Source organism: Argentina anserina, chromosome 2, assembly GCF_933775445.1.
Source record: "Argentina anserina chromosome 2, drPotAnse1.1, whole genome shotgun sequence".
Lineage (NCBI taxonomy): Eukaryota > Viridiplantae > Streptophyta > Magnoliopsida > Rosales > Rosaceae > Argentina > Argentina anserina.
In genome coordinates this window covers 147,331-219,419 of record NC_065873.1, presented here as the reverse complement: position 1 = coordinate 219,419, position 72,089 = coordinate 147,331, and the positions used below count along the sequence as shown (strand labels likewise).

At 36.8% G+C, this 72,089-nt stretch overlaps 3 protein-coding genes across 6 annotated transcripts; 2 read left to right on the top strand and 1 right to left on the bottom strand.

The window, feature by feature from the left end:
- The first annotated feature begins 16,183 nt into the window (after positions 1-16,183).
- On the top strand, positions 16,184-17,777 carry LOC126782149 (GDSL esterase/lipase At1g71250). Its single transcript, XM_050507326.1, has 4 exons — positions 16,184-16,490; positions 16,628-16,755; positions 16,879-17,377; positions 17,557-17,777. Exons 1-4 carry the CDS (start codon positions 16,184-16,186, stop codon positions 17,775-17,777), a joined length of 1,155 nt encoding a protein of 384 aa, XP_050363283.1.
- A 23,377-nt stretch (positions 17,778-41,154) lies between these two features.
- LOC126782863 (uncharacterized) lies at positions 41,155-45,639 on the top strand. 3 transcript variants are annotated; one of them, XM_050508195.1, is made up of 6 exons: positions 41,155-41,721; positions 41,982-42,114; positions 42,946-43,144; positions 43,411-43,447; positions 43,713-44,016; positions 44,137-45,639. In XM_050508195.1, exons 1-6 carry the CDS (start codon positions 41,488-41,490, stop codon positions 44,190-44,192), a joined length of 963 nt encoding a protein of 320 aa, XP_050364152.1. In that variant the 5' UTR covers positions 41,155-41,487; the 3' UTR covers positions 44,193-45,639. The 3 variants fall into 3 exon arrangements, with proteins under 3 accessions (XP_050364152.1, XP_050364154.1, XP_050364153.1); XM_050508197.1 differs by having other exon boundaries at positions 44,117-45,639; XM_050508196.1 differs by having other exon boundaries at positions 41,982-42,116; positions 42,951-43,144.
- Positions 45,640-50,570: 4,931 nt separating this feature from the next.
- On the bottom strand, positions 50,571-67,596 carry LOC126782997 (vacuolar protein sorting-associated protein 52 A-like). Of its 2 annotated transcripts, none has more exons than XM_050508371.1 (21): positions 67,479-67,596; positions 67,338-67,376; positions 67,187-67,236; positions 66,845-66,902; positions 66,435-66,530; positions 64,988-65,089; positions 64,734-64,817; positions 63,709-63,789; positions 63,136-63,279; positions 62,391-62,482; positions 61,045-61,126; positions 59,499-59,681; positions 58,485-58,600; positions 58,330-58,388; positions 58,003-58,103; positions 52,966-53,016; positions 52,595-52,774; positions 52,345-52,479; positions 52,071-52,145; positions 51,147-51,204; positions 50,571-51,009 (listed from the first exon to the last, which is right to left on the bottom strand). In XM_050508371.1, the coding sequence occupies exons 1-21, from the start codon at positions 67,479-67,481 to the stop codon at positions 50,705-50,707; spliced, it is 2,094 nt and encodes a 697-aa protein (XP_050364328.1). In that variant the 5' UTR covers positions 67,482-67,596; the 3' UTR covers positions 50,571-50,704. The 2 variants fall into 2 exon arrangements, with proteins under 2 accessions (XP_050364328.1, XP_050364327.1); XM_050508370.1 differs by having other exon boundaries at positions 67,329-67,376; positions 67,479-67,575.
- Between the last annotated feature and the right edge of the window lie 4,493 nt (positions 67,597-72,089).

Sequence of the window (72,089 nt, the reverse complement as noted above, 5' to 3'; positions counted from 1 at the left end):
ATAGAGAAAAAGGCGTATCGTGTCGTATCGGCGTGTCGGGGCGTGTCGGACACGCCGACACTCCACTCTTTGCCGTGTCCGTGCAACACAACCCAATTTTCAAGGCCCATTTTAAATAAAATCCATTAAATATACATTTTCAATAGACACATAAAATTGCTGACTGTGATATATATTATGTCATATTTTATGTAATATTTACAAACTGCCACCATTTAATTATAACATCAACATAATTAAAAAGCTTGATTAATGATTTGTATTCAATACCTTAATTATGTGTTTATTCTTTCTTGTAATGCTAATTATTTTGCTGTTTCAATCAATTTAATTATAATTGCAAGAATCATGGATTGTTTCTACAATTTTTAATTTTATGAAAAGTTAGGTGAAAGAGAATTCATTATTTATATAAAAGGTATAATTGATCATAAATAAGATACATATATATATACATCTTTTTGTATGACACATATATATTAGACACCTATATATTAGATTCTTATTTATATTATACCTATTCGTTAGTTTTCCTATTAAATTATACCTATGATTGTGGAATATATATATATATATATATATATATATATATATTTGTCAAAACTTGAAATAGTTGAGAGTAAAAGGTTCTCTAGATCATGTTTAAACTTGAAATAATAATATACCTAAAAGAAGAGAAAAAATTGCCAAAGAAAAAAGTCATGTACCTTGCAATTAGACATTTTTATGAGTATGAAAATCAAGATATCAATGTGAACTTAGGACTGAAATGCAATCCAATTTATTTGTCAAAACTATTTCCCCTTTGTTCCATCTTTTTCAATTCTTTTTTTTCTTTCATAATATTTCTTCAATCAACTCACAAAGACATATGCACGAAGTGCTATGAACACTAATCTTTTTCCCTTACTTTGAAACAATAATACAAATATTTCTAAACATTCTAATCAAAGTATCCTTTCATCTTTTGAAAGAAAATATGAAACTTTGTTTGAAATTGAATACTTTGATGAAGAGAATATATATAATCAAGGGAGTAGAGTAAATATAAAATAAAGTAAGAAATTAAGAATGTAAATTTTATGATAAAGTTAAATTCAACTAAATTTTAGCTTATTGTTTGAATTCAAATTGATACAAAGATTGTGTCACATACCAAATATAGCATTTTACAATCTGAAGGGCAAATTAGTAACATGAAAAATAGAAAACACCATTAATTATAGACATACGCTCTATATGGTAGGTTTGCTTACATGGAATGGGTGTAAAATGAAGAAAAAATATGCATGGGTTTATTTTAAAGGAGACTTAGAAATAATGGGTTTATATCTAATTTTCTCTAATTAGAGTGACAATACGCGCAATTTGTTTTTGACAAGAACGATGAATCATATTGTTCATCAAACTATTGTAGGTAAAGGCATAAGCACAACTACTCATCATTTCTGACTACGAAAATTTTAATAATGTGAAATGACCTAAGAGAAACTTAAGCTATCTCAATATTGGAGACTTCTAATGAAGTATTGTAATGAATAAACAACAACTCGGTAGACAAGTCGAACTTATTTAGAGCATCTAGTTACTACACATCAGAGAGTTTCCCAAATGAAGAAACTAGATCACTCACCGCCATCTTCTTCACTGCGCTACCAAAACATAAACCAACACCGGAAACCAAGTCAAAACCCAAACAAGAACTAGATGTATCATGTATGCCTATCATGCATCACGAGTTCCTTCATGGTACCAAAGCTTCACGATTCCTTCAACCTTCATAAATCCTATAAGAGCTACTGGGTTCAACGACGGGTGAGATTATTCGGTTTATTAGGTATATTCAAAAGTTAGCTTAAATTTTGTTGCAGAAACAAACGTGGGTTTCGATATGCAATTTTTATTGCAGACGTGTTAAGACGGTGAAGGAGAGAATGTCCAATAGATCTGCAGTATATTCATAGAGAGAGAGAGAGAGAGAGAGAGAGAGGATAAGAGTTTCTTGGTGTAATATGAGTGAGAAGGCTAGGGTAGTAGAAGATAAAAAAGAAAAATAATGGGAAGAAAGATTGGTGAGGTCTGGTTCAGTACGAATAAGAAAGAACAATTATTATTATTATTTTTTATTGTAGCGCTAACTAATTAGACTCTTATTAACTCTTCTGAATTTAATCTTTGGAGAACCACTAAGGGCACGTTTGTTACGGAGGATTAGTTGGGATTGGAATCCATAGTCCAAAACGTTAGTCTGAAACCCTTGTTTGGGAAAGCACGGGATTAGTTTTAATGAGATTAGCTAATCCGCGTGTTGGCAATTTTTGGGATTGTGGAGAGGCGCCGAATTCGGGCGGACTGGGGAATCCCTCACTCACTCTCGCCTCTTCTCTCTAGGCTCTCTCTCTCTCTCTCTCTCTCTCTCTCTCTCTCTCTCTCTCTCTCTCTCTCTCTCTCTCTCTCTCTCTCTCTCTCTCTCTCTCTCTCTCGTCTTATGTATCATCTGGACCATCATCTCTAGATTGATTCATCTATGTTTCTTGGTAGAGCCCTGAGCTCCGTTTCTCTACTCCCTCACACCAACAATGGAGCAGCCTCTGCTTTCATGTACATTCTAAACCCCCACTTTTCAATCTCCATCAAATTTGAATTGTGGGTTTATGTTTGGTTTTGTTTATGGGTTTTCGTTTCTGTTATTGATTGAAGAACAAGCAAGTGAATCGGGGGAGAAGTCTCGTGAGAACTGGAGCTCCTATCAGTACGTGTGTAGAGCCGGCTCGTGATTCCCACCGCTGCCTTGGCCGGAATTGAAGTCAGCGTTGAAGAGATACGATCTGCCGTGGCTTATTCCAAGCACTACCCACCTTCCCTCCACAGCGCTCTGCTTAGCTTGCCGGAGGCTGATCTCGATGGTACATGATTTTTTCCTATTATATGATATAAAAGAATATATGGGATTTCTGTTTTGATTCATGGGTAGTGATCATTTTCGAGGTTGTTGTGAGATTGCTGCTAAAGATTTGATATTGGTAGTTTAGTTTCTTGATTGTTTATGTCTATTCTCTTCCAAGATGTGCATGTTGAGAAATGTAGTTTATCAGTTAGTTTTAAAATGGGAATAGGAAGCATTTTACTAAATAGTTCATACAAAATAAGTTGGCCAAGTTGAATGAACTATATGACCTGAGATGTTGGATTCAATTCTTCTTTATTGGAACATTTCGTGGGGCAAAAGGAGATTTATGATGATAAATCTCAGTTATACTCTCCCATATTTCCTCTGAAATTTGATGCAAAATTGTGGTTCTTTGTTGCAGAACAACCTGTTGTCTACCGAGGTGGATACATAGGAGGTCCTGGCAGCACCACAAGTGAGTTTTACAGGTACATTTGCCGGAACATCACTCCACCAGGGTGTTCAATGTCATTTGAAGTTTTGAACCGATCTTGTATTTAAATTGAATGATTGAATGTGATACATGTGATGAGGACTTTTAAATAATTCATAGTCATATCGCCATGTCTTGTTCCTTAGAACTCGAAACTTGGATTGTTTAGTGTTAATAGACTATAATGTAAAGGAAATTTGCTCTCCTATTTCTAGAGGCATGTTATCATTTTTCTCATAAGGGTTTCATCTTTTCCTTTTGGCAGCCTCTAGAAGATACATATACAATCTCTTATCTTCAATCCCTCTAAGTCTTGCCTTCTTTTTGTATTTGTTTTAGTCGTATATATAGTCATGCATCAACAAATGAGCCTATTTTTCTAAAGCTCAACTTTGAAGTATCATCATGTTAACAACATTGTGTTTAATTATGTTTTCTAACACTCAATATTTATGTTTAGGCAAACTTTGGATGAAATTGAGATACGAGAGTTGCTTATTGATCATGTTGGCCATAGATGTTGTTGGGGAAGTCGTCCGGCTCGGACCTGGAAAATTCTGAAAGTGGAAGATTGCAATGTTTATGTGGGTACATTAGATACCTTCATTGAGGAAAGGGAAACTGTAAGAGAAACAGAGCCATACCTTGGTGGCAGTATCGATGGAAGGGACAAGGGACCAGAACTTGGAATCTGGGAATTGGATATGAAGTCTCAATTTGGCTTACTTATGAATGAACTTTTGACTTACTTATAATCATCAAGGCCATTTTAATTTCAAATTGTTGGCTTGCTTACTTGTGGATATCACATATTAGGAAGGTGAAGAATGTGAGAATGTTGTTCCATTATAAACCAATTGATATAGGAAATATGCAAATCAAGAAGTAAGATTGCTTATATGAACATGTGTTATTAATGAAATATTATGTTATTATTGAATAAAACTTGTTATAATCTAAAAAATATTTCAATAAATATTTAGTTTAGTGGTTCGTCAAACGTGAGACTGGATTATTCTGCTAGTTTTGTTCGTTAGTCCGAGACTGTACCAAACATAGGTCAAGAATTACTGTATCCTAATCCAATTCAGCACAGTCCAGGAGTAAGCAGAGACTTAATCCGGAATTAGACAGTTCGGGATAACAAACGTGCCCTAAAACCACTAATGTAAAAAAAATAAAAAAAATTAAGTTCAAGTTCGACGTGTTGCAGGAGGAGGCACACAAAAAGCCTAATGACTTCTGCTAGCTAGCTGTATCATGTATTCAATCATTATATATCTTTTTTTTTTAATAAAAAATATCGGTTGGTTTGTCAAAGGCAGTACGTACGTATTGGGCACTAGTGATGTCTGTTGTGAGTCTTGTCTCTAAAATGTGTACAACTGTATTCCAATCTATGAATACAAATCATACGGTAGAAGCAGAATGTTCTCCCTCCGGCTCGATCGGCCCCATGAAATGATCTACTAATAAGTCAGCTAAAACGTGGCAGAAACCCATTTGATTTCATTATATATAAACATGAGGTGCTTTGACTTCATTTGACATTCTTGTTGGAGTTCTTTCAAATGTCTGATTTAGACACTCAATGCGGATTAAAAAATGAACTCGATCGAAGAACTAATGATGGAAATTATGACCAAAAAATGATACATATATAACTTATAAGATTACATTCCCAGCTGGGAAGAGGATTCATAATCGACACCCCACTACTCGATCAATACTGACCTGCCGTCTAAACGATTAAAATATATACATTAAAAGATTCCTTTTGTTTCCGAGAATGCTAGCTGTTGTAGAAGTCATTGAATTCTGATATTTGTTGGCTTATACAAATATATATTTGTATGTATTGATCAGATTACATGATGGGTTCTGGAAGCAAGCTGATGGCCCGATAGTGGTAATCTGGTAGATGATACTAGGGTAGGGAATCACAGCAAGCTCAGCTGTGCTGTATATATAGGTGCTTCTTAAAACAGCAGTAAGCTAGTACGGAGTCAGCACTGCAGACAAGTGATACCAGATAAGCAAAAATTTGAGTCCCCGCCGGCCCCCTTTTTGTTCTGCTGTATGATTACTTTGTACTTTCGTATTGATAGCCCCAACTCCATGGAAAATTCTGTTCTACGTCATAGTCATAACATGCAATAACATTTTCCTCCGCAAATAAATTCTCACACCCACACGTGTATTTTATGATACCCTCATTCACCATATACAATTGTGTATTCTAACATTTTTCTCCGCAAATAAATTCTCACACTCACACGTGTATTTTATGATACCCTCATTCACCATATACAATTGTGTATTCTTGCTGCACTGCAGACAAGCTCCGATTCCATTAGGGGATAGCTGGCATTATAAGATGTAAAGCAGATTGTATGCATTATTTATACGACGGATTCATAGTCCTGCATGCATGCCTATAGATTGCCGATTTCAATTAGCATATATTGCTTAATTATTAAGTTTTCATGCTAATTAATTAAATTCCTTCATGCATGTAACTCTAAAAATTGCTTATAGACAAATTAAGAGCATGCATGCATGCGGAGCAGTACGTTCGATGGCCGAGGGAGTTCACGTATGAAGCTCTTCGAGCAGCATGAAATGAGTTTACGTATCGGTTCTACATTTCTGCAGATCTGTGTGAATTGAATAGCTGGAGCACTGAAACTTTTAACATATCTAGCTACTAATTCAAGATATAGAATCATTTCTTGCCCTACAGACGTTTTAACACTTCTAGCTCCAGGCATTTGATCGATGATCCCAATTGTAACTCAAACTAAGTGGAGAATTTGCGTGGAGATGGTGTCACAACAGTTGAATTGACAATTAATCATCAGCTCACAAATAAATTAAAGAGCCTAGGGGCGCGTGCATATATGTATATATATATTTACAACTCCTATCGAGAACAAAACTCTTAATCTAGCTCATTTTCCGGTTAAAATTTTACATTTTAAGCCACTAAAGATTTAGTTATACATGAAATGACCATCGGGTTGACATAATGGTTGGAGATAAGCACATCATGATTACCATCGGGTACTTTATATGTCAATTGTGTCATCCATTTTCAGACCACCATTCCTATATTTTTGATATATTTTACAAACCTTACGTTGGGTCCTTATCACCAATTTTCTAAACATCTTATTTTATGTGGAACAAACTGAACACAAAACTTGCGGAAGCTTTTTTGGAATTCTTCTTCGTGAATCACGTGTCTACTGATGTGATATAATTTGTCTCTTCTTATATGCTTATGTGTTCGTTACAACACCAATAATATTAAGGAAATGGATTTTAAAAAAACCGACCTTAGAATGTCAATACTGTAGTGAAATATTATTACTTTACAAATCACATGTTTTCGATAATGTATGAGTCTTGATCGACGTGGTGCACTGATGTATCACACTACCTCCCTAAGGGCATCTACATAAAGGAAACGATTTTGGAAAAGTCGACCATAGGATGTGATTGTTACGTGGAAATATGTGTCCGGTTAAAATTTCACCTTTTTCAACATTGTTTGAGACTCGATCCACTCAGTAAATTCATTGTGTCTTCACACCTCCTTAATGGCAGTTATGTTACGCGGGTACGAATATCCAATAAGTTATAAATGGTTGCGAAGAGCACATCAACACAAACACGCAATAATTTTCAGGGACTTTTCGGGCTTAGGAGCTATTTTTAAAGGGTTTTTGAAATTATGAAATCATTTAACAAATGCAAACGATATTGAAAAAGGCACGTATCGGACGAAAAAATGCCACGTGTCCTAATCTCTAAATAAAATCATTTCTAGAAAGAAAAAAATCAAAACCCTTAAAAAAGTTCAAAAATATATATCTCATTTCTAACCCTAAACCCTAAACACTAACTTCTAAAATCTAAAGTCAATAAATATAATTTAAAAAAAAACTAAAAACAATACCCAAACTCAAACCCAAACCCATCATTCATCATCCAAATCCATTATCCCAACTAGTTTAAACATAAATAAATGGACAAGTGTAGAGTCAAAAACGCTACACGTGTTCAAAATTAAAATTTTAAATTAATTTTGAATATTATGAAATTTTCCAAAATTCATATAAAATAGCTCTCACGTCCAGAAAAATCTCTGAAAAATATTATCTTCTCAAGGTAACACGCTCTACGCACCCATATAAAAGTTTGGAGACTTTGTCACCGTGAGACACGGCTCCCTTAGAAACATAGTTGGGTACACATGTTTAATAGCTCGGATCAAGACCTAAAATGTAATAGATATAGATGAGTTTCGTGCCATAGCCATATTTCGGTGTGGCAATCACATCCAACGGTTCAAAATTTATTTCGTAAATTTTAGTCATGTGAATCACAACATGCCCACTAATGTTACATAACATTTTATAGTTTGTTTTGTGTAAATATATATGTTTACGAACTAACTATACTACCAAAATAAAATTTGGAAAAATCAACCTTATGATATCGTCGCCTTAGTTTACTATAGTTGTGGTAGAAAATTCATTATTTTTCGCTAACGTTTGGGTCTCAATCCAGACGATTAGCTCTTTATATCTCATTTTTTCCTAAGGGTAGCTGTGTTACCCGAATATAATTATCCGTAAAATTTAATATGAGTAGATAGAGCACGTCACTAAGAACGCGTAGTAAGTTTTGTGGAATTTTACAAGCAAATAAGCTATTTTTAAAGAGTTTTTAAAGTCGCGAAATCAATCAAAATATCAAACAAAAATGAGTGAACAAATGGGTGGCTACAGATGTGCCTCGTGTCATTTCTTTGACTTTTGTTATTGTCAAATGATCTGAAATCTTCTTATAATCATAAAAAATAGCTCTGACACTCAAACAATTCTCCGAAAATTACCACGTTCTTGTGATAAGCCGCTCTATTGACGCATTTGAATTTTTTTAATAGTTTTAACCGCGCACACGGCTCCCTTTATGGAGATATTGTGTTAATTAGGGTTGACCGCGTAGATCAAGACCCGAAGTAAGACGAAAATCGGTCAATTTCGTATGGTAGACATATTTCAGTGTGCCGATCACATCTAACGGTCGGAATATAATTTTTTTAAATGTTACTCACAGGAATCACAACGACCTACTACTTTTGCATAACTTTTATAATTTGTTTATGGAAATGTATATGTTTATAAGCTAACTATACAATCAAAACAAATTTGGAAAAATAAACTGTAGGATATCGTCGACATAGTTTACTATAGCCGTGGTACAAAATTCATCAATTTTTGCTAACGTTTGGGTCTCGATCCACACGATTAGTTCTTTATTTCTCATTACTTCTTAAAAGCGATTGTGTTACCCGAATATTATTATTCATAAAATTTTATAAGATTATATAGAGCATGTCACTAAGAGCACGTAGTAATGTTCGTTCAATTTTTCGGGTATCTGTGCTATTTTAAAGAATTTTTAAAGTTGTGAAATCAATTGTATATTAAACAGAAAACGAGGTGACCAATCCCCCTGTCTTTTCCTTGACTTTTGGCTATTTTTCAAAAAATTTGAAATCTTCTAAAAATCATAAAAATATTTTTGATGCTCCATAAACTCTTAAAAAATTACCACATTCTCGTGATACTTCGCTCTATCGACTTATTTAAAAAATTGAATTATTTTTAACCGCGTACACGGATCCGTTTAGAAAGGTATTGTGTTAATTAGGGTTAACCGCTTAGATCGAGAACCGAACAAAGATGAAAATTTGTGAATTCCGTACCGTAGCCGTATTTCAGTGTGATGATCACATCCAATTGTTAAAGTTTAATTTTGATAATTTCTAATCATGTGAATCACAACGTGCCTAGTAATTTAGTATAACCTTTGTATTATGTTATATATAACTGTATTTATTTATAAACTAACTATATTAAGGAACTAAAATTTTAAAAAATCGACCATAAGATATCGTCGTTATAGTGTAATATGACCGTGGTAGAAAATTCACTAATTATCAGCAATGTTTGGATCCCGATCCAAATGATTAATTGTGTGTGCCTCATATTTTTCCAAGTGGGGTTATGTTAGCCAAATATAAGTAGTTGAAAAAGTTTTACACTGAGTGGATAGAGCCCATTATCAAAAAGTAGAGTTTTTTTTTTAAATGTACATGTTTACAAACTAACTTTACTGCTAAAACAAAATTTGGAAAAATCGACCGTAGGATATCGTCGTTATAGTGTACTATAGTTGTGGTAGAAAATTCATAACTTTTCGCTAACGTTAGGTCTCGATCCACATAATTAGCTCATTAATTTTCATTTCTTCTTAAGGGCGGCTATGTAACCCGAATATAATTATCCTTAATATTTTACATGACTAGATATAGCACGTCACTAAGAGCGCGTAGTAATTTTGGCGTATTTTTTTCGGACATTTGAGCTATTTTTAAAGAGTTTTTAAAGGTGCGTAATCAATTGAAAAATGAAACACAAAATGAGGTGGACAAATTGATGGCCACATATGGCCCACGTGTTCTTTATTTGAATTTTAATTATTTTCCAATGATTAAAAGTCTTCTTATCATCATAAAAAGTAGCTCATCATTCCAACAATATTCCAGAAATTACCACGGTCTCGTGACAAGTCGCTCTATTGATGTGCATGAAAAATTTTCAATTGTTTAAACCGCACACACGGCTCCCTTTAGGGAGGTATTGTGTTAATTAGAGTTGACCACGTAGATCAAGACCCGAACTAAGACGAAAATCGGTGAATTTCGTAAGGTAACCATATTTTAGTGTGACGATCACATCTAACGGTCGAAGTTTCATTTTATGATTTTTAATCAGGAGAATCACAACATAGTGACTAATGTTGCATAGCCCTTATAGTTTGTTTTGTGAAAATATATATGTTTACAAACTAACTACTCTACCGTATTAAAATTTAGAAAATTCAACCATAGGATATCGTCACCATAGTGTACTATAGCCGTGGTATAAAACACATCATTTTTGGCTTACGTTTGGGTCTCGATCTACACAATTAGTTTTTTATTTCTCATTTCTTCCTAAGGGATAATGTGCTAACCAAATATAACTATACTCAAAATTTAATATGACCAGATAGAGGACATCACTGAGAGCGCGTAGTAATTTTTATGAAATTTTTCGAGTATCTAAGCTATTTTTAAAGAATTTTTAAAGTTGCAGAATAAATTGACAAATAAAATAAAAAATGAGGTGGACAAATGAGTGGCCACAGACGCGCCAGTTGTCCTTTCTTTAACTTTTGACTATTTTCAAATGATTAGAAGTCTTTTTATCATCATAAAAATAGCTCTTATATTGAAAAATATCTCGGAAAATTACCACGGTCTCATGATAAGCCGCTTTATTGATTCATCAACAATTTTTTAAAATAGTGTCAACCACGCACATGGCTCCCTTTAGGGAGGTATTGTATTAATTAGAGTTGACTGAGTATATCGAAATCTGAACTAAGACGAAAATCAGTGAATTTTGTGCCATACCCATATTTATGTGTGACAATCACATCCAACGATCAGAGTTTAATTTTGAGAATATTAATCACCTGAATCACAACGTTCATACTAATGTGTTATAACTTTATATTATGTTATATGTAAATGTACTTGTTTATAAACAAACGATACTGAGGAATTAAAATTTTGAAAAATTTACCATAGGATATGATCGTATAAGTCTACTATAGCTGGGGTAAAAAATTCTTCAATTTTCCCTAACGTCGGGGTCTCGATCCATACGATTTGCTCTTTATTTCTCATACTTTTCTTAGGGCGGTTGTATTATCCGAAGATGATTTTCCACAAAGTTGTACATGAGCAGATATAGCACATTATTATGAGACTATGGTAATTATTAGAGAATGTTTCGAGCAACGAAGCTATATATTCTAATTTTTAAAAGATTTCATATCATATAAAAATAAACTAAATTATAAAAATGGCATGTGGCGCACATATGGCTATCCATTTGTCTCTCTTATTTTCTGTTTGATTTTTCAATTGGGTTTCCAACATTAAAAACTCTTTAAAAATAGCTCAGATACTCGAAAAAATACGCAAACATTACTCTGCGTTTTGAGTGATGCGCTCTATCTAGTCATATAAAATTTTATGGATAATTATATTTAATTTACACAGTTGTCTTTGGTAAGAAATGAGATATAAAAAGTTAATCATGTGGTTCGAGACCCTAACGTTAGCGAAAACTAATGAACTTTCTACCACAACTATAGTGCACTATGACGATGATATACTACAGTTAATGTTTCTGAACTTTATTTCGGTTAGCGAAAACTAATGAATTTTCTACCACAACTATAGTGCACTATGGTGATGATATCCTACGGTCAATGTTTCTGAATTTTATTTCGGCAGTATAGTTTGATTGTAAACATGTATATTTCAAAAAACAAACCATAAAGGTTATGCAACATTAATATGCATGCTTTGATTCACATGATTGAAATTCTCGAAATGAAACACTGATTGTAAGATGTGTTCGCCACAATAAAATATGGCTAGAGTATGAAATTCGCCAATTTTGGTATTCGTTCGGGTCTAGATTCGTGCGGTCAACCCTAATTAACGCAATACCTCCTTGATGAGAGGCATGTCCCGGTTGAAAAAATTTCAAAAATTTTACATCAGTTGGTAGAGCAAATTATTACGAGACCCTGATAATTTTTGGAAATTTTATCAAGCAACGAAACTATTTTTTTTCTAATTTTTAAAAGATTTCAGTTCATATTAAAATAAACTAAAGTCAAAGAAATGATATGTGGCGCACCTGTGGTCACCTATTTGTCTTCCTCATTTTCTGTTTGATTTTTCAATTAGTTTTCTAACTTTAAAAAATCTTTAAAAATAGTTTAGATACCGGAAAAATACGCCAAAATTACTACTCGCTCTTAGTGATGTGCTCCTCTATCTATTCATATAAAATTTTACGGACAATTATATTCAGGTCACACGTCAACTAAAAATTGGTAATGTGTATGTGTGTGTCTATATATATATATATATATATAGTATAATTTTTCAAAATTTAAACCATATGTTTTATCATACCTATGTAAGGCAAATGTTCCACCTGACCATACAACTCTGAAGTTTTTCAAATGGGTGGTTAAAGCTTATTTTTTTCAAAGCGTAGCAATTTTGGTGATTTTTTTAGACGTTGGAGCTATTTATGAATAATGTTTTAAGGTGAGAATTAATTGAAATTATTTTAAAATTTATGTGGCACTAATGTCTGCAACTGCAAGCAATTTTTATTTTCTGAAATTTTATCCAGAAATATTTTATCTGTTTTTCAAAATTCTAAAGTAATACTAAATCGTACCCTAAATTAAAAAGAACCCATAGCTAATACCATACCCGATACCCACCCACGATCCAGGCCTAACACCTGTAGCACACTTTTATCCAAACCAAATAAAAGAAGGGGAATAAATTTTTGTTGAAGGAAAAAAAATTGAAAAGTGGGTGTTCTATCTTTCCTCCCAATCCTCCCCTCATCTTCGATTCCAGAGGGTCTGCATCTCCAATGGCCATGACCACGATAATCATTTTCTATATCTTCTCTTCCTCCGTGAATTTTAAAGACCAAGATGTTCCCTCTCTGAATCTCCATCCCCACATCACCCAATGAAACCCACATCCTGCAATGGGCGTAATCGCCGCCGCTCTCCCTTATCCTCAGCCTCCAGATTCATATCAGAAAGGCTGCTTCTAGTAATTAAACTCAAAATTCCATATAAAAATAAAACACAGCCAAGAATTCATGCTCTTTGAATTCATAAACACGAATCTAATATGCCCTTCGAATTATAGATCAGTAATGAGCAAGAATTCATACTTCAATTCCCAAACACATGTTCTAAAGGACCGAGTACACCGGAAAGCATCAGAGTTACCATTTTTCATAAATCAAAAGAAGAGAACATCACCACCATAAACCAAGAGAGAACAAGATCCACTAACCCTAAGCATAACACATAACAACTAAACCAGTCCCAGAGCACCTATCAATCTAACTCCTCCAGTTGCCGCCGCAAGATTCACGGACATCCACCACCACACCTCCGCGGCTGTAACCACCATCGCCACCGCCCATTCGGTCTCACGGTCGTTAATGATTTGCATACAAAACCAAAACCGAATCAGATCCGGGCATAAACACCAATATCAAAGGAGCCGATCGATCTTCAATCTAGAAAGACGAAGATGAACGTACTTGAATTTGAGATGGGAAAAATACAAGAGCATCATGGTGACATATAGTAGTAGTATCGCAGATCAGGAGTAACATACAGATTACAAGAGAAAAATGTTTTCTGTTCCATCCGATCACTGCATCTTAGGACCTTTGATTCGATGGTCTCACCGACTGAACTACTGAAGCTCAAATGGGGGTGTACACGTGAGTTCGTCATGATCACAGTAAAACTAAAAGAGTTTTTTTCACCGACAGTCCCTCAACTCTGGTGTACCTACCAATGTGATACCTCAACTCTTAATCGTACCAATGTGATACCCAGACTCTAGTATTGCTATCATTGAAGTACTTCCGTTAGTTTTTTTAAACTTTTCCGTTATTTTGGTGACGTGGCAGGTACGTGAGGCCCACAAAAAGGGTTAAAAGACAAAATTAATCTCATCTGAGAGGAGCAATGTTTTTCCCGCCCTTTACCTTGAGAAAGACACCCAACAATTCCAATTTTGGCGCCAATTTTCCCTCCATACTCCTTAATTTGTGTCTAATATCTAAACTAAAGAACTACCGCCAACCAGTCGACCACAATCTGATAAAACCTAGATCAATCTCATTTTCTATTTTTACCCTAGCACTTGTTAAACTAACAGAATAAATATATAAATTTATATGAAACATCTCATTTCCACAATCTCATAAGAATATAAAAACACATAACTTAACGAAATTCAAATACATGTTTAAGTACCATTAGTTGCCACCTTTTATGTTGATCTGCCATGATTTTTGCTTGTAAGAACTAATGGTACATGTAGTTGAATTTCGTTAAGTTATGTGTTTCTATATTCTTATGAGATTGTGGAAATGAGATGTTCCATATAAATTTATATATTTATTCTGTTAGTTTAACAAGTGCTAGGGTAAAAATAGAAAATGAGATTGATCTAGGTTTTATCAGATTGTGGTCGACTGGTTGGCGGTAGTTCTTTAGTTTAGATATTAGACACAAATTAAGGAGTAGGGAGTGAAAATTGGCGCCAAAATTGGAATTGTTGGGTGTCTTTCTCAAGGTAAAGGGCGGGAAAAACATTGCTCCTCTCAGATGAGGTTAATTTTGTCTTTTAACCCTCTTTGTGGGCCTCACGTACCTGCCACGTCACCAAGATAACGGAAAAGTTTAAAAAAACTGACGGAAGTACTTCAATGATAGCAATACTAGAGTCTGGGTATCACATTGGTACGATTAAGAGTTGAGGTATCACATTGGTAGGTACACCAGAATTGAGGGACTGTTGGTGAAAAAAACTCAAACTAAAATAACCCACGGTCTCCCCCGATGGCTAATGGAAGAAGATATGCCGTGTTTAACTGCCAATATTTAACTGCCACGTCAGCTTTTTTGACCCGTGTTTATACACGGGCTGGAATAGGCTCTCTATACTACCACACTTTCCATATTAGTTCCTTGATCTTCAAGGAAATGGCCCTTTAGACTTTTTGTTAGAGGCTTAGAGCATCATTCGATTTTCCTTCCTATGATCGATCTTGCAAAACAAGTCGATACAATTGTAAGTAATAATCCTCTAGCTAGCTACTAGCTAGGCAAACTGCTCATGGAAATGGTTCAAATAAGAGCAAACTGCTCATGGAAGGGGTTCAAGTAATCGTCTCTCAGTTTTTCGAGAATTTCGAAGACATCCGTCATATTAAAATTTTAAACTAATGGTTTGAATTTCGTCGGGGTTGTGTCGGCATACAAAATTGCTTGCGAGTGGGAGACAAAAACCAGACTCTAATTCTGCAGTGTATCATTACACAATTCATTATGATTTAATTGGGCTTTATAAAAAATGGAAGATCTTAGTCTTTTTTGCGACTTTACGTCATTTATTCATTATTCAACTGTACGTTACGGTCATAAGACCAACTGACCAACTATGAGTCTATGAAATCTGATAATAACCTACGATATGGCAGCAGTTGATTCCTGAACTTTGTACTTAATTGCTGCAGTTAGTTAATTAATTAGCCGAACAATCTTCTTCCGTTTTTCTTTTTCCTGATTTCAAATTAGAAATTCAGAATCAAAATCAGATCTTGAGACTAACTGGAAAATTCGAGACACGAGATGCATCCTTGGGGTTGCAAATGAGTGGAAAACGTAAGTATATGCATTTGGTCCACATGAACCCTACGTAACAAACGATAACTACGTGCAATACATGTGATAAGATGAGCTCATGACAACATGCAAAGAAGCAAGCAAGCTACATCCCTAGCTAGATCGAAGAGACAGATCGATTGAATAGAGAAGGTACAAAAGACAACCGCAAATTTAGAACAAAAGGCATGCAAAAGCAAGATTGAAAGGCTTTTTCTTACCATAACCGATAGGCGATAGATTTGGATATGAGCAAATGCCTCCATCCCTTTCCTCAATTCCTCATCCTTTCTTGTATATTTATCATTGAGAGCTATATCTGTTGGGCCATTATTTGGTTGTGAAGAGCCAGCTATCTATAGATGCATGCCCGCATGGGTGGTAAGAAGATGATAGAGATTTGTAATGAACGGCTGCGGTTAGCCAATTGTACATTCCAAGTGGTGTTCACGATGATCTTAATTAGTGGCAGTATGGTGGCTGGCGTGGGATTCGGGGAGTCAGCACCAGCAGCAGCGCAGGTTCCGGCAATGTTTGCATTCGGGGACTCGCTCATTGATGTTGGCAACAACAACTTCTTAAGTTCCTTCGCCAAATCCAATTATTTTCCTTATGGCATCGATTTCCGGGGAGGCCCCTCCGGCAGATTCACCAATGGAAGAACTTCCGTTGATATGCTTGGTGCGCGCGCGTCTTGTTTAGCTAGCTATATCCCTGTATAGTCTGTATAATCTAGCTAGTTAATTACTAATTACACATATACCTACATGCATGTTTTCTTTGTTCAATTAATCAATTATTTGCTACGTACTGTGCAGGAAATTTGCTTGGTCTTCCTTATGCTCCAGCCTTCGCAGATCCTAATGCAAAAGGGAACATCATACTCAGGGGAGTAAATTATGCTTCAGCAGCTGCTGGCATACTCGATGAGACAGGCCGACACTACGTAAGACGTCGATCACGTACAAGCTACTAGCTTAATTGGCTTGCCTAAAATATGAATGTTATCTTTTTTTTTTTAGTTCCTTATAATTTATGATGAACGTGTATGCACATGTGTTAATTCAAGGGAGATCGGTATGCCCTAAGCCAGCAAGTGTTGAATTTCGAGAGCACCTTGATACAGTTGAGAACAATAATGGGAGGAACTAACTTGACCCAGTACCTGATTAAGTCGATTGCTGTTTTGGTGTTTGGGAGTAATGATTACCTCAACAACTATCTAATGCCCTCCCTCTATTCCTCCAGTTACACTTACACTCCTCCAGCCTTTGCCAACCTTCTCCTTAATCGCTATGCCACACAGATTCTGGCTTTGCATAGTCTTGGATTGAGGAAGTTTGTGCTGGTAGGAATTGGCCCCTTGGGTTGCATTCCTAACCAAAGAGCATCAGGTAAGGCTCCGCAGGGAAGATGTGTTGACAATGTCAATCAGATCATTGGAAGCTTCAATCAAGGGCTCAAATCGCTCGTCACCCAACTTAACAGCAACCATCCTGGTGCAGTCTTTGTGTACGGCAATGCTTATGGCGCTTTTGGTGACATTCTGAATAATCCTGCATCCTATGGTAAGTAAAACATAAAACACTCCGGCGGTCCGGCCTATTCTGAATCTCCGATAGGGACTATATATATTTTATATATATACACACACACGATTTGAACCACAAATTAGCGCTAGATAGCATGTGATGGTTACAAATTGTTGATTTAAATATGATCGCCATTGGCTTATATATGCGTGCAGGTTTCAGTGTGATTGATAGGGCTTGCTGTGGAATCGGGAGGAACCAAGGGCAGATAATATGCCTACCACTTGCAGTTCCATGCTCAAATAGAAATCAATATATGTTTTGGGATGCTTTCCACCCAACTGAAGCTGCAAACGCAGTCCTTGCTTGGCGGGCTTTTAATGGGCCACCCTCTGATAGTTACCCCATCAATGTCCAACAAATGTCTCTCATATAATCTGATCAAGCTAGCATCTTAAATTCTCTATATATGTATCAAATGCAATATAGGGTTCGAAGTATAGTCATGTTATGAATGCATGTATACTTTTGAACAATAAATATATATTATTATTTCAGTAAAAAGTGAAACTTATAGATACAACCTACATTATAGGTAAGATATATAGAAAACGAAAAAATTCTGGGAAGCGCCTAGGTGCTCTGAGAGCCTAAAAAAATTTGCACATGTCAGCACAAGATTCCGAAATGGAAGGAGAGCTAAGTTTCAGAGTAAATTCTTAGTAAATCTCAGATGTTGCCCACATGTAACGATGTCCACCTCTTCAACTCCGGCGTAAAGGTCATCTAGCCAGCCAACTGGAACTTGTACCACCTAATGGCCCACTTAAACGACATTGTTTCATGCAACGGTGGTGACCAAGGCTTCCTTAACGAGATCTTCGTGTTGTGGCATCGACCCCCTTAGAGAGTCCTCCTCCACCTACGATTGGGTCTGGGTCGTCGTTGACTACACCGTCCCCATTGACGATAACAAGAAATTAGGAACAATTTGTGAAGTTTATCATTCCGCTTGAAGATGGAACCACACTAATTGTTCTTTGATGTGGGACAGATGTACAAATGTACTTCATTATGTGGTATATTGCTCTAGTGTTGGTTATATCAGCACAGCTGGGTGAACTACCAGTGCAAGACTGACGATTGGCATAGTTGTTGGGCCTTGCCTTAGAGCAGATGCTGCAATGGTTTGAAACCATAGGGTGCAGTGAGAATTAGCCTAAAAACAACATTCATTGGCACTAAATTGAGCTAGGTTAGCAGTGGGACCGACGTGGGAGCCACTTAACCCGACTAAGGACAACATCAACCGTGGTCTTAAAAATCACTACCAGTCTCAAAATCAATTTATTCATTTCCAACAACTCAATATATGGATACCTAGTCTTATAATTATAAGTGTAACTCAAACAGTGGCCTTAAAAATCAAGACCAGTCTCAAAATCAATTTGTTCATCTCCAACAACTCAATATAGGGGGAGCTAGTCTTATAATTATAAAACTTAGTTCTATTTCAAGTCCTATATGTAAGTATTTTCCAAGACCAAGACTCAAATAATAATCTATGTCCCACAATAATTATTTTGAACATAACACTCAAACAATAATATATATAATCTATTATATTGAATAAAACACTCATTATAAGACCTTATTGTTGGAGATGAGATTTTATAAGACTCATGAATAGTGCAGTAAGGAGGTTCTAAAATGAAAATAACACCCCCAAATAAGACTTGTTGTTAGAGTTGCCTTAAGACTTAGTTCTATTTCAAGTCCTATATCTAAGCATTTCTAAGACCAAGACCCAAATAGTGATCTATGTCCCACAATAATTATATTGAACATAAGTACATAACACTCAAACAATAATATATATATATATAATCTATTATATTGAATATAACACCAATTATAAGACCTTATTGTTAGAGATGAGATTTATAGGACTCATGAATAGTGCAATAAGAGGGTTTTAAAATGAAAATAACACTCTTTAATAAGACTTATTGTTAGAGTTGTCCTAAGAGCGATGTTGATTCTCAGTCCATCAATTAGTCCGGGGTAATCAGATTCTAGGGCCCGCAACACAACCATGTGCAAAGCTTTTCAGTTGTGTGACTTGTGTCAAATGGAAGGAAATATTGAGTCTTTAATATAGGCCATTAGATCTAGATCTTGACGGATCACATTTAAAGACAACACCTATTAATTTGTTAACCTTATTAATGATCATATAAATAATTCTAACTATACTTTTGTTAATATGTATTATTATATAGTACTTAACTTAATGAATAAATTTAAATTCAAAATAAATATAATATTTTTAAAAGAATATGAATAGTAATTGATCTCGTCGGTACATTGTCAAACACATGAACAATGTCTGATTTTGGTGAATAGTGGATTAATCAGGACTGAGAATTAGTCCAACCCACTCAAAGTGGGTACATTTGCTCTTAGGGTGGCCGGTGATGGTGTCGGGTATGTGGATACGGTAGCTATACTAGGGGTGTTAATCGGTGTGAATGGTGCGGTTTATAGGTGATACCGAACAATAAACCGTTCTATTTATCCGGTTTGGTTCGGTTTGGTTTTTCACTTTTTTTTTTTCAAAAACCAATTGTGTTCGGTTCGGTTTGGTTTGGTTTGGTTTTTCTCTGGTTTATATCGGTTTTTCTTTCGGTTATTTTGTAAAGAAAATCGGAGTTTCTTTCCTTGTCTATCTACTTGATTCTTAACGAAATAAAAAGAACAAGTCTAGAAAGTAGAAACGTCTCATATTACATACCAGTTTCTGAAAAGAAAAGGAAAGCAATGAAAAACGGCAACCCACAATGCCACATAACAGTTTCTGGAAAGAGAAATAAAAGCAACGAAAACCTAGAACAATATGAACATATAACAACAACAACAACAACATATAACAACATTGCAGGGGAGTTGTTGGCAACCAAGGTAATATAGATCAGCAACAAAAGCAGCAAGCTCCATGACCTAAATCTTGCAAAAACAACCTTCATGAAATTAACACATGATTTCACATACAATACACTTATAAATTCTATTTACAAGATATAGTTGCTTCACAAATGCATACAATTGCAAAAAGCCACTAAACAAGTTATACCACATTAGTAGGCATGTTGTGGTTCCAATGTCTAAAATTCAAAATATTAAATTTTGACCGTCAGATGTGATCAGCATATTTAAATACGGATATGGTCAAAAATTCATCTAATTTTGATAAAATTTGGGTCTCGATCGATGTGGTCAACATTAACTTAATTTCATCTAATTAAGTGTGAATTCGTTCTTACCCCCTCCTTTTTGACTAGTTTTGGTGGATTCTTTCACACACACTCTCTCACATATATGTGATTTAGCAGCTCGTGTAAAATTTTCAAAATTTTTACCTTCCAGGGATACGGCTACCCATAGGCCCATAGGGGATAATAAGCGTAAAAAAGGTTGACCGCCTTGATCGGGACACAAACGTTATCGAAAATATGTGATTTTTTTACCATAACCATATTTCACTATACGTAACGCATCATGCGGACATATTTGTAAATTTCTATTTATAATATATAGTTGCTTCACAAATGCATACATTTGCAAAAAGCCACTAAACAAGTTATACCACATTAGTAGGCATGTTGTGGTTCCAATGTCTAAAATTCAAAATATTAAATTTTAACCGTCAGATGTGATCAGCATATTTAAATACGGATATGGTAAAAAATTCATCTAATTTTGATAATATTTGGGTCTCGATCGATGTGGTCAACATTAACTTAATTTCATCTAATTAAGTGAATTTGTTCTTACCCCCTCCTTCTTGACTAGTTTTGGTGGATTTTTTCATGCACACACTCTCACATATATGTGATGTAGCAGCTCGTGTAAAATTTTCAAAAATTTTACCTTCCAGGGATAAGGCTACCCATAGGCCCATAGGGGATAATAAGCGTAAAAAGGGTTGACCGCCTCGATCGGGACACAAACATTATCGAAAATATGTGATTTTTTTACCATAACCATATTTCACTATACGTAACGCATCCTGCAGACAGATTTGCAAAATTCTATTTATAAGATATAGTTGCTTCACAAATGCATACATTTGCAAAAAGACCACTAAACAAGTTATACCACATTAGTAGACATGTTGTGGTTCCAATATCTAAAATTCAAATTATTAAATTTCGACCGTCGGATGTGATCAGCATATATAAATACAGATATGGTAAAAAATTCACCGAAATTTGATAAAGTTTGGATCTCGATCGATAACATATTTAATTATGTATATTAAATATATCTATAAATAATATAATTTCTTTATAATATATATATATATATATTCGGTTTTTCGGTTCGGTTTCGGTTTCCAAAAACCAAAACCACACCAAATATTTCGGTTTGGTGCGGTTTTTTTGTGGTTTGGTGCGGTTTTTTTTTTTTCGGTTTTTTTCGGTTATAGTTCGGTTTTTTTTCGATTTTCGATTTTCAATTAACACCCTAAGCTATACTACTACTACTATCATCAAGTCTCCCAAGTTCTTGGTGAATGTACTCTGTAGAGTGAGAACTTAACAAGTCCTACATGCATACATACTCGGTGATATGCATTCGGACACTCGGTACCCAACAACTGTCCCAAACTCGAGACTAAAAAAATGTCTTAATCGTTTGCTGTACAGCTGATGATTCTGATGGGTTGGGTATATGGTTTTTCTATGAAGTATATCCTCGTGAATATGTACTTATGCAGCTTTTCATTGTATCTCGCTAGGAATGATGTGTTGCAAAGATTAAAACCATTGAATTATGAATATGGGTGCTTCTTATGTGAACTACTGATGGATTCTGATGTTTAGTCTAAAAATCATCTGGTTTCGGACAAAACAATGTGAACTGTTTATGTTGAATCCTATAAAACCCACAATACTATTTTGTATGGGTCAAAGTGATTACCATATAATCTTAGTGGTTGAAACATATATATTATTGTTGCGAGTACAAAATTCGGGGGTCTTGTTCACACAACTTGTATTCAACCTCTGGTCCATTTAACCTGCATAAAAATTAGGGTTAAGGTTAAGAGTCAACGGTGCCGACCTATGACTATCTGAAACTTAAGTTAGATTCCGAGTTGAGACTTAAGTTCGTAGGTTAAGGACTTATGAATACATTACCATTTTTAGGAGGTTTCTGGTTGTTTTTATAGGCATATTGGGAGAAGTGTTGCTTCTCCGTTCTCAATGTGGGAACGTGTGCCCATAGTGTGCTTAGACTATTTTGGCGAGCTACTTTGGGCAGTGCTTGCGATGGTGCCTAAGCTAAGGCGGCGTGACCTGCCTTGCCGGCTCAGTGCCTTGCCTTGCTAAGTTGTTTCCAGCTGGCCTGACGGCCAGAATGAGAGGGAATCTTATCAGGAATCACCCTGTTCAGGGGGAGGTGTTAACAATTATTAGCTTGGTAATGGACTAACAAACTGTTGTTATGCGACGTGTGACAATTGTTGAATCAAATCGACATTCAGTCATTCAGATATCTGCAGTTCAAACATAAAAGAAATGTAGATTAGTCAAAGCTAAAGACCAATTCAACACCAATTTATTGCTCACAATGCCGCATAAATTGTTATATTCATAGTGTGATTGTAATTATATTATCATTCATGATAAAATGTCGACGGAATATAAGGATTAAATTTTCAATCTTGGTCAATGATATTTGACAAATAATTGCCTAATTTTCATTGATTGATTTTCACAAAATTTTGTGTGAAGCCAATTTCGTTGCGGAAGCTGTTCTTCTCTAGGAATGATACACGGAAAATAACCAACTGAGAAGATTTGTACAGTACAAAATACGGGGGGGGGGGGTCTTTTTCACGCAATTTGTATCCTTCTAGACTGAACAACCTGCATAAATTCGGGGTTAAGGTCAAGGGTCAATGGTGCGCCAGCCTATGACTCTCCGAAGTTTAAGTTAGAACTAAGTCAAGAGTACTTAAGCTCACAAGTTAAGGACTTAGGACTACGTTGCCATTTTAAGGAGGTTTCTGGCTGCTTTAATAGGCGCGAAAGTGTTGCTTCCATTTGTCGATGTCGGAGAGTGCTCATACAATATGTTTTTACTACTTTGGTGAGCTACTTTGGCATCTCCAGTGATGGCGCTTGAGCTAGAAGTGGTTTCCGTAGATCCGGAGCAAATTGGTGAGTGACCTAGTATCTGTGCTACGCCTAGAGGCTGACAAGCGGTCGGAGCATCCATGGATCCGGAAATTAGCGAATGACCTAAGATCTCAGTGTCATGCCCGGAGGCTGTAGCAGTTGGAGCATCCATGATTCCAGAGCAAATTGACGAGTGACCTAGGATCTTAGTGCTAGGCCCGGAGCCTGACTAGCAGTCGGAGTATCCATGGGTTCAGAGAAAATTGGCGAGTGACCTATGATCTCAGTGTTAGGCCCGGAGGCTGACTAGCATTCGAAACATCCATTGATCCGGAGCAATCTGGTGAGTCCCCAAAGTCCCTAGTCAAGAAAGGTCTAAAGAAAAAATATCTGCGGCATGCTGCGACAAGTGGCCAGGTTGTCACGGTTATTTGGTATTTATTGTAAGGGACAGGGTAGTGGGCCCGGGTGAACTGAGGCATATATCATAATTACTGTTTGGGGAATTGAGTTGGGGTGTAAACGAAACAATTAATGGGGAGTTGTGTGCGTGTCCAGCGCGTGGGTTTTGGGAAACCGAGAGGGCGAGAGTTAGTGACGACACATGGAGTGCATCGAGCGGTTTGGGACTGTTTCAATTCACGGCTCGGATAGATTTTCTTTTATAGTGCAAAAGGAGATTGCTCACTTATTGTGTGTTCGTGTTTTCTGGCTGATAGAAGAGATAAGAGAGAGAGAGAGAGAGAGAGAGAGAGAGAGAGAGAGAGAGAGAGAGAGAGAGAGAGAGAGAGAGAACCCATCGGAGTTTGTTCAGAGTTTAAGGATTCCGGCGTTTGCAGCCGCCTAAATTGACAGAGTTCTCTGATTGTGACTACGAAAAGGTATTTTCAGGTCTCTTTCTGGGTTTTCATATTTGTCCGGGCCCGATTTCGGTGGTTTTGGGCTAACTGTGTGTTATGGGGGGGGGGGGGTGTTTGTAGGAATGGAAAAGTATTCCGGGGTGTCTAAAAAAAGGGGGAGTCAATGTTTTGATTTCGACTGTCACGGGTTCGAGCACACCGGACTGGGCTGTTACTATGGGAGGGGGCGTTTAGGGGAGTTTGTCCTTACTAAGTGATGTGAGGTCAGCTAATAGGAGCACTTTGTGCAACGTTTTCAACATGTTTATACCTCCATTTGTACATTTCTTAGCCCTTATTGTTGTAATATCAAGTCATTGAGTCGAGTTAGGAGTCTATGGTGGCATTGATTGCATTTTGGTGCTAAAATATGCTGAAAATGCAGAAATTGTTGAGAGTCGTATTTAGAGTAGGATTAGGAAACCTAGTTGAATTATGAGTTTTCATTATTCGATGTTTCTGGAACATTTGTGATAAGTTGAGAATCCTATGTGCATTAGTAGTCCTTTTTAATGGGAGTGTCAACAGGTGTGCAATCTAACATGCATGTCTCTACCAATGGATCGAGGATGTACTTTCTCTGACATAAGTAGATCCCTTGATAAAATGATATAGAGTTCACATCCAAAACTAATTGACAATGGATGTAGTGACTCAAGATTATGTCTTAATTCCCAATGTGAGATGTACATTCTCAACACGCCTCCGCACGTGTGGCGAACTTTTAAGTCATACACGTGGACAACATTTTGGGTAACGTAGAATCTGTGTGGCCGTTTGGACTTCACATGTGGATGTAGGCAACCTACTCTGATACCATGCTGATTTTGATAAGTAGGTATCTAATCTGGATATTCTGCTAAATGATGATTTTGCTCAATAAAACTGTCAACATGTGTGCAATCTAACATGCATGTCTCTGCCAATAGATCGAGAATGTACTTTCTGACATAAGTAGATCCCTTCTCTTCTCCTAGTTACCTCAATGCCTAAGAAGTGCCTCAATTCACCCAAGTCCTTCATCTCAAACTCAGATGCTAACTGTTTCTGTAATCTTTCCATCTCCACAGTGTCATCGCTAGTGATTACCATATCATCAACATAAATAATCAATGATATAATCTTTCCTTGTTGATGTTTGAGAAATAAGGTATGGTCTGAATTACTTTGCTTGTAACCAACCTTCCACATGAACTGTGAGAATCTTCCAAACTAAGCACGAGGTGACTGTTTGAGGCCATATGTGGATTTCATTAATTTGCACACAAAGTTACCAGGTGATGCAACTACATAACCAGGTGGAAGACTCATGTATACCTCCTCGGTTAACTCTCTATGAATAAATGTGTTCTTGACATCAAATTGCTGAAGTTGCCAGTTTGAACTTACAGCCAATGAGAGCAGGACCCGAATACTGTTCATTTTAGCAACGGGAGAAAATGTCTCATCATAGTCTATACCATATGTCTAAGTGAACCCTTTTGTTACAAGTCGTACTTTATACCGGCTCACTGATCCATTGACATTATGTTTTACTGTAAACACCCAACGACAACCTACAACCTTCTTTTCATCTGGTGGAGGAACAAGTTCCCATGTATTGTTCTTCTGCAACGCTTCCATCTATTCTTTCATTGTTTTCCTCCATTTTGGGTCATCCAATGCATCATGCACTTTGTTAGGTACTAATACAACCGATATTTGATTCATAAATGATTCATATGACCTGGATAATCTTCTAGTGGACATATAATTGGCTACTGGATACTTAGATTTGGCTTGTAGAGTAAGTTCATATCTTTTGGCTGAATAACCACTAGTAGACATGTTTGGTAACACATATTGACCACTATTAGACTCACTTCTACCAATATCAGTAGACAAACTAACCTCTTAAGTATGATCTTCAGTACCAGGGAGTTGTGAGTCAGGGGTAGGAGTGATGATATGAGGGGCCAGTTCTGGTACCTGGATGTTTGGAGGCTCGCAATCTGAATGTTGTTCGGGAGTTAACGAGTAGATAATTTCAACTGGATTCGTCAAAGTTTCACTCTCCTGAATGACTTCTTCTAATTCCTCCCCCTCCATGATACAACTCTTCGAAATATGAATGCTCCTTCTAAAGAGCTATATCATAAGAGGTAAATGACTCATTTCCTCAAAGAAAGTAACATCCATGGTGACATAGCACTTTCTAGTAGGAGGATGATAACACTTGTACCATTTCTGATGTCCTCTATATCCAACAAACACACACTTGAGTGCCCGAGCATCCAACTTAGTTCTTTGATTTTTAGGTACATGAACAAAAACAACACAACCAAAGACATGTACAGGAAGATTGTGAAATGAATGTAAGGAAACATAGGATGCAAGTACCTCAAATAGGATTTTTCCTGTCAGGACACTAGACGAAAGACAATTGATGAGGTGGGAAGAAGCTAAGACAACATTGCCCCAAAGATATTTAGGCATATGACCACTAAAGAGAAGAGAGCGATCCATATCAAGCAAATGACGATTTTTCCTTTTGACACTCCGTTTTGTTCAGGTGTTTGTGGACATGTAGTTTGATGAACTATCCCATGTGATTTAAAAAACTTTTGGAAAACATGATTAACATATTCTCCCCCGTTGTCCGAACGAAGAACTTTAATGATACTGTATATTGTGTTTGAACAAGAGTACGAAAAGTAACAAAAGTAACAAAAGCTAAAAAACTTCATCATTAATTTTAAGAAGGACAACCATGACAATTTCGTACAATCATCAATAAACAACACAAAATATCTCATACCCGTCACCGTAATTTTTCTAGATGGTCATCAAATATCAGAGTGAATAAGCTCAAAAGGAATGCTACTTTTATTAGAAATACTAGGAGAGTAAGTAGTACGGTGGCTTTTAGGTAAAACACATGTTTTACAACATAAAACTGACTCATCCACACCGATAAACAAAGTAGGCATTGATTTTTTCATAAGACTAAAAGATGGATGTCCTAAACGACGATGTCATAACTAAACTTCACTTAGCTTATTAGATGTCAAGGTCATGGCGGCATGGGACTGTGTTCCTGGTTTCTCTCCTGCGTATGTTTGATCGAGATGGAACAACTTGCCCCTCAGATATCTCCAACCAATTAACTCCCTTGTAAGAATATCCTGAAATATCACATACATGAGATAAAAGGTCACAAAGCATTTAGACTCAATATTCAATTATGGAACAACTATCAAATGATGAGACAAGTCCAGCACATATAACACATTATGAAGCTCTATTGTGAGAGTGATACAAACTGACCCTTTTCCTAAAACTGGAAAGGCCTCACCATTGGCATTAGTAACATATGATACTGATGGAGGAGATAATTTAGCAAAATAAGATTTATCATAAGTCATATGATCTGAAGCACCAGAATTAATGATCCATGTATCATAACCAACAAAGTTAGAGACATTGAAAGTCATATCAATCTTACCATGACCAGCTATAGAGGTTGTAGGAGTAGCTACACCTACTATATGATGATCTTGACCGGTGACACAGTAGAAATCTGGTTCTTGGACCAACTGAATAACTGATTTCGCCTTAGAACGATAACCATGCTTCTTCAATTTGAGATGTGGGTGCCGCTTCCAGCAAGTCTCTCGAAAATTGCCTGAATTATCACAGTAAGAGCAATGAGGACATGGACGATTCCCAAAGTCAGGTGGTGATCTTTGCTGATGAATTGGAACTGAATTTGATTGCTGAAGAAGTGGTGCTTGAGATCTCGCCTGAACAGAAAAGCTAGAAACTTCAACTTGTGCTTGATTGAGACTTTCCTGCTAAGACTCATCCTTACGGATATATGTGAAAGTTGTAGTTAGGTTAGGGGATTCTGTCATTCTGAGTAGCTCTCATTTGGCACTGTTATGCTATGCATCAAGACCACTCAGGAAATGGTGAACTCACTCAATCTCATTTTCTTTTTGGTACCAAACAATATCCTCCTGATTCTTGATCTTGCAAAGATGCTTCATATCAATCTCAGCCCAAATATTCTTCAGCTTGGTAAAATATTACGCCACTGGATGCCCATTTTGTTGCATTGCTGAAGCTGTGCACATTAACTCATGAACATGTATGAAATCAAAATCATTAGTGTATAGGTCTTCTAATGTCTTCCAAATTGCATGCGCAGTATCACATTACTCCACAAGGTCTACTATTTCTTCATTCATGGCTTTGTACAAGACTGGCATTACAAGACCATCATCATCTTCCACTTAGTGTAGGCATCAACATCATCTTCACTATGGGCTTTAATTGCCCTAGTTACATGTCCAATCTTGTGCATTCCTCGGAGAGCTGTCATGATTCTCTTCCGTTTACAGAAATTAGTTTCATTGAGTTTAAATCCCCCAAAGGAACTATTTTCAGAATTCTTGACATATACTTCAAACTTCTGGACCTCATTGGCTTTAGAGCTTTCAATCCCATCGCCCATCGTAAAATAATCAGTAAATGAGTAGTTGTGCAGCAGAAATAAAACTAACAATATGAATCAACCTCAGATGTATTTGCACTGTCAGTGGATCTTCTCTGCCTTAGGTGAACCTCACTGTCGGTATATTTCCACCGTCAACAGAAAGAAACAACTTCTGGTACAACTACATTGGCAATGGACTGTAGGTTGATTAAAGACCTGAGCGGGACGGGCTGAACACCAGGTACGACAGAAAAATGGGCCGGCAGCCCGGCTTGTAAAGAAGACTTCGACTTCGATATGTAGCACAGAGGGATGCAACGTTGTAAAGGAGATGCGATCTGGGAAAGACAGATGTGAAGTCAGACTGAGGATGACTAGCCGACACGGGTCGGGTTGTTGAAGACGACGACGAACTGAAGATGTGCAGAAGATGTCGGAATGGGAACGTCGGACTAGAGATGCACAACGAACTGGAGATGCTGCCTTGATCGGAAAGCACCACCAGCAATAGATTGCCCCTGACGACAGCGTCGATGACTTTGAGAAAGAGAGAGGACCGTCGTTCTAGTTACAGAATACGACATCGTTGATGGACTCTCCAACAAGACGATGGAGAACCTTGATAATGGGTTTCTCAAACTCCACAATCTCCGAGAAATTTAGAAAGAGAGGTAAGAGACAAAGTCTTTTTGAATCTTTGCTCTGATACCAAGTTAAACTAGATGAAATCAAGAGAGATTGAAACCAGAATTAGTGTATATATTTGATATTCAACTATATATTACAAACTTACCGTGCTTCTCTTACATAGAGCTGATAGTGCAATTATTTTACCAATATACAGTTGGGAATTTATTGATGTATTAAATGTATTGACAGTTTTGTCAATGGTAAAGATTTGCAGCCTTGTATGTCAAGAATTGTGTGCTACTGTTTAGGGTTACTGTTGGTATGACTGCTTGTTGGTGTGTTGTGTTGTTTCACATTAGAATGCTCATCTTAACAAAAAGTCCCTAATTCCGTCGTCAAATCCCGGCATGAAAATGGGTTTACATCCATATACATCTCCTGGTATTTCCATACATTCTAATTTTATTTCAGTCCTTTTGAATTTCAAAAAAAAATTCTATCATTCTCAAAAAAAAAACTCCTAATCGGTGATTGTGGCGTGTTTACATTACAGGCGTTAATCGAATTATGAATTTGCATGCTCCAGGTAAGTAAAACTGTTCACATTCTAGTTTTTCAGTCAGGGTTGCCCCTTTATTATTATCATGTATTCTCGTAGAATGGTCTGGTGAGGTCCGAAGTATCACATACCCTGCCGATGCCAAGTCTGTTTCTGTTGTCTATCGTGTCACACTGTATGTATCCTTTCGTTTGTTATCTTCCGATATTGATGGACCTTGTCATTTACATTGTCTAAATAATACGAACAATCCAATTGATGATTTTAGTATGAATGGTATTTGCATATGTATGTCCCTGCTTGCTAGCTACAAATAAATGGATTGTAAATTGTGAATTGTGAAATGTGATTACTGTATTCAGCTGTAAGTACTCAGGACTCTGGTCTCCACGAACTATTATCCAGTGAATCTAGAATTCAGTTGTATTTAAAAAGTCCTCTTTCTCGATAGCATAGTGGTACTGTTGTGTTCTTCCTCGGAAAGCATGTTAAGATGTAGTGTATTCTTGTTGATCATCAAAAAGCAATTTATGGATTTTAGACTTTGTAGAAATAAACAATATACAGATGAATGGATGATACATATGCATGTTAATTCTCCTGTGACCTATTGTTCATCATTAGAAAGCAGATAGAGGTGCCTCTTTATTTCTATCCTAATCTTGCTGTTAAGTGTTAACTCAATGATGTATTTTGATATAAGATATATAATCAAAGTTGTAGACATTCCATTGTTATTCTTAAGATTGTATAATAAAACTATAAGGGAACTGTATGGAAACTCTAAGCTCATCGTAGAAGGTGACTCAAAGCTTGTCATCCATTGCCTGAATTCGGACGTTGCTCTTTCCTGGAGACTTCTCCCAATCATTCAAGATATCAAAATGCTGTCCTTGGAATTTGAAGAAAATTACTTTTACTCATACGCTGCGTGAAGGAAACTTTGTGGCTAATGCTCTTGCCACGCCTAGTCAACAGCTTCCTTATCCTCATTGCTGGGTTTCATCGTTTCCTGAAGCGTGTCTCAGGCTATTTCCTTCGACCTCTTTGGGGCGGGTTGTCCGAGAGGCTCGTCTTTGTAATTTCTTTCCTTTTGTATCGAAAAAAAAAACAAAAACCTTTGTTTTTAGTGTTCATTTTTCTTTAAGATAGGAGAAAGGGTTGAAGACGGTCAATATCAATGTTTTAAAAAACTCACTTCAAGACTCGTCTGAGGCTTAAAAGATTTAAGGCTATTTACATAACACCTCTGTTTTTCAATCTGGGCACTGAGGCTTAAAAAATTTATGTCTTTTACGCCTTATGCTACGTTATTCACGTCTTTTACGCATTTTACTATGCCTTAGAAAATAATTTTTTTAGGTATATGTTTATATTTATTTATATAATGTGTTTAATTTGATGAAAACTATCTAAAACGTTTGGATTATGAATTTCATTATATCTAAATGTAATAAATTAGTAAGTTCTTATATATATTTATTCTTTTTGTATGTGTATGATTATATATTTATACATTTAACTACTAATTTTTTTATAACACAAGGCTTACGCCTTATACGTCTCAAGTTTTAAGGCTTAGAGTTCTTAAGAAAACGTGTTTAGGTACGCCTTCGCTTTTTAAAATATTGGTCAACATAATTATCTATAGAACAAAAACTATATATATAAACTATTCAGTTTCCATTTTTATGTTCCATTCTATCACAATACGCTTTCTCTCCCTTTCTCCCACCTCCCATGTGGTTCTGCATACTTCTATGCCTCCGAAATAAAGCCAAAAACGAATAATAAAAGTGGTAACAATCAGCCCCGGAGGTTCTAGACTTCTAGTAGCTGAAGTCAGAAGGGGTTTCTCGTTTCAATGACTTAAAAATGTTTGCAGAAATTCTGGTTGATGCTCATTTAAATGCATTCAGATTGGTTGTATAACAAAGGAAGGATCTGACAGTTTGTTTGCTGTTTCTACCAGATTTTTTGGGACTCTACAGGGACTGCTTCAGTAGATGACACAAGTTATGGGGATCCAGTACAGAAGGCTGAAGCAATGGCATTTTGTCAAGCTTGTGCACACTTTGGGCTTGGTCTTCATCTTTACCATGAAGATTTGCCGTAGTGGGGTGTAGTGCTTGTGCTTTGAAGTTGATGTGCTTCTTTGCAGTTTTTGGTGGATTGATGGTGCTTGTGGCTTATTACCTTTTGCTTGAGGGTATATTTTGAACTGATGCGACCTAGTTGTATGTAACTGCCAATGAAGCCTGGATCCATGTAAGTAAGATATCATGCCAGAGTAATTTGTGGTGAAATAGTTGTATTTTGGAATTATACATTCAACAAAGTTAATCTCCTATCCACTTTTAAATTACGGATGGAATCTTGGAGGATACCCTTCTGCATATAAGGACTCAAATTTCTAGCTTCAAATTTTCTGCCTGTATTTGTTTGTGATCTTATGCTAGTGATGCAGATTGCAGCCTGATAATTTAGAATGTTGTCTCCATTTCATAGACTGAAAAGAAGGTAATTGTGGATTTAAAATGGGAAGCTAAATAGTAGAGAAGCTGCTGTTTATCCGAGTTTGCTGTTCAGTGCATCCAGCTTTATGCTCAATTTTGGTGCAATGCCGCTGGAATCCTTGAGACTTGACTTGGTAAGTGATTGATCCTCTTTCTTCTATAACGATGAGTCTAGTTTGCAGCAAGTGATCAAGACAAGAGGTCTTGTCTTGTGTTTGAAGCCTGAAGGCCTTTCGGGGTCACTGAAATGCAACATGAAGCTACCTATATGGCTATATCAAGAGGCAGGCACCTCAGCAACAGAAACCAGGAGACTAAGGCCCAAATAAGTCTTAGACCAAGTGGCCCAAGCGTGACGGTCTCTTCTGCACCAGGAATCAGCCATCATCATCATCAGCAGTGATTGATGATGCTATCATTTTTCCTTAAAATGTCGGTCAATTCTAGGTTGCAAATTTTCTCCCCACCCTTATTCCCCATTTTCATCATCACCCATTTAATTAGTTGACACATGTCTTCTAACCTTAACTACTCTAACTATAGTTTCTTTACATATTTTTTTATAATCTTTTTCTTTCTTTTGTTTTTTATTTTAAAACCAAAATGTCAAATCCTAATAATAAAATATCAAATCCTAATATCATTGAAGTTATTTGACTTATTTTCCCAACGTTCGATGCTACTCAATCATGCATATAAACTTTATGATCCTAGTTTATATTATACTAATCTTTTCTCATTTCATAATACTAATCATTAATCTCATTCATATATTTGATCGTTTTAATTTTTAGTGTTCATTTTTGGATATTGTTTATGACATTTTCAGTAGTTATAACATGATGACAATATATTAAATTCGATTATAATGGAAGGAGATATGTTCTTCTTTTGAATATTTTTCTATATTATTTTTCTTAGCGATACTATGTTCCCAAGACTGACTTGTAGATATATGATCAAACTTGTTCTCTTGCATTTTTTTTCGGAAGCTTGTTACTCACTTGTTGAAAAAGAGAAATTATATACTACTCGTTGATTAATATATATTAGGCTTTGATTTTTTTAACTTCAACAATATATAATAAATTTTATTAATTATATAGTATTATGATTTGATACTTTGTTTAAAGAAAAAGATTAGATAAAATAAAAAATAAAATAAAATTAATATGTAGAGTAACCATAGTTATAATAGTTAAGGTTAGAAGACATGTGTCAATTAACTAAGTAAGTGGTGATGAAAGTGAGAAAATATGGGTGTGGAGCAAATTTAAGTCCGTTAATTATATCCGGCCAACATAGGGGTGCGGCACAACCCTCCACATAAGCCACCACAGCGCAAGTGTAGGTGAGCTGGAATACTTGTTATACATGTAGCCTTATTGGTGGGAATGTGGGATCTCTAACAAAGTAAAAGCCTCAGACATGCATGTGTGTGCTTTCATCTGTCGTCAGTTGGTAACACTTCACACTCAACCCTGTACTCAACCACAACTCCACTTTATTTTTTCTTTCTTTTTTGGGAAGCCAAACAAATTACAACAGAAATCTACTCAGCAGCATATATTCTAGATTTTTTGCTGAGAAAAAGCCGAACTTGGAATTGAAACCGAGAGTGACCAATATCGGTACAGAGAAGGGCTGTAGGATATAGAATACGAGAAAAGTCGGGGTATTTGTTAGATTGTAACCGCCGATCTCTTCAAATTGATTCATAATACTTCAAAGTTGAGAAAGTATTTAAAAAGTTACCAAAGTGATCGAGGGACTGAGGGATTGAACAAGACAATTCACATTGAGCAAAACGTTATATGATTGAATAGATATCATATACATACATATATCAATTGAGCAGTATTACTCACCAAGTCACCATATATTGCTTATATGTAGCATTATATGATGACTGGAAATATGGAATGAAATGACTTGGTTTGGTCAAAGCAAATTGGAATGGAAGACAGCTGCCCCAGTTGCGTTCCTGCAGTTGACAGCCTAGCGAGCAGGGGGCCAGGCCAGATAATATTTGCCCCTTTCCACTCATGCATCTCTGCCTCTCCCTCTACCTCTACCTCTACCTCTACCTCTACGTACTTCTACTTCTATACTTTTACTTCTTCTTCTTCTACGTGCCGATCAACATCGCACGTACTCCTCCATTATACGAATATATACCTTCCTTTGCTCAACAAATTATTCTCAGGGATATCTTGATGCATGCTTAATCATCTGCCATGCCCCTTCCGGCCATTATCTATATAACTAATCTCGATCTCCGTCCTTCGCCGGTCATCAATCGATCATCCCACATTCCCACTTCGATCGAGAATGATCCATGTGGTCAGTGGTCACAATTTACCAAAATTTAATGAAAATGAATCCTGCTAGTGCTGGATCTTGATGTATATATTTGATCATCACGTACTACGTTTATCCATATATTGTTATATGTATATGACAGGAATATCTCTCAACAACCATGAGATCGACAATAAAAATGTATGTTAGCTGGCGCATATATTGATGATATTAGAGGATAAGAGAATACAAGATCGTACGTGTGGTAAGGTAGATGAGCAGGGCTCAATCAGCTTGATAGTGATATTGCGCCTAACTTTTTGATCCTTTATATAAGTACGTTGTTTTGTCACACTAGCTAGTAGCTACTAGCATGCATCTACTAGTGAGCTTAAACTAAATTAAATTAATTCATCTAGCATCCAAATTATCGACGTAACCATCACTCGATATTCTAGAAATTACTAAAAAAATTTCGATCAACTATTATATTTAAGCATCAAAATTGGTCGCCAAGCTAGCTAGCTAAATGAAATAAGATCGATCGGGTATTGAACATCTGAACTCATATAAAGACTTTAAAGTGCTCTTTAAACAAACAGTGGGGCGGGTAACCCGTAAGCAAGCACTGTATCAAAAAATTACGATGGACGATGGTTAAACTTTACAATGATTATAATGTGTTTAAGGGGGAAATTTCGTTGAGAAGTCTTGCCCACTAATAAAATACAAACCAGAGCTGGAGCTAACCCGCAACCGATATAGTTTTCGATCTTCTGCTGACTTAACTCAGCGTTGATCATACTATCAATGTCACCATTTTTCTCGTCGACGATCATATCCACAATGTCGACTACGAACTCGTCGTGAGCGAAAACGAGATCTGAGGGGGGGGTACATGCAGAAAACTCTCAGACGCTCAAGTCAGTATTGTGCTCGAGACTATTTGGAATAGTTATGATTCAATGATTACCCTAGCATCTCCATCTCTCTTTTATAGGTGTTGTTAGGTCAGTGAGCATTTACTCTTCAACAGTTTCAGACTCATTAACTTTTGTCAGTTACACTCAATTAATTACCTACAAACATTTTCTATATGTCGACAACTATGTTTCATTTACTTTCTTACCGTTACGTAACATTTATTCGTCGACCGTTTCAGTTCCGTATTAACTTCTCACTGAGCATTCGTGTCAGCTCTCATTAATTCTTCTTCGACCATCATTAATTCATGAGTTGTCATATTTATTTCCCCCACAATGCCCCCAAGTTTTCTCTTTGGACGACTTAGTCCAAAGGGAAAAGTTTCTAGTTCTTCTCTTTCTCCTACAAATGTCATCAAGTACTAAAAAAAACATATAGTAATACGTATGAACCTTAGTTAATCTTTGGGTCAATGCTCAGCTCTCCCGTGACATCAGTCTATCCCTTTTTCACAAGTGTTTGATTCATGCATACACCATGTTGGCGATGACTTTTCATCTTAAAAATTATTTGTTCATCAGAGTTCTCTTACTCATCATTAGACTTTTACTCACACATTGATGATGTCCTCAAGGATATTGATAAGTTTTTCATGGCTGCCAACGAGGCTCTCGACGAAGCATAAGATATCATCGACCACGTCTTTGAATTTAGTCCCTCTTTAAGAGATCGTCGACCATGCTTGTGAGTCTTTCCTTTTAACATATTGTCGATAAACGCTTTTGAGGTCCTTTAGTTATTGCTTTTGAGCTATAGAGATATCGTCATTAGCACCTTTGAGCTCTAAAGATATCCTCGATAGCGCTTTCGTGTTCCTAAACCTGTCGACAGCGCTTTCGTGCCACCACAACGCATCGATAATGCTTTCGAGATCTAAATACCTTGTCGACATGTACATTGCTCTCAAGCTAAAACCTCGTTGACATGCACTTTGCTCTCGAAGTTTCTTTCCATGAAGTCCAACCTCATCAAAGGGGACTATTGACGACTTTCTATCAGAGTTCTTCTTTTCCTCTTTTTTATTTTTTTATTTTGACCTAAGCATCGTGGACGATGTTTTCCGTGTTTTCCGCTTTTAAGACATTGTCGACAATTCTTTTGACAAAACTATTCTTCTTCGAAAGATATTGTCGATGAACTTTATACTGATAAATGCTTCCTCCATTTCGACCGATGAGCGATTTCCCTTCATGTTTTCTGATCTCGTGCTTCTGTTTTTCATTTTTGTACCAACGTTTGTTTAGATAAAACATCGATGATGGTAAACCACTGTTGACGACCTTGTTGTCCATTGATATCAAGGCCGCAACGAAAACCTCTCGGTCGTTGCTAACAACTACGCCTTTTTACATCTTACATGTTCCGCCTATTATATTTTACATGCCCCCTTGTTTCACTTTGTCACGTGGAAAGCCCAAAGTGACGAAGGGGAACAATGATGCAACACACACATTTTCAATATAAAACTATAAACACTAACACAACAACCACCTACATGCTTAGCGTACTCAGGTTATCATGCAGGCTCTCAATGCCAGCTATCCATAAAACTAATGAACAATCGTAATAAATGTTAGATGAGCTTCTATAAAAACAAGTCTGACAACATTCGGGTTCTCAACCTCGTAATCCTGACCATTAGCCTGACAAGAATCAGTAATCACCTTTTCAAAATAAGGTTATTATCACTTCCACAGCGGGCTATCAGCCACACAAGGTTGGCCCATCGGGCATACAAGGTCAAGCTTTCAGCCTCACATATTCAGGCCATCGTCCATATGTCATTGGTTGTCACATTTTTCATTCATAATGTTCGCCTCATAGTAAAAATAATGAACTTTCCCCAGGCTAAAATGAACCCCAAAGTACCTTATTTAGAGAAAATTTTCACCTTTAACTTACGTATATGACGAATCTTTAATGTGGCTAGTCAACGCATGCACATGTTGCAAGCTCCTACTTTGTCTTAAACACGATTGTCAACACCTTATCCATTGTGGCTATCAGTCTTACACATGATTCTAGCCCCACAAAATGTTAGGCACCGGCTTATTTCGTGTTACTGGCTACATGTCCATTTATAACGTTATCATTCAGGTCGCCATCCTGACTCATGATTCTCGCCACATGTATCGTTGGCCACCGGCTCAGTACATGCTCTCAGCTACATGATCCGTTCACAACTTATTCATTCAAGCAACCATCCTGATACATGATTCTCGGCATATTTACTGTTGGCCACCGACTCAGTACTTGCTCTTGGCTACATGTGTGATTCTGGTAGTGCACAAGGGCATAACGGTATGTCAACTATCATTCTCATTATAAACAAACACTAGAAGCCTGTAATTCTCTTAAACAAAATATTTATCCAAGTAAAATGCTACTCGAAGTTACCATCGCTAATATTTTCTTACATGTTTTTGTTTGTCATACTTTCCACAATTATAAACCACATGTCCCCTTGTCTCGTAAATAACATAATATGAAAGTTCTCACCATAAATATTTTTTTCCCCACTTGAGTCAAAATTATTTCGTCACTCCAGTTATAAGCGATAAAAAATGGATTTCATGAGGTGCAGCGGTTACAGGCACATTGAGGTTAATCACGTCTTGGTTCATTTCATCACCTCCACTCCCGAGTAATAGAAATGAGATTCCATTTGATCCAGCTTCCGCCATCACTTTTTAGGGAAAAGTGTTTCCCACAGACGACACCAATTGTTGGAGGGAAAAATTTTATTGAGAAGTCTTGCCCACCAATGAAATACAGACCGGACCAAGAGCTGACCCGTAACGATATAGCTTTTGACCTTCCGCTGACTTGACTCAGCATTGACCATACTATCGACGTCGCCATTTTCCTCGTCGACGAGCATATCCTCAACATAGACTAAAAACTCGTCGTGAGCGAAAACGAGAGCGCGGGGGGGGGGGGGGGGGGGTACCTGCAGAAAACTCTTCGACGCTCAAATAAGTATTGTGCTCAAGACTATTTGGATGATTCAATGATTACCTTGACATCTCCATCTCCCTTTTATTGGTGTTGCTAGGTCGGTGAGCATTCACTCTTCGACAGTTTCAGACTCATTAACTTTCGTCGGTTACACTCAATTAATCACCGACAAACATTTATCTATCGACAAATATGTTACATTTACTTGTCGACCGTTACGTAACATTCATTCTTCGACCATTTTTCGGTTATGTATTAACTTCCCACTGAGCATTCATGTCAGCTCTCATTAATTCTTCTTCGACCATCATTAATTTGGGAGTTGTCATATATTTCCCCCACATAATGTTGAGGAAAGATTAATTAGTCAATATTACAATTAGGGATGTAAATGAGCCAAGTCGAGTTGAATATTACGTCATTCATGTTTAGCTCGTTTTCATTCAATCGAGCTCGAGCCGTGCCAAAATTTGATTTTTGTGCTTCATGTTCAAGCTCGGCTCGGCTTGAAAAAGTTCGCGGTGGGTTCGGGCCCTGCTTATTTTATTAGATGAGATCGAATTCGAATCGAGACGACTTGAATCATACAATATTACAATTTTAGAATTTATAAATTAAAAAGAAAATTCAAAATCTAGCATCACACAAAATCTCTTTTTATTTGTAATAAATTAAAAATAACAAATCAAACTCGTTATAGAATTTAAAATCTTTAACTAATTATGTTAGAAATAAATTTTTCAGCTCTTTCAAACTAATATTATATATTTAATATTATTTATCATATAAAAATTATACTTGATATATACTATAAAACTCAATAAGTCAAACTTAATTAATAAACGAGCCGAACTTTTAACAAGCCCGAGCTAGCTCGTGAGTAAACAAGTCGAACAAGCTGAATATTTGTTGTTTAAGTTTGACTCATTTTTAAGGTCGGACTAAATATTGAGTTTAAACTCGGCTCATTTAATTTTACGGACTCAAACCAAACGAGCTAAAAACTAGCCGAACATGAATCGAACAAGAGTTACTCGAGCCTACTTACAACATTAATTACAAGGGTAAATTACTCATATGGTACCTGATGTTTGGCTACTTAGACAATTTGGTACCTGATGTATGAAAGCGGACAATTTGGTATCTAAAGTTCTCAAATTTAGGCCATTTTGGTACTTATGTCAATTTTACAATATTTTCAGGGTTATTTCCGTCATCTTATCTCAATTTTACTTCATTTTTTTATAATACCTCCAAATTGTCTCTAAGTTATCACTAAAAATTTGATAACTCATCCACTTAGTATTTGTGATGATTTACGTATATAAGTTTTCATAATGTAGCTATCGATCTAAATTAATTTTAATTATAAGTAATTAAAAAAATTTGATAAAAATTACAATTGCATAAATGCAATTTATTTCCTTTGCAGAAAATAATTAGGATACAATAAGTATATTAAAAATAAAAATTATTTTCGATATATGCGAAGTAGATGCTAAGTGGAGTAGATATATCAATTTAATTATCTCCAAAGAGAGACAATTATAGGAAGAAATGAAGAAAAATGTGAAATTTAATGAATTTAGTACTAGAATGACGGAAATAACCCTGAAAATATGGTTAAAAATTGATAGAGGTACCAAAATGACCTAAATTTGAGAACTTTAGGTACCAAATTGTCCGCTTTCATACATCAGGTACCAAATTGTCCAAGTAGCCAAACATCAGATACCATAGGAGGAATTTAGCCTAATTACAATGAGTTCTATAGACGTCTAGTTAACACATAGATATAGATATAACTAATGAGTGCATATAGAAAGAATACTGTGGGATTCTGCAAAGCAGGCACAGCTGCAGCCGCATGCAGCTTCGATCAATACGGACTTGGACTGAACGGGACAGCTCAGCCTTTGACTAAATTCCCGCCTTATTTCCCTCCAACTGATCCCCGTTCCGTTTCTGCCACCAGTAAGTTCCGTCATTTAGGGGCTAAACCGTCATTCTTCATCCATCTCCCTCTTAAAATAATCAAAACGACGACAACGATGAGGGACATAATAATACAAACAGAAAGCCATTCTGAGTCTCATCATTACGCGTGGCCGACTCACCCTGCATCAATGTACTGTACGTGCACAGGACGCTAGTAAATATGGCGCGTGAGTGTCTTGCGCCACAATAATTTGAGCAGGTGGGGGCAGCTTTGTCTATATAATTCATGTCCGTATTTCCTTTCCCTCTTCTTCTAATCTCCAATTGCTGCTTTTTCGCTTTCTTCCTCTATTATTTCTCCCTGACCTCTCTCTCTCTCTCTCTCTCTCTCTCTCTCTCTCTCTCTGTCTCTCATCTACTCCATCTCAATCTTATACGAGATCCCTCCCTAAGTTTAGTGGGGCTTCTACTTCCTCTCTCTTGTTCTAACACACTTGCACACACCGCCACCTAGATCTAGGTTTGCTCGTTCGCTCGCTACCTCATATATTGGTCAGTACAAGATCGACCGACATATATACACGTACTGACGTTGGTTTAGAGCTAGGAGTCTTAGAGACACGACTAGTAATAGCGAGCGAGGATCGGAGAAGAAACAGATCGATCGGCTCAATTCGACGGGTAGCTATCGGAAACATGAGTCCGGCAGTAGCAACACCAACGGCAACAATAGCAGCAGCGACTAATTTGGGAGGCGGAGGAGCTGCAGGTCAGTTTGGGGATACGACGTATACCAAGGTGTTTGTTGGAGGATTGGCTTGGGAGACCCAGAAGGATACCATGAAGAAATACTTTGAGCAGTTTGGTGACATCTTGGAGGCTGTTGTCATCACTGACAAGGCCACTGGCAGATCCAAGGGCTATGGATTTGTACGTATATACGTCCTACATATATCCCTCTCTTCCCTTCATCCACCTCTTCTTCACTTCTTCTATTTCGATCTTGTTATCATGCATTTAATTTGTTGTAGTAAATATTATAATTATATACACGGCTTCCTAATTGTTTTCTGCCAGATCTTGATGAAACAGATACGAGATTAATTACTGGTGATATTAACTTGGTTAATTTGTACAGGTTCTAATTAAGATTACTGATGTGCCTTATACATGTGATTGATTATGTGTAGGTAACCTTTCGCGAAGCGGAAGCAGCGATGAGAGCTTGTGTCGATGCTGCCCCAGTGATAGATGGAAGGAGAGCCAACTGCAATCTTGCTTCTCTTGGTGTTCAGAGATCCAAGCCATCTACTCCAAAGCATGGTATGTACGTACGTACGTATATAAGTACTAATTATTTCTTCATGGCTACTTATATTCTACATACACTCAAACAGTGCACACCGGGTACCCACTAATTCTTTCTTTTTTCTTTTTCATCTCTTATTTTGTCAGATCTATCTATGTTTCATGATCGACAATTCGACATCTTAATTTCATGTTACTATTCATATATAAATTATACAAGATCCATTGATTTTATGGATTTCCCATTTTTCTTATAGTATTACTTACTAGATAGTTTTGAATGAGGGCAATTAAACTCACTTCCGCATGTAAAATTGTAGTAGGCAGTTAAAGTAGCTAGGTACGTACCATACATGTATGTATTGGTGATCAACATTTAAGGTCGCAGTTATTTCAGCAATTACCTTATTTATTAAATATAAAGTTAAGTAAAGCACTTTGTTTTTGTTAATAACAAAGCATACTCTTCAAAAAAAAAAACTTACTTTGAAGTTTGAACATGTATATATACATGAGTTGCAAACAAGGTGAAAGCATTAATGAAAGATCAATTACATGTCAATCGAAAAATGAGCAATTACATGATCATCATGAGTAACAAATTGATCAGTTACACTAGCTAGTAGGGATTGCCTAGTCGTGTTGATTTGGCAACGGTTGTATGTTTGAATCATTCTCTTCCCAGCGTTTAAAGTTAGGAAATGCATGTGAATGTGATGCTCTCATCAATCTTACAAATTAGTTGGTAAAAGTAAGTAGGTAGCTGAGCCTAGCTAGCTACATCAATTATGTAGTTTTATGTTACGTTGTTGGCAATTAATTAACAATGAAACAATCATTGAACAGGTGGAGGAGGAGCTAGGAACTTTAGGGTAATGGCGGGATCAATATTCCAAGCTGCAGGTGGAGTTGGAGTTGGAGTCGGATCGGGTTTTACAGCAGCTTCTGCAGCAACCGCATTCCCAGCTCATCATCATTATGCCGCCATTCAACAAGGGATTCCTGCTGCCGCTGCTGCTGCTTACAATCTTTATGCCACCCCAGGGTACTACTACTCTACTGACTATATATATATATGTATCCATCTCAATTCTTCACTAATTATCATCATTCTATTCTGATCGAATGTTAGCTAATGGTTTTGTATTCTCAACATCGATGTTAATATCAACATCAATATCAATTACGTACTCTCTCTCTCTCTCTCTCTCTTGCATATACAAGGACGGGAATCATGCTTTACATATATCTGCAGCTAATTTAAGAAGAATTTAATTTTTCATTTCTTTGTAACACGCTCTTTCATTTCAGGTACTCTGCATACTCGCCAGAATACACTTACCCTACGGTTCGTATATCTAATCTCCACAAGCTTCTCTGCACCTCTCAAAAATGTTAAATCTTCTTTCTTCCAGCTGACATATGTGCATGTGTGAATACGTAAATGGAATATATCCATTTATTCATCTGACGCTTTTATTTTGAATTTATACAGACATGAAACTAGCTAGGCTATACGCTCGTACGTATAATTAATCAATAACACAATTTTTGTCCTGCAATACGTACTTACATGTTAATTGTACGTGTGGCATATTTATTTATGTACTCAGAACTACTACGGCCTATACGGAGGGGGAGCAACAAACCAGTATCCAGTGTACGGAGCAGCAGGTGGGATGCTGACGGGAGGAGCTGCAGCAGCAGCCTTTTACCCGTATCTTCAGTACGGTGAAGCAGCTAATGGAGGTGCCGCTGCCTATACTACTTCTGGGGCGCAGAATGTTGGATATGGTGGCATCCAATACCCACATCATCATCATAATCTCTATCAGTATTCAGCTGCTGCACTAGGAGGCTACCAGCACTATGCTCCCTCCATGTCTCTTGCACCCTCTCCCGCGTTGCAATCACCAGGTATAACAGTTATAAAAGTTTCTTGAATCTTTGATTTATATATGCGCTTATGGTCGGAAAGACTGGATAGAGAGCTGGCACATACTAATATCTTTGACAGTGTGTTTTGCTGTGCCACAGGCGTGACCATGTCTCTTCCTGCTGCACCATCAATTCCGGTTCCAGCTCATCGCTAGTAGCACTACTACTCGATCATGATCATCATAAGTTCCAAATGCATTTGGCTCCTCCTTCATCAACTTCAACTCTTCTGATCTCAACCGATCATCAGCTGCATGCTTCTCAAATTTCATCATCATCGATCTCCTCGATCATTCCTTTGGCTTAACCATGGTTCACATCACATCCCTTTCTCACTTGCCGTCTAACATAAGTTAGCCCAAGCTGCTTTGGCGTTTGGGCTAACTCATTGCGTGCATGCATGCACACATGATATATAGAGAGCCTCGCGTAGCGGCTTTCTACAATCAAATCATTCATTCATTGTCCAATATAAACACATGCATGAGTAGAATGCATGCATCTTCTGAAAACAAGGGTACACGGGTTCCCTTAATGAATCACAAGATCAACTAAATCATACATGTTTCTAACCAACAACTCAAGGCTATATTTGGTTTAGTTTTTAAGTTGGACCTAACTTTTTCTTTTCTTTCCTTTTCTTCTTTTAATTACTTCTCGGCCTTGGAGAGGCCGATCGAGAGGCAGGGAAAGCAAATCTTGCGCACTCTCATCATGCATATAACTTTTTAGCCCAGGAAGGCTAATCAAAGACATAAAATGGTTTGCAAATATTGTAAATTCAACACAAATAGCAAACCGCTTCACTTTCAATGTTAGTTTTAGATTATATAGGAAAGAAAAAACACATGGGGATGCATGGAATTGCATGCCTCAATATTTTGGCTGTTAACATCTAGGCTTAGGATTTTGCAACTAGCTAGGTACGTAGTAGCAGTCATGTTTCATCAAAGCTTTAATTACCAACTTAATTTTCTGGTTTTGACAGCTTTTAAATGAAATGTGTATAACCATCTTCCCTTGGGTTTGGGGAGCAAGAATACTAACCCCTTTTTGTTAGTTTCTTTTAAATGTAAGAATGTGGCTAAACTATGGGAGTCTTAGCCCCATTTCACTAATTTAAGTAGGAAGAATAGTGTTTTCTTTAGTTAACAGTTATATTATAGCTAGCCCAGCTAGTATATTTCGTCATCCTTTTGATAACTCCATTAATGGATGTGGAGCTCAAAAGCATCTGCATGTAACCCTGGGGAGATATTTTGGTTCCCTTGGGTTCTTCTCCACTAATATTGCACCAACCATGGTTAGGACTTAGGGTTCTTCTTCTTCTTCTTCTTCTTCTTCTTCTTCTTCTTCTCATAATCATCAGAATCATCGATCACCATATCTGTCTCTCAGTTCATCTCATCGATCAGTACTGTTTAATATGTATTGGATTGTAATTAGAGATCGTACTAAGTACAAGTAAGAATTTTCATTTTCCGGCGATGTTGCTTGAGAATTGATATGCTACTTAACTACCAAGTACTCTGCTTTTTTCAATTATTTTAGTTTTTATGCTTATTGCTGATGCTATTAATGAGATTCTTATTTCCTCTCTTATTCTCTTGATATCTTTTATTTAAATAATTATTGTTTAGGTGGTGAATTTCATTACTTCAATTCCCACCATGAAAACTAGTGGTAAGTATGGAGTCATGCAAGTATGGTACGTACTTTGCAGTTTATTAATGTTCGGATAAAACTAATATAAGAAGTAATTAATGTGTGATATATATATATATATATATATATAGCTGTTCAAGTATTCCTTAAATTGGAAATACATTAATCAATGATTTTCTACATGAACGGATCAACTTTTTTCTCATTTGGGGTTGTAGTGCATAAGTAATTACTAATAAGTAATAGCTAAAGTCAAGCAATTACGTGGTATCTTTACTATCTTAGCCTACAAGCGCAAATTTGACGAGTATAATATGTAGAAGACTGGGCTAATCTCACTAGCTTAAGCTTCTGGCTAACAGTTCAGCCTAAAGAAAGGGAATAACGGAACCCAATTAAAAAGCCTATAATAAATCTCATTACTATTACCAACTGTCAACTGTCCAATGAATACCTTCTTGTAGCAGAACTCTAGAGTTGAGAATGCCTTATCATGCGTGAGAAGAATTTTGAGTTTTCTTACTTAGCAGTCCAGAATGATCAATGCTTTAGATAACTTGCTCGTATCAATTTGACTCACCAATTGTTAGAATGAGTAAGTAATTTCCAACCAAGCTTATCTAACAATGCAGTTTTAAATTGATGAACAAATGACTAATATTACTTAAAATTAAGGACTGATTTGATAAATCAAGTTTACAAATTTAAGAACTCAGTTACAACTTTAATGACTTAAACTACCACTTTGAAGACTCATTTTACAACTTTAGCATTTGATGCATGATATGCATCAACACGCTCTAGCTAGTCTTGCCCTTATCTTTGGAAGTACAAATCTGGCTCCATGAAAGTGAAGCAGCAGTATAAAATAAAAAAATAAAAAAATTCGACATTCATCGTCAAAGGGTTGCATCAATAAGAGTGCAGCTATGCTCATTCAGATTCAGTCATTCTCCATATATTAGTGATTTGGGAGCTGTTTTTTGTCACCCAGCAGCGGCCAACGAGAATGACTGAATGAGCACCCTGCTTCCAGAAAATTTCCTCAGGTACAGAAAGATCTTCCAGGGTATCTAACGGGAAGCTTCTGCAATCAAGAGTTGATCAGTAACAGTAACATGTAAACTATACTGCTAAAAAAAAAAGTGCTAGATATAAGAGTCCGTAACTCAGTATTATTATTAGCCAGAGAATAGAAGTGGTCACAAGTGGTGCCATGGAAGTAAATTTGCCGACCACTCTAAGTTTACTCACCCATCAACCACTTCCCCAAATATTGTCATGTGTCATTTTCTTTAATCGTAGTTAAGTCATGTATGATTAACAATATAAATATATAATAATTAAATATAAAATAAATTAATTATACTTTCTTATATCTCTGGATAATTAATTACTCAACCAAGCAAAATTTTAATGAAAATAAAACCGAGGAACATTGTTTCCTAACAACACTTCGATCACTGCAAAATAAAAACACTTGATTCGTGGTCGGTCTCTTTGATAACTTCATAAAATTTCTTTATTTTCTATTTAAATTTTGTCATGAAATTTATCATAGGCATTGAAAGTTAAGCTTATCCTGGTTTGTTTTTTTTTTTCTCCAAGGGGTTTGCTTTTCCTGGGTTTGAATGGAAGTACCCATGAATTAAAACATGGGCAAATTATTATTTAGTACCAAATCAAATCTTAAATTATAAAAAAGTTAAAGAAGAAAATCCAATTAAAAAATAGTTTTCACATTTAATTAGAAAATTACAAAAAAGTCAACAAGCCTCAAACAAAATTAGAAAAAAAAGTCATTTTAATATTTTACTGACTGTTTTACATTTTCTCACTCTTTTTCTTATTTTTCATTATTATTCTTATTCCGGCCATAACTGTGTCGTTCGGCAATTGATTTGAGCGTGGTTGGTATCATTGGAAATATTTCTCTTCCCTTTTTCATTTGATATCATACTCATTCCGAATCGACCACAGTATAGGATGAATAAACCCTCAAAAAGGGGTTGCCGCCGTCTATGGCGATGCTTCAAGCTTTTCCGGTGAAACTGGAGCCCAAGTCTCCATAATTCTAGCTATTCGCCTTATTTTGAGCACAATCATACCGATATCATTTGAATTTTAACATAATTTTGTGGATTTATAAATTTCTCTCAACATGTCACACTTGGTGTCACAGTGGTAGCTACAATATCGACATTGTGACTGCCATTGTATTTGGTAGTGTGACTACCAGTGTATTTGGTAGTGTAACTATGTTGTGATAAGAAGAAAATGTGAAAAGAAGAAGAAGAAGAAGAAGAAGAAGAAGAAGAATTAGTAGAATTAATGAACTTTTGTCACACTTGCAGTCACACCACCTGTCACACTACATGTAACACTTGCAGTCAAACCACCAGTCATAATTGTAGTCACACTGGTTGTTACAATAACGATATTATGACTGTCACTATATTTGATTTAGGGTTTAGGGTAGTGTGACTACTCTTGCATTTGGTAGTGTGACTACCCGTGTATCTAGTAGTGTGACTATGTTGTGACAAGAAGAAAATGTGAAAAAGGAAAAAAAAAAGAATGAGTAGAATTAACGAACCTTTTGTCTCATGTTATGTGATCTTAAATTTCTCAAACAAGCCAAATATCAACATTGACTTTGTCACACTAGTAGTTACACCAGTAGTCACACTAATAGTTACACCAATAGTCACATTGGTGGTCACACCAATAGCTACATTAGGAGTCACACCGGTAGTTATATTGGTAATCACATCATTAGACTTCATATTAAGAGTCACATTGGTAGTCACATTAGTAGTTACAGTACTTTTATAATTAAAAAACTAGTCAGCTACACTACCAATCACATTATGAGTCACACAACAATTCACACTAACATTATTCTATGACGAGTAGTGTGACTGCCATTGTGACTAGTAGTGTGATTGTCATTGTAACTTGTGGTGTGATTCACATAATGACTACAATCTCCAAAGAAAAGAAAAAGAACAACACAAATATATGAAGTTACTTTGGGCACCCCACTACCCCCACCATCTTCTCCGATGAGTTCAATCTAGCTCGTCCGTGCATCAATCGCCCACATCTCCACATTTCCAAGCTTTCCTCAGCATCTCCTCTATGATAATTGTCCTCTCCTCAACATGGTCCATGCAGCTCCGACGTCCCCGCAGTTCCAATCATCCCCGCACCTCGTTTCCGCATCTCGGAGGTCGTCCCGTACCCGCGCCTTCGACTTGGTCTAGTACCACTACGCCTCTAGCATCGACCCCGCACCTCGTCTCTGTGTTTTGGAGGTCCTACATGCGCCTCCGATGTGGTCAAGTACCGAGCCTCTAGAGTCGTCCTGCACCTCCGACGTCGAACCGCACTTGCTCCGATGTTATCCCCGCACCGAGAGAGAGAGAGAGAGAGAGAGAGAGAGAGAGAGAGAGAGAGAGAGAGAGAGAGAGAGAGAGAGAGAGAGAGAGAGAGAGAGAGAGAGAGAGAGAGAGAGAGAGAGAGAGAGAAGCATCTCAATACCAATTTGAAATTGAAGATCTGGGTTTTAGAGAGAGAAAGGAGAGATTAGTTGCAATGACATTTCGTAATTTTCTTGAAATTCAAGGGCAATGCTATAAGAGCTTTAGAAAAATGATTACATTCTAATTTTTAAACTTAATCTAACGTTTTTCTAATTAGGTGTGTAGAAATCGACTTTTTTTATGATCTACCTCTAAAACAATTGACATCAAAAGTGGAAATTATGTGATAATTTTTATCATTTAATGTTATATACCCTTCAATTTTGGATAGTTAATTAGGAATAAGGAGTGAATGGAAAGCACCAAATTCTACCTAAATCCTAATGTGCAAGGTTCTAAAAGGCTCTTCTTGCGGCTCTACATCTTCCCATTCCCTTGGTCAGCAATACATTTATATACTAGAAACTGCACACACGGGTGTGGGAAAGTGAGTGGTTATTGTGTCTAGTGAGTGGGTGAATTAGATATGTGCTCTCCCACATTTTCCTTTTTGTTTGTTTTTCTACTATTATGGCTTAGGTTTTTTTTTTTGCGAGAGTTTGTGACAGAGGAGCATATCCAGAAGTTCACAATTTAGTGAAACTCGGATTGTTCACTTTATAGTAGCATAGATTTATCAAAGAAACACCCAAATTAAGTGGCATTGTCACAATCTGAATGGTTGTAGCGATCGAGGTTAATCAACCATGCCATAAGATTAGAGAGGATTGAGCTATAACTAGGAGATTTACGTAAGAGAGATAGAAATCATAGAATTTGTATTAAAAATAAAAGGAGGGAGACAGTTATTCTGTATCATTAGTTTAATTTTATAAAATTTAATTAATATTTAATGCTTAACCATGATTTAAGAGAAGGAGATATAACAATATTTGGAGAGTGGTCATTGGGTGAGCAAACGAGTGGTCGGCAAATTTTCTTCCGTTGTGCCACAAGTCCACAACATAACGGTATAAAGTTAGGAGACTTTTCAATAACTGCTCGATCAACCCAATCATAGAAGTAATCAGTAATAATACGTTGAAATCAATCATGTTTCAAAGTGAAGAAACAATACTTCAATAATAAATGTATACAATTTAAAAGTAATTTTAGGTCCAGACTCTAGAGTACCGATTAGGCTAGTGATAAAATCTCCCGCGAACGTTTGAGAGTTCACATTTGAGTTGTTTATGTGAAAAAAAAATTATATATATCTTCCTAGGGTGAAGGCTCTTTCACTTGGGACTCCCATCAAATTAGATTCTTCATACCCCCAATCCCATTTTCCCAACCATCCTGCGTGAAGATTCTTCATTGTAATGTCTGTAAGCAAATGTGATATAAATTTGCAATAGCAATTCAGATGTCAAAAAATGACACTTTGATTTGACACCTTAAACTTCATCTCCATTTTATTGTTTCCCTACAATACTATGCTCAACTGCAAATCCAGGTTAGTCCATATGCACCCAAACTTAGAAAGTCCTTGAGTATTTCTTAATTTCAAACAAGATAGATGAAATGGACACTAGATCCTTGTTAAGATTTGTCGGTGGGTCTATCCTCTTTATGCAATCGGAGAGCCTAGTGTAATAAAGCAGTAGCTGAGTCATTGCAGCCCTCAAAATTTCCATGCCACACAAGAAGTTGCTGAAAGATGTTATGACATCCTTGTGCATCAGCTCAATTGCAGCTTTCCATCTACTTGCAAAGTCTTTCACAAGTGGCTCAACCTCCGTGCCAGTTACAGGATTCTCAACATTCGCATCTGGATCCTCCGCTGATAAGAGACAAGTAGATATTAGATGAGTACATTTGATAAGCAATTCTAAGAATAGTGACATGTCATCCTTTATTTCATTTTCCGAAAAAAAAAAAGTAGAGAAAAATAATGGTTACAGCTGGCTAAGAACTTACAAGCCCGGGTTTTGACAAACTTGATTAAATCACTAAAATGTTCTAGTAATAGTTCTTCCTGCAGGAGAGGCAAAATATTAGATAAGGAAGCAGATCACAGATAAAATATACATTAAGAAAGGTAAACTCCCGTTGGAGTTCTTATCCACTTCTCCCACAATTATATTTATACTAGTTCCCAGTACCAGCCCACCAGGAAACTACCTGCGAGAACCAATTTGGCCACAAGTAATCCATATGCTTAGGGTAGTTTAACTACACTGGCGTGTCATCAGTTCCCAATTAGGAACATTAACCTTCACAGTCAAATATATGCTCAACACTTCAGAAGTCCAAAAAATAAACTAGATGTTTTGCTCAGTCAAAGATAGGTTATAACACCTAATCCCAATTCATTTTCAAAAGGATTCTCAATTAAAACACACATGATAACAGCTTATTATTCAAGTAAAGAGCTAATGCCACTGATGTAAAATACTGTCATTAATCACACTTTTGTTTTTATATAATAAAGCCCACATTCGCAATGAACCATTGCAGTTGGCCAATGGTTACTTTATAATGGTAAGATCCGCCTTTTTTTTTTTGTCAACTTCTTTCTGTTACCCATAAGCTCTCCTTGAAGTTGGCCAAAAAAAAAGTAAGATTGAATGTAATAGGCAAAAGGAATGGATAAAGCATAAAAACAAAAACCAACTTAAGCCACGAAATGTTATGGACACAGTCTAACATAATGTGATCTCTGTAGCATTGTCCAAGGTATAAATGCCACATTGACTGAATCATCATGTAGACTGAAAATGGAACAACAAAATGAGCTCTCTTCAGCATCCCTTGTAACTCAAAAGTCCCAACTGCTAACAAGATTGCAACTTTCCGTTTGTAATGTAACCTTTTCTAAAAGTAAGTAGACCAGACACTTACCACAAATAAGGCTGTGTTTCTTTTCAGCAGTTCCTCAAAGTGAATTTGAATTTTACCACCTTCCGGACCAGCTTCCTAGTATTGAGATGACAAACAGTGTAAAAAATTAAAAATTGACAGTCAAAGACATACTGCAACTAATACGACTGAACAGCCTCAGATATTAAGCCAAAACCCTTGATGCCTTGAAAGAACTCAGTGCTGACTGCTGATTGAGGTGCTTGATGAAAGTATTCTCCACCAAAAGAAAAAGGATAAAGAAACATTAAATTACCTTCAGCACTGCAATAGTCATATCGTAGTTGTTTATCAGAAACACAGTTTGCAGTTTTGGTCTTGGAAATGCTTTAGCAAGCTTCATAAGCAAATCATCAACAGCCATTCTCAGTCTTTCCAGATTTAATTCAAGCTGCAATTCATGAAAGGGTAGTTACGCAAATGACGTTAAGTTGATTACGTAATCAAAATCCAAATGAGCAATTTAAGAATTCTTCTCTCAAGTTCATGCATGCTCTACATCTAACCTGTCCATCTCCGTATTCAACATTGAGGTGGATAAGTGAAGCTGTGAATTCAGCATATCGTCTCATGACATAGTGAGGATGAACATCATCTTCCCACAATGTCTTTACATTCGCATTGCGCAGGCTGTTGAGATGCAAGTCAAACACCATCTTAAAACGAGGCCAAAGGGCGATATTGACCTGTAAATATACATAGAACAAATTGTGATATATAAGGATGTCCACACACACACAGGGTTGGATACACCCATCCATACAAACATAACATTGACCTGTCATATTTGCATCACCATCCACACATACAATAAAAGGAGGGTGGGTGTGCGCACACACATATCAAGTTTAATCTGCAGGCAAAATAAAAACCCCACCTTATCTAAGTATGAATCCAAGCATGGGATACGCCGCCGAGACATAATAAGCTGCAAAGGAAAAAAAAAATTATCTTTCGGCTACGAAACACTATTGTAAATGTATGAAAAGAAGTTTCTAAATGACAAAAAGGTTTGGTATTGGAACAAATATTTCCAAGATGTTACGGTCAAAACCATTTTCTTCCACCAATGATAAAAAAAATGGTATATATGTATATAGAATGATGGAGAGAGAGAGAGTTAGATTCAAGGCCCCGCAGTTGGTGTCCTTACTTTCAATGGAAAGAAATAAAAGGTTGCGAAGTGGGAGTTTGGCCTATGAAATATTTGGGCCTTCCTTTAGGAGGTAACCCAAAGCAATGATCGTTTTGGAATCCAGTTGTAGACAAGGTTGAGAAGAGACTGGAGGGTTGGAAGAAAGCTTTTCTTTCAAGAGGGGGGTAGGCTGACAATGATTCAAGCAGTTCTTACTAGTCTCCCAACATATTACCTCTCTATTCCAAATCCCTGTGGGAGTGGGGAAGAGGATTGAAACTCTTTTGAAAAAATTTCTTTCGGATGGAGTCGGAGAGGGTAAGAAGGACCATCTAGTTCGTTGGGAGGTAGTATCGAAAAGTAAAGAAAGAGGAGGTTGAGAATTGGAAAAATACTGGCAAGAAATAAAGCTTTTCTAGGGAAATGACTTTGGAGACTTCCATTAGAGAGAGAGAGAGAGAGAGAGTCCTTATGACATGCTGAGATAAGGAGTAAATATGGTTATGATGTGAATGAATGGGATTCAAAACCAGTTTTGGGAGGATAAAGTAGAATTCCCTGGAATAACATCTCATCCGGAATTAAAAAAATTTTCACTGTCATAAACTAGTGCTTGTCAATGTGAAGAATAATTAGGTTCTGGGAAGATTCGTGGTTAGAAGATCAAACTTTGAAGTCACATTTTCCAAGGTTGTTCAAATTATCAAGACACTAATTCTGTGGTTGACAGAGTAGCTATTCAGCTCAATTTTCCAGTGAGTTGGGATTTCGGGTTTAGAAGAAACTTAAATGATCAAGAGGTTGCGGAGTTTGCTCTTCGATGCTCAAACTTGAAAGTGTTAGATTAGTGGAGTCCAAACCAGATGAGAGGTGGAAGTTTGAGTCTGATGGAATTTTCTCTTGCAAATCTTTCCATAGTCTCAAACTTGAAAGTGTCAAATTAGTGGAGTCCATGTTGGGTTTCCAGCCCATGTGTTTTTCCTAAGATGGTTTCTTAGAATATGGTGCTCCGGTAAGGATAGGGAATCCTTATTGATGATGGTTTACCTGTAGAAGGAGAAGGCTTTACAGCCTACCACTATTAGGAATAGGATTCCTACTTGGTGAGGAAACATGTTTGTGTTTATGGCTACATAAGGAGGGGTTATGCTCTAGGTTTAGGCATCGCAGAGACAAAGAGCAAAATGTGTTCCATTCTCGGTTAGAGGGTGAGAGAGGGCAGAGAGGAGAAATATAGGAAGAGAAGAGTCATTGTTTTCTTAGTCTTTCTTGTGTACCCATTATTAATATAGTGGAAGTGTGTTTATGTCCGGTGGATGTAGGCAAAGTTATTTGCTGAACCACCTTAATTCTGTGTTCTTGTGTTCTTTGTGGTTGTTTCTCTTGGTTTGCTGTGCTTGTTCTGTTTCTCTGACTAACTTGTTGACCGATTCATTTTAAGTGGTACCAAAGCCTGGTTGAAGGTTGGGTTCAACTGAAATTGGTGTTGTCAGAATGGATGATGATGTGAAAGGCACAATGATCAAACTCACCCACAAGAATTGGGTGACGTGGAAGCCAAGAATGGAGAATATCTTGTATTGTAGGGATATGCTTGAGGGCATAGAGGGTGTGGCTGCAAAGCCAACCAATATGACTGATGAGAAGTGGTGAAAGTTGCACCGGAAAGCAGTTGGTACGATAAGGCAATGGGTTGATGATAACGTTTTTCATCATGTGTCGAAAGAAACTGATGCAGAAGTACTCTAGAAGATATTGGAGTCCCTCTTTGAGAAGAAGACCGCTGCGAAGAAAGCATTCCTTATCAAAGAGATGGTCAACATGAAGTTTGATGACGATACTAGTGTGGTTGTGCACTTGAACAATTTCAAGAATGTGACCAATCAGTTGTCGACAATGGGAATGAAGGTTGATGATGAGCTACTCGCATTACTACTGCTAGGAACTTTAACGGATAGTTGGGAAACTTTCATGGTGACCTTGAGTAATTCTGCGTCTAATGGTGTATTGTCTATGGATACCGTCAATGATAACATGCTTAACGAAGAACAAAAAAGGAAAAGTGTTGGCACATACAATGAGCACGCAAGAGCCCTTTATGTGAAGGGTAAATGCAAGAATTCAGGTTAAAGGTTTAGTGGTGATTGTCACTATTGTGGCGAGAAGGGCCACATAAAGCGGATGTGTCGAAAGTGGAAACAAAACAAGAAGAAAGGCAAGTACCAAGATGGTGAAGATAATGGCTATACTGCTTGTATTTCAGATGTTTCGGATGAGCTTCTTACTTTACAAAAATGTCTATATGTGGGTGACAAGGGTCATGATTGGTTCGTGGATACGGGTGCAAGTTGTCATGTTAGTTCCAACTTGGAGCTCTTTTCTACATACAAGGCAGGTGGCTTTGGGATGTTAAAGATGGGCAATACAAGCTACTCCAAGATTTTGGGAATATGAGATATTTGCATCGAGACTAATCTGGGTTACCATATGACATTGAAGGATGTGAGGCACGTTCCTGATCTACGTGTCAACATACTGTACAGACAAGGTTTCCACCAGTCTATTGGTGATGGGAAGTGGAAGCTTACGAATCGATCGTTTGACGTTGCTAGTGGAGAGTTTTGTTGTTCCTTGTACAAGACACAATGGGTGATACTTCTTAGGACATATGGCGTCATGGTGATGGCCATATAAGGAAGAAAGGTGTTCTGGAAAAGTGGTCCCAAATGTCATTTTCCAATGAGTTTTCTGACCAGGGTGAAGATGGTCAAGAGTTGTTCCACCTACAGGGACATGGTGATGAGTTGTTCGATCAGGGGGAGCCTGATCAGGGCGAGCTGCATGCTCCAACCACATAGTTCTGCATCAAGTCAGCTTGGGCGGACTCCCGGTGATGGAGTCGAGCCGGTGTACCTCTCTCATGGTCTGGATGGGGAGATTGTTGGGTTTCCAGCCCATGTGTTTTTCCTAAGATGGTTTCTTAGAATATGGTGTTCCGGTAAGGATATGAAATCCTTATTGATGATGGTTTACCTATAGAAGGAGGAGGCTTTACAGCCTACCACTATTAGGAATATGATTCCTATTTAGTGAGGAAACATGTTTGTGCTTATGGCTATATAAGGAGGGGTTATGTTCTAAGTTTAGGCATCGCAGAGATAAATAGCAAAGTGTGTTCAATTCTCGGTTAAGAGAGAGAGAGGGCAGAGAGGAGAAAGATAGGAAGAGAAGAGTCATTGTTTTCTTAGTCTTTCTTGTGTACCCATTATTAATATAGTGGAAGTGTGTTTTTGTCCGGTGGATGTAGGCAAAGTTATTTGTTGAACCACCTTAAATCTATGTTCTTGTGTTCTTTTCTTTGTGGTTGTTTCTCTTGTTTTGTTGTGCTTATTCTGTTTCTCTGACTAACTTGTTGACAGATTCACTACAAGTGTCCAAACCGGATGAGAGGAGGTGGAAGTTTGAGTCTGATGGAATTTTCTGTTGCAAATCTTTTCATAGTTTTCTAATTAGTGATGGCTTAGATCCACTCTTTGCTCCAGCAAAGTTTATGGAATGTCAGGGCCCCTACTAAGGTGAAGATTTTGAGATGGCTCGTGGCACTTGGGAAGACAAAAACCTGCGATGTTCTTCAGAGGAGACCAGGATGTTGCTTATCTCCTCACTGGTGCATTTTGTGTAAAGTGCAAGTGGAAAGTGTGGGTCATGTCTTTATGCATTGTGAGGTGGTTAACTTTTTAAGGAAGAAGTTATTTAGGGAGGCAACAGTGGACTGGATTACTCCACTAGAGAGGAGTAAATTGATAAAAGAAAACCCTGCAGTTTTTGGTAAAGGGAGTAAGGCCAGAATCCTTTGGGGTTGTCGGGTGCTAGTGGTAGTGTGGGTGGTCTGAATCCTATGGTGGGATGGAGAAGGAAGACCTGTGGGAGAGAGTCAAGTTCTGGGCATCACTTTGGGCTTCTACAACTAAGGATTTTAGGGATTGTAGTCTTTCTTTTATGATTCTTAATTGGCAAGCAGTTGTAGTTTAAGTCCTAATAGTCTAATCCTTGGGTTAGCTTTTTATCAGATGGGCTGCTAAGCTCTGTTCTATCTGGTCCCTTTTATTTCAAAGCGGATTCCTTGTCCGCTTCCCTGTTGGTTACTGCCTTTTGTCTTAATAAGAAGCTATTTTTTTATAAATAATAAATAAAAAAATTGTGAAGGATTCCTAGAGACCAAGCAACAATCAAACAGCAAAGCTGTAACATGCGATGATATAAAAATTTCTTGGTCAATATTCAGATGCGGTAGACTAAGCACACTAATGAGAACACAACTTACCCAGATACAACAGCACAAATCTGTTTCAATCAACAGTTTTTAGTTCCTATGGCACTTCAATGAAATCGGTCTGACAAGTCATAAGCATCCAGTACTTCCGAATATGTTTTAACTCACGTGAAATCATCATTATAAGAGGTCATTTAGAAAGGGTTTGCACGCCACAACAAGGAGGTCCAGAGATATGTCGTGATTAATCATATGTTCATTATATGATGTGCATGCTAGGCTTCAATCTAAGTGCAACGTTCTTGTTTAATACAATTTTGACTCACCAGGAACCATTGTATCATCACTAGATAGCGGGCTGTGCACACATCTCACAATACCGAGTTTTAGAAACTATGGACTACCCTTTAACTATACATGGCAGCTACTTCAAAAGACAAGTTCTGATGCAAGTAACTCAAATACATAACTTACAAGGTTAGAAGGTTCGAACTTGGAAACGTTACCTGGTGGTGATGTATAATGCGGATCATAAGCATTACACCAATAGCATCATAACAATTTGGAAGTATTGAATTGAAGTGCTCATCAATTACAGCAAATGGACCTGGGGTCAATGAGCAGACAAAAGTTATCAAAAGGAGCTCCCCCCCCCCCCCCCCCCCAAAGCGTGAGAAAAGAAAGTAATAATCTTATCCAATGAAAGTCACCAATAGATAAGCACAGTACATGCTGAAAAACACAAACGAGCTTTCTGCTATTTGTATTGAAATCAGTACACAATTTTGAATAAACCATCTCATAATATTTAAAAACGCATCCGTCAGATTTACCTGCAAAAATTTCATAAAATATGGATTCTTCACAAAAGAAATCATCACAGAAATGGTACCTGCAGATAGAAAGGAAATGGTTGTGAGAAAAAGTATCAATATGGACAATCTTTAATTAGCATGTAGTAAAAAATATTTCGTGGTAGAAAACGTACTCAGAAGTAGCAGTGTCCATCAGCAGCTTGTGCAAGCTCCTGAAGAGCACCTCATATGGATACTTGATGGAGCTGGCTTCAGCTATATGTGGAATTAATGCAGGTTCTTCAATTTCCTGATGAAAACCAGAAGTACAAACGATGACATGTGTTCTTTGCAAGATAGTTTGCACTTTCACGGGACTAATATCATTTGTTTTTTACAAAAGCTTCCATTTCTACATACAAACTAAATCAATGATCTAAAGCTACAATTTAAGACCAGCATATTTATAAATAAATAAATAAATCAACTGTAAAGGTAATTTGTCATCAAACCTATTTGCTTCACATTTCAAGGTTGCTACTAATTCAAATGTCTCTTCCAAAATGTTCACAAACGAAATCGAAATAACAGGTAGAAAACCTCAATATATTTCTATTGAATCTTAAAGCAAATGAAAGCCTCACTTTTGTTAATGGCAGCCGCAGAATAAACATTGAACACATTCCCCCTTCAATAGGGCACCGCATCAATTGAAGCTAAAATTACGAGAATAACATATAACACCAGTCCAGAGATTCAAAATGCTATCTCATTCTAAGGTCACAGAAAGCTCCAATCTCTAGTTATATCAATTCTACTTCAAGGATCCTATCCGTAATGATTCTCTCTATAGCTTCAAGTAGAAATCATACCCCCCCCCCCCCCTCAATCTCTCTCACATTGCTCTCTTTTTTCTTATCTAATTATAGAAAAGGAAATATCAAAAAGTGGTGGTACAATATTAAATCTGAACTTGACAATAAAGAGGCAAGATCATATCTGATGGTCCACATTTTAAACATATAACCTACATTAGTTAACCCAGGACTATAAACCTCCAACAAGTTTTTATTCTTACTCCTACACCACTAAGCTGATACAAATCAAAGACGACAACTTGCTACCGAGCATACGGGAGACAAAGATTTTTCCCAAGAATTTAAATTTAATCAGATTTAGTCACAGAAATTAAAAGAAATGGAAAGTACCTTTAAAATTTTAATCCTCTCTCCAAGAGCAAAAACAGCCGACCTATTCTTCAGTGGTTCCCTTCCTCTTGAAAATAGACTTGTGTTTCTCGTCTCCACCCCAATTAAGTCACTAGATGTGGCAATATCCAACTGTAGTTTCTCAAGTGCTTGAATATAAGCACGGAAATGTGCACTAAGAACCTGCAAATATAAAAAAAGATCTTAATAAGATACTTATCCTTCATATCATACTAATCAAATAAGTCATAGTAGTGCATAAAGCCATAAGCAATGTACCATGCACAATGAATGAGCTTTAAAACCGATGGTCTGAAACCAATTTGTTTTTATCTATCATAGGTATACTCCATACAAAAACGCCTACATAAATCCTTAAATGGTTTAATGGAAATAGCCTGATTGCATCATAAAGTTAATAATGGAACATGAGATGTGTAATGTATAAACATAAAAACCTCAAGAAAACATGACATCAAGTTTCAAGTTTGTGGAGGCTCTAAAAGAACCAATTTGATATATCTACATTACATGATGATCAAAATAGGATTTCTCATATCACACCGATGAACAAGGAAATGCAGTTTCTCAAAATAGGATCTACACTACTTGTACAAAAATGCAGCCAAAAAAAGAAGTTAGTCTTTCGCAAGTATCGTAACTCAATCACAATTTCCTCAAAACTATGTAGCACCGACACTTCTAAGGTTGGAGTGTCGAAGTGTCCGACACTTCCCGACACTCTGACACGGCCCGATACTTCTCGACACCGTGTCCGACACTCCACGTGGCGTGTCACCAATATTGACTTTTTTGACACTTCCCCGACACTTTGACCGACACGCCACATCATAATTCTGATATGTCATGTCATCATTTTAGATTATAAAAAATAGAAAAATGAAAACTAAATAGAAAAAAACCCAAATTTTGTTTCAGTCCCATTGTTTTCCCTTTCTTCTTTTCTTAAATTTATTTGTTTTGAATTGTTATGCAATGGAATGAACTTGAAACTTTAATTTGACATTATTTCATGTATTATATAGTTTTTTATACATTAATAAATATATTAAATTTTATATAAATTGCCTTGTCGACGCCGTGTCGGAATCTATGTTTTTAGATTTGCCGTGTCGCGGTGTCGCACCGTGTCGTGTCGCAGTGTCGGTGTCGGTGCTACATAGCCTCAAAACATCAAAACAAGGGAGGGGGAGATTTCACCTAGTAGGATAAAAGCAGTAAACATATGTTTCCAAGGGTAGCAAGTGCCAACCCTAAAAAATTAGGGCTCTTTATTTGGAAAATAAGTTTATAAGACAATTTAAAGAGAAACTAAACAAGTAATTGTCCAGAAAAGGAGAGGAAACAAAGTATTTTAACCTAACAGATCTTCTACATCATAATTGACAGGTAGGACACAATCAAAAGACAAGTAAACGTCCAGAATAGAAGAGGAAACAAAAATCACTTTTAAGCAAAACGAAATATCCCACATTCTACATCATAATTCACAGATAGGTCATAGATCATCAGTTCAAATGTTGACCTTGTTCATTGTGTCGATGTATGCTCCACGAACCTCAATATATACCTCATTTCCATGTTCCTTGAGGAACGAAATAACATACCTGCTTTAAATACTCAAATCAACAAAATGTAACATTTGAAAAAAAGAAGAAAAAACTAACTAACAAGGGACCAAATCCCAAAATTACTCCAGAATTAGTCTACTTAAGACCTATGATGCACTAGTAAAAGTACAAGTATGGCATGACACAGGGATATGTTTTTTTTTTCAAAAAACGCTACACGGATACGTTTTGTAAAATAATATATGATATATATATATGATAAATACCGGAATTTGTTTAAGTAAAGCAATTAGAACACATAAAATCCCATCAATTTTAAGATAAACTTAAGTCCATTAATTGAATTCTTAACAAGTTCAAAAAAAAAAAGATAATAAGTTCTAAACATAATAATTTTACTGCCAAAATGACAATTTTACCCAAAAACGTATCCACAACTGTATCCATGCTACATGGTCAAGGGATATCCACTGGGTCAAATTTGCACTACATGGTCAAGAACACAAGATACGTTTTTTCATTCAAGGATATGTATATGCAGCATATCTGGACCTTACCCGTATCTGACACGGGTACGATACGGACATACCCTTTTCTTGCCATATCCATGCTACATAGCTTAAGACTATAGACCTCACATTGGCAGAAGGGAAAAAGAAATTGATACTAGAATAGATGTCACATGTCAAATAATCGTAGTCTCATGTATGGTTGCAAACTAAACAATCATTTAGACACAAAGATTTGAGACCATTTTCAAATGAATTGAACTTTGCATTTAACGCGATTCCAAACACACAGTTATTTAATGATTTCCAAACACACAGTTATTTAATGATCAATACTGAAAAGAGTCTCTAAACATGTTTATGTTTACTGAGTTTGACAGTAGTAAATTCAGTCTTTGGTAAATTGAAGACATATATACCTTCCATATTTATATCATTCCTTCCTCTCCTCTTTATAATTATGTACTCGTCATTCTGCCATCTTTTTCGAACCATAGTTAAATCTATATTAACCAAACTAAACAAAATAAAACAAAAATCCCAAATTATACTTCTCCAAAACATCTATCCCCATAATAGATGTCTTGAATAGACTCACAAGAACTGCAGCCACAGCTGTCAATGGATTTTTTCACTGACCTAGGAAACCAACTATACTATCAGTTGTGACTCCTATACAGGCTCCATTCATTGGAATGCTAAAGAAGCATTCTGTTGAAGGATCCGGATATTTATGATATTGATGAAAGCCAATTAGCAAATCAATATTGAACACTGAACAAGTTACTCACTTGTACTTTAAGAGAACATTCTGTTGAAGGATCTGGATATTTGTTTTAGGTTTTCTCAATGCATAAAGCTTCTGAACAATGAAGTCAAACACCTGCTAACAATAGTAAAGACAGATTAGAAGCTACAGAGTTTTCAAGAAAGAAAAACATATTAAATAAAATAGAAGAGTGTGTTAACTAAAATGAGTTTCAAGATATGTCCATTAAAAATCTAAGAATAATCAGTTATGATGGCATTAAGTAATCCATAGGAGCTCAATAGAATTCATCCACATTACATGTCTCTACCATGAAACCTATAATGTATCAGGTATCCTGTGCATAAAGCTGAAGAGTCTAACATACAATATGGCCAAACATAATCTATCCAGTTGTAACTTTGGCATTAAGTACCATTTCACCTCGTAACTATAAACAAAATACTGAAAAGACTTGGGGTCTAAAGAGTACTAACTACTAAGTCCCTCCCCCAAATTGTTGGAAGTTACCGGACACACTCCTTATAGTAGATTCTGGTCCGTATAGCAGTACTAACATGATAGAGGTTTGACTGACAGGGTTTCCTATATTTGTCAACTTGACTAGTACATAAACAAGTTAAGGGGCATTTATATTAATTACTTTGGGCAAAAAGGACACTTAAATAACTACTGGAACAGACCACTTCTATATAATGTGTAATATACAATCACATAGAGCAATTAAGTGATGTGGATGAGCCAGTATTGCTAACTCTGATTACAACCTTGGAAACTGCTTTCTGTCTAAGTTTTTCGAGCTCAGGCTGAATATCTTTTAGAGCTTTGGCAGATTTAACCATAAGATCCACTTCAACAAACTTTAACTTCTTGCTAAGAATCTCTAGAGTTCTCAAATATTCATCGTTCACCTGGATAATAATTCCACAATGAGTGTGTCAAAAGCAAAGAAAAGAAGAGAACATTATGAGATGAGGATTCAATGAGCAAAAAGGTGAGCAACATATAACCGTCCATTAAGTTTCACTTGAGATAATATGGCATGATAACATTCTTAATCTACGGAATTAGAAAAGTAACCTTTGATTACCATAATTTTAAACTAAAAGATAACTGAAAAGATAGATTTTATTTAGGAAATGAAAAGAATTGAGGAAATACAATAAAATTATAACCGACGTCGGTATGGAGTAACATCTGCTTATTGCATTAGATAAGTAAGATTATCTCAAGGAAAAGGTTTCAACTTCAATATGCAAAGTTAGAAAAAGACTAATGCTAGTCAAATCAATTAAATTTCAGAGGAAGAAACATAAAAACAATAAAAAAAGAAGGCAAACCTCGCCATCATTAATTATATCAACCATCCTTGGAGGGACAATAATGTCTTCGACAAATTTTGCCAAATTTGACTCTGCCACCTATTACTCATCATTCAAGGTGTATCAATATGTACAGCCAAAAAAAAATAGAAGCAAAAAAGAAGAATATAAAAAATAAGAAAGATAAGTACTAATTGAAAAAAAGGAAAAAATGTTATCTTCAGACAAGCATACTATCCAGCAATCTAACAAGGAAGTTTTTAATGGCTTGGGAGAGAGTAATGTGTTGATGAGATTTGAGAGAGTAATGTCATGTTAGCTTTAGGGCAATATGTCTCGAGCGAATCATAAATTACACCGACTCTTCTAATATAGATTGGACGATATCTCTAGGTTAATTTATGTCTTCTCAGTAGAGGTGGCAAACGGGCCGGGCCGGGCCAGCACGGCCCATTTTAAGCGAGCCAAAACCGTGCACGTATCGTGCTCGGGCTGGCCCATTTGCTTAAATATTAAGCCCGGCCCACGGCCCATGTCAGGCCGGGCTCGGGCCCGTGGCTGGCCAAGAAGCAGCCCGGCCCGGCCCGGCTCATTAGCATTATAAGATACAATTAACATGAAAAAAAAATTGTAATTAGAATATTTGTTTTATATAACTATTTATAATAGTAAAATAAATAAAATACTACAACACATTTAATAATCTTATTTCTAAACTATGACTTTTTTATCAATAGTTTGATGATATTTGTAACATAATGTAATTAAAATAATGAAATAATCAAGAAGTTTTATGTATGGTTTGCTAGCAGTCTAAATGTTTTTGATGTTTTTTTCTTTGATTTCTGTTATTTGTTAAACTTTTGTGGACCTCTCTTCCAAAACTATTTCACCACATGTATCAACTAAAAGTTTTTTTAGACAAAAAAAAAACAATACATGAACTAACCTTCCACCATTTTTGTTGCACAAACGAAAAAGGGGAAAGCCTAGTCAACACCAAAAACCGTTCTCAAAAGAAAAACTGACAGGACAAAAGATACCTTGCGATTCTTCAACTTTAAACCCATATCCATAGACTTCTCTTGGAGAATTTTGATGTCAGAACTTATTGAACCAATCTCTGCCTGGATAAGAGTTACTCAAGTATTAATAGCAATTGATGATAGATTTACAATGTCAACAAGGAACACTCATTTGATTGTAAGGAAAATGAGAATATAACGAGCTTGAGTACAGCTGCTTGCAGGTGAAAAAAGATAATTATAGCAAAATAATGAAGCAAGGACCAAGGTACCTGAAATCCACCGAGAAGAGTTTCCATCTGTGACAAGATGCTGTCACAATCACGAATTTGATCATGAAGAGATACCAGATTATCACTTTCTTCAATATAATCCTGCAGTATTGGACAAAGTGAGAACCTGCAGTTCATTACAAAGATTCCCAAAACCATTCCCACAGATAATAATGACTGGTTCCGGGAACAAATAATTAACAAAAAAGAAATACAGTCTGCATGTGAGTATGTTTCAATACATAAATGGCTCATCAACCTACCCATGCAATGTTACAAGAAATATTTGAGTTGTAACAAAATTAAAACTTTGATTCCATACACTTTATGCCTTACTAGATAAGCCAATCAATTCCATACACCTTATGCCTCTGGATCAAAAGTTTAAAACCTGACCCAAGTATAGTAGATAAGCCAATCAGTTCCATCCTTACTTTTAAGTTAGTTATAGATCATCTTCATTAAAATCACTAAACAGCGTTTTAGGACGATTCAAAGTGGGCATAGACAGTTTTTGGGTACTTCAGTGAGACAAGATTCCTTTCCAACCTCTCATTCTAAAACATATAGCTATATCTATAATCTATGATGCACGAGTACGGGTACGGGATACAGATACAGATACGGCATGACACGAGATACGTTATACGTTATTTTCTAAAATGTAGTGTTTTGGATATGTTTTGTAAAATAATATTATATATATATATTAAATTCTAAAATTTGATCAAACAAACAATTAGAACACCTATATCTCATCAATTTTACAATAAACATAAGTTCATGAATTAAATACTTAATAAGTTCAAGCAAAACAAAACAATACAGCTGAGGGAGGGAGGGTATTAGATTTAAGTTTTATTTACGTGACAATGACAATTATAACCCCAAAACGTATTCAAAACGTACTCTGACCATATCCACAGAGTTGACATATATTACATAGTTTGGATGCGTATTTTCAACTTTGGATACGTATATGCAACGTATCCAGCCCGTACCCGTATCTGATACGGATACGGGCATTCACTTTTCTGGACGTATCCGTGCATCATAGTCTATAATATATGCAGTACATCATCCATGAAAATTGTTCCACTGCAAAAAAACATACATCTTGAAATTTAAGACCTCCTAACAAATGCATGATGAATTGAGAACCCAAAAAATAGAGGACTCAGAAAATAATTGTCCATCACGACTAAACATGCTTGGAAAGTCAATATCAAAAACCCTAGTTATAGTTAGTATATTTCGCAGCTGAAGAGTAGGAACATGGTCTGAAAGGAGACCCAATGAAGAAACCGATAAATTGACAGTAAAGAGATCCACTCCTGTCACTAACCAAACCTGGTTCCCTAGAACTAACAAGCATAAATTTAGCAACAGAAATTAACAATTCTGAAAATGTGAAACAACGTAAAGAGATTTTGGAGGAACATAATACCTGGATCGAGTCCAATTCAACTTGTCGTATGTTGTTCTCAACCCCCTTTGTATAATCCCGTCGTTTTGTACCCTTAGACAAAATTTCCTTGACTACCTGCATTAAATAATAGACAATAGAGTGAGTTCATTCCTATAACTAATATACAGTAAATTTGCAGCTTCCTAATAATGTATAGTAGCAAAATAGAGTAATTTCCCATTGGCATTGAAGAAATAGGAACTTAGGCAGAATTACTGTAAACATGAATAGAAAAACATGATGCATGGGAATGCAGGAAAAACAGTTTTTTTCACATGGTTCCAGCCCTCCTCTTCCCACGACCACCACAGAAAACTGTAACTATTCTAAAAGAAGTAGACCAAACCAAGTAGGGGAGAAAAGCATAGAAAATGATATATGTTACTTACCTCATCATTTTTACATTCTTCTAATTCTTGTTGCAGTCCGTCCAATGATATGTAATCACTGAGGAAGAGAAGTTACAAGTGAGACAATATATAGTGTATTTAACAGTGGTAAAGACGTTTGTATTCCAGTTGTAATCAACTTAATGTGCATAATAACATGTCGACTTTTTGAACTAGCAGTCTGCTTATGCAATCGAACTTTCAACCCCAAATGTAATTACTGTTGAAAGTTACTTATTATAAATGTAACCCCAAAGCAACCATGTTGTGCATACACAAATTAGACGGTAGCCAGACTTTGAGGTCTAGTTTAATCATGTATAAAGACTATAGAGAAGATACCTGGTAGCATCCTCCTCAACAGCACCCAAATCAAATACAAATAGAGATTTCTGGGCAAGAAAGAAAATCAGCTCACTCTTGTTTGATTAAATTGACCAAACTATAGGAATTCAATGAGCACAGAAAGAAAAGAAAGACAGACGAGAGAGACCTGTGGATCGTTGGTTGCAAGATGGACCATGTCCGCCACCTACATTGAAATTAATCCGCTCAATCAGATCTCTATGGGTATCGAACAATTACAAGCAGCCAACACAGACTCGGTGAATCGCAGGCCTAACGAGTTACTTACCATCCGAAATTCGCGAATCACGGTGGCCTTCTCTGGATCTATACTCTCGATTCCACTTCTTTTCTCTCTGTATTTTCTTTTTCTTTTTCTGGAATAGTTTCTCTCTTACGGATGTTCGAAAACTTTCCTGAGTTTAATAAAACAATTATATAATTTTTCTTTAATTAAAATGATTAAATAAATGATGAGTAACTCTTCAAATGGTGTTTTTTTGGTAATGAAGGAATTCATTAAGACAACAGCCTAACAAGGCCCAATACAAGTGAAAATAAACAAGATACAATCAGTTATACCATATTGGAATAGCAACAGACTGTACAACTTGAAGACAACAAAAGAGAAATTTCGATAGAAGTCGCTGGAATAGAACTACTCTGCACGTGGGCAAGGAATGCCATCATTGCATAAGACAAGAGTGAGGGATGGTGGTGGCTGGTTAGCCCATCGCAAATGATCCACCAATCCATAGCCAATCGTAGCAGTAGCATGAGCTACTCGGTTAGCCTCTCTGGGAATCCAATCTCATTTTATATTGGCAAAACTAGAGCTCTTGGATCGGATCTGCTATATAATCAGTTGTGTTTTCCAATCAACCTTCAATTTGTTCAATTTAATCTCCTCGATCAATAACTTCCAAAGAGTCAGTTCCACCATGATATTGTGCAAGTGAAGACTAGCAGCAAGGTCAATTCCAGTGAGAATGGCCAAAGTCTTTGCCTCTATAATCGAACCATTGATGCTTCTATCACAACTCCCAGCCACCATCTCCCTCGAATTGTTCATAATCACCACACCAATACCAGATCGGTCGGGGAGCCAAGAGGCATCAGTATTGATTTTGTAGTAATCAATGGGAGGAGGATTCCATGGATGAGCCACTTTAAACTTCTTAAGCATCACAGCCGTACCAAACTCCCTGACCAAATTTATGGCAGTATGCATAGTAGAGACAGGACAAATAAGCTTCCTCTGCTACACAAAACAGCACCTAGCTTTCCAAATATACCAACAGATGGCACTGATTAAGGTAAGACCAAAATCTGAATTCTTGCTCTTTTTGATACAGGACATAAGCCATTAATCAATTGTAGTAATGCTTTGCTCGTCAATTCTGAGACCAAGTGGGGAGGAGAACCACACTGGTTCCACCCATGGGCAAAGAAGAAGAAGATGTTCAAATGTTTCTTCTGCATCTCCACATAATGGACAAAAAGGGCTAGTGTTGATGTGTCGCTTGTAAAGAATATGCATAATGAGGGCTGCCTCATTTAAAACCCTCCAAAGAAACATTCGAACCTTAGGAAGAGTCTTAATATTCCAAATAGCCTTCCAAACTTTTCTGTCAACATTATGCGAAGTAGACACATCATTGAAGCAATAGGAATAATCCCTATGGTGTAACCAGTGATAACCAGCTCTTCCAATGGATCTTATTACCCTTCTCACTTTTTCCCCACCAGAAATTGTTAATGATGGAATTTAACTCATTGCAAGTGCTAGCTGGGAGCTTAAAGTAACTCATAGGATAGGTGGGGATGGCAAAAGCAGTTGATTTTATAAGTGTTTCTCTACCAGCCAAAGACAAAGACTTTTGTTTCCAACCCTCCACCCTTGTAGAGACTTTCTCCTTAAAAAAAGAAAGAACTTCTCTCTTAGATCGACCCCATAGTGAGGGGAGGCCCAAATAAACACCCGGATCAGCAACCTCCTTGAAATTCAAAAGCTCACCCATTAAAAGAGCCATATGTCTAGGTGTGTTAAGAGAAAAATAAATGCTGGACTTGTCTATATTAATCAACTATCCTGAAGCAGTACAATACTCCATTAAAATGCCATGTAAAATACTGCAATTAAGTAGAGTACCTTTAAGGAAAAAGAGGGCACCATCAGCAAAGAAAAGGTGGGATAAAATAGGGCACCCCCTATTTAAGCATATCCCCACCAAAATTTTTCTCCATAACTGCTTTAGTGATTCTACAAGAGAGAACTTCGCTCACAAGTAAGAAAAGGTAAGGGGATAATGGATCCCCTTGTCTTAAACCCCTCGTAGGCATAAAAACTTCCCTGGCTTGCCATTTAAAACAATGGAGAAAGAAACCGATCGAACACAAGACATAATGAGCATAATCCATCTCGAATCAAAGCCAAAATGGAAAAGAGTAGCTTCTAGGAAATCTCACTCCACACGGTCATATCCCTTATTCATATCCAACTTGAGACCGAACTCATGATTCCCCCCTTCCTTCTTCAACTTCAAGTAGTGGTACGCTTCATGAGCAATTAATAGGTTATCCTGGATGAGGCGACCCGAGATAAATGCATTTTGATTATCCGAGACTATTGTAGGAATGACTTTCAACCTATTAGCCAAAACCTTAGAAAGTATCTTGTAGGAATTGTTACAAATGCTAATGGGGCGAAAATGTCCAGTCATCTCCGGAGTGGGAATCTTAGGAATCAATACAATATGAGCCTTGTTGAGTTCCTTCAAACAAACAGTACCATTGATGAAATCATGAGAAGCTTGCCAAACAATTTTCTGTACAATAGCCCAATACTTATGATAGAATAACCCTGGAAAGCCATCAGGCCCTGGTGCCTTGAGTGCTCCCAACTGATGGGTCGCAACACTAACTTCTTCAATATACACATTAGCCAATAATTGTTCATTCATCTCCGTAGTGACAGAACTAGACACACCACTAAGAGAAAATCCCCAGTTCTGATGATCATCAGATGAGAATTTGTTTTGAAATTGGGATTCAAGTTCTATCCATACACCATCTTCACCACATATCCAGTCACCATTTGCCCCCATAATTTTAAGGATCTAGTTCCTTTGTCTCCTATGGATAGTAGATAAATGGAAAAATCTAGTATTTGAATCCCCAGATTTTAGCCACTGTATGCGAGAGTGTTGATGCCAATAACACTCCTCCCTCATCCATAAAGTGCTAATAGAAGATTCCAACACAACTTGTCGATCCGAACTGGTCAAAGGATTAATCTTCTGTACCGTATCTAAATCCAGTAAACTCTCTTTAAGAAGAGCACTATTACACTTAGGAAACTTTCTTCTATTCCAGCACATAAACTTGGACCTGCAATTTCGGAGATTAGTTACCTAATTGACCACATTAGTCATAGAAACATCATCCTTCCAATAATCAATGACTATCAACTTAGCATATGATTCCTCTGCCCAATTGGACTCAAAACGAAATAAGGGCCTTCCCCTTCTAATAATAGAGCTAGTACTTAAGAGAATCAGATTGTGATCAGATCCAATCCTGGTCAAATGCGTAAGAGAAGAATCAGGCCACTTGAGAAGCCATTCCTCATTAACAATAGCCCTATTCAGACGTTCTTGCAAGACAACAACACCATTCACCTTATGAACCCAGGTGAAAGCTTGTCCCTTGTACCCAATGTCTAGAAGGCGTCCATTATCCATGAATTCCATCATAAAATTCCTACTATGATTAGGCCAGCCAGCCCCTCCCTCACGTTCAAAGTGATACTGAACCTCATTCAAATATCCAATAATTAACCATTCACCATAGCGGTCTCTAGCTACATTCATCCAGTGTTCCCATAATACACACTTATCTTCATTATAAGGTGGACCATACCACCAGCTAATCTTCACCCCTTGTTCACACTCAGGCCCTTTAAGAACAGTATCAATATGAAATTTAATAAGATACAAAATCTAATGTAACTTCATTCTTCCACCATAAACAATGACCACCAGCAGTAAAGATAAGATCAACATAATAAGAATGATCAAAACCAAACCGATCTTTAATATCCTCAAGATAATCCTCATGTTGGTAGGTTTCAGAGAGAAATACAACCACTGGCTTCAGCGAGAACACCATCTCTCGCAAAGTTTGAATTGTTAAGGATCTCCCAATTCCTTGACAATTCCAACAAAGTAGATTCATGGTTGTTGTGTGATTGTTATAGGCCAGCCGCCACAACCTTGGGGTAGGAATCATCCCCCTTACCACTTGATTCAATCTCATCATTCTTCTCTTCCTTGAATACCACCACATCGGAGGAACCAGAGACTTGTGCAACACTACTACCCCTTCTTCCTCTTCCATCTCTATTGCCACGGCCATGTGAAGTGGATAATCGAAGACTAGTACCTATAGCTTTAGGTTTCTTAGCAGATAGCTCTCCCTCAAAGATTACCATGGACTTCCTTTTTCTCTTTGGCTTCACACTCTCTTGAATCATAGTTGGAGAAATCGGACCAACTCCAACCTATTGGGCTCCTTTGGAGAGATAACATCACTCTCCTCATCGATGAGCTCAACCTGACCAGTGGTCATAGGACAAGGTGGAGAAGATGGATCTGACTCCAGCTCATAAGGAACTGGAAAGAAAGGGTTCTTTCTGAAATATTTCGTCATGTGTTCAAAAGCCCACGGTGGAATCACTTCCGGATCAGCCCAACTGGTAGTTTGTAACTTCAGCCCACAAAAGCTTGTCTAAGGCTACCATTACGATAAAGTGCTCCATAAGCCTCTGGGTTATAACGCGAAGGACCACCAGTAGGCTGTTTCGGCTTAGGAATGACCACTGTTTCCATTTTCTCTTTTT

Excerpts from the sequence above, each read along its gene's own strand:
- LOC126782863 (XM_050508195.1), top strand. The coding sequence starts at position 41,488 with ATGAGTCCGGCAGTAGCAACACCAACGGCAACAATAGCAGCAGCGACT. Across the intron at positions 43,145-43,410 it reads AATCTTTATGCCACCCCAGG|GTACTCTGCATACTCGCCAG; the intron begins GTACTACTACTC and ends CTTTCATTTCAG. Across the intron at positions 43,448-43,712 it reads CAGAATACACTTACCCTACG|AACTACTACGGCCTATACGG; the intron begins GTTCGTATATCT and ends TTATGTACTCAG.
- LOC126782997 (XM_050508370.1), bottom strand. Across the intron at positions 63,280-63,708 it reads ATATAATTAATGATGGCGAG|GTGAACGATGAATATTTGAG; the intron begins GTTTGCCTTCTT and ends ATTATTATCCAG. Across the intron at positions 52,146-52,344 it reads TGACTATTGCAGTGCTGAAG|GAAGCTGGTCCGGAAGGTGG; the intron begins GTAATTTAATGT and ends TCTCAATACTAG.
- LOC126782149 (XM_050507326.1), top strand. The coding sequence starts at position 16,184 with ATGGGTGGTAAGAAGATGATAGAGATTTGTAATGAACGGCTGCGGTTA. Across the intron at positions 16,491-16,627 it reads AACTTCCGTTGATATGCTTG|GAAATTTGCTTGGTCTTCCT; the intron begins GTGCGCGCGCGT and ends CGTACTGTGCAG. Across the intron at positions 16,756-16,878 it reads ATGAGACAGGCCGACACTAC|GGAGATCGGTATGCCCTAAG; the intron begins GTAAGACGTCGA and ends TGTTAATTCAAG.